Source organism: Canis lupus, chromosome 24 (genome assembly GCF_003254725.2).
Source record: "Canis lupus dingo isolate Sandy chromosome 24, ASM325472v2, whole genome shotgun sequence".
NCBI classification, from domain to species: Eukaryota; Metazoa; Chordata; class Mammalia; order Carnivora; family Canidae; genus Canis; species Canis lupus.
In genome coordinates, this window is record NC_064266.1 from 22,414,635 (window position 1) to 22,483,192 (window position 68,558).

General features: G+C 47.3%; 2 protein-coding genes across 3 annotated transcripts; both read left to right on the plus strand.

Annotated features, from left to right (window-relative positions):
- The first annotated feature begins 18,460 nt into the window (after nucleotides 1–18,460).
- Nucleotides 18,461–23,588, plus strand: LOC125753581 (hornerin-like). The gene is made up of 3 exons (XM_049100780.1): nucleotides 18,461–21,009; nucleotides 21,607–21,711; nucleotides 23,444–23,588. The coding sequence occupies exons 1-3, from the start codon at nucleotides 18,461–18,463 to the stop codon at nucleotides 23,586–23,588; spliced, it is 2,799 nt and encodes a 932-aa protein (XP_048956737.1).
- An 18,356-nt stretch (nucleotides 23,589–41,944) lies between these two features.
- Nucleotides 41,945–52,398, plus strand: BPIFA2 (BPI fold containing family A member 2). Of its 2 annotated transcripts, XM_049100521.1 has the most exons (10): nucleotides 41,945–42,044; nucleotides 42,847–43,016; nucleotides 44,873–45,017; nucleotides 45,684–45,791; nucleotides 47,100–47,252; nucleotides 49,504–49,585; nucleotides 50,669–50,732; nucleotides 51,252–51,478; nucleotides 51,595–51,676; nucleotides 52,225–52,398. In XM_049100521.1, the coding sequence occupies exons 2-8, from the start codon at nucleotides 42,860–42,862 to the stop codon at nucleotides 51,296–51,298; spliced, it is 756 nt and encodes a 251-aa protein (XP_048956478.1). In that variant the 5' UTR covers nucleotides 41,945–42,044; nucleotides 42,847–42,859; the 3' UTR covers nucleotides 51,299–51,478; nucleotides 51,595–51,676; nucleotides 52,225–52,398. The 2 variants fall into 2 exon arrangements, with proteins under 2 accessions (XP_048956478.1, XP_035561595.1); XM_035705702.1 differs by lacking the exon at nucleotides 51,252–51,478.
- Nucleotides 52,399–68,558: the final 16,160 nt, after the last annotated feature.

The window sequence follows — 68,558 nt, forward strand, 5'->3', positions numbered from 1 at the left end:
CAGTGAGAGGAAGAGCCAGTGTCTTCACATTAAAAACCATCATGCTACATTCTACAGAGAGGTTCCACTGCCACATGACAGCTTTATGCATCACTAAGCTCAACTCTGGCATCAGGAGGTCATTAGAGAACAAGAACCTTGGGGGCCCCTGGGTGGCTCAGTCAGTTAAGTGTCTGCCTTCAGCTCAGGTCATGATCCCAGGGTGCTGGGATTGAGCCCTGCATCAGGCTCCCTGCCCAGTGGAGAGTCTGCTTCTCCCTCCCCGCCCCCCCCCCCCCCCGCTTACGATCATTCTCTCACTCTCTGTCAAATAAATAAATAAAATCTAAAAAAAAAAAAAAAAGAATAAGAATCTTGGAGTTGGGAGGATGAGGCTCAACTTCAACCTCTGTCACTTTGTTGACTTGGTGAGGCCCTCAGCCTTCTGAACTTTAGTTCTCCCGTCTGTAGAGTGGATATTGATAATCATTATCACACTCTAAGTGTGCAGCTATCTAAATGAGATTTTTTTCCCATGAGGTGCTTAGCACTGAGGCAGGCACACAGTAAGTGCTCAATCTGTGCTTGCTGTGGTTAGTGCTGGTTTCTAAAGTGTGGGCACTCCAGAACCCTTGGCTCTGATCAGGGCTCAGTTGAGGACAAGGAAGGGCGCTTGACATGCTGGCAAGAGAGTGTCCAAGGAACCCCTCCCAGAGCAAGGCAGAGGCTGCTCTCCCAAACAGCTCTGGATATGTTTAGAGCCATAGGGCACATTTAGAGCAGTTTCAGCTTCTAGCCCTGAGAGGGCACAGAAACATTGAAGCCCCTTTTAGCATAATTGAAATAGCTTTGCCTCGCAGTCATCTTTTGAAAAAGATTTTATTTATTATGTGTAGAAGAAAGAGAGAGAGAGGGGCATGAGTGGGGAGGCAGGGACAAGCAGATTTCCCGCTGAGCAGGGAGCCGGAGGCAGGGCTCATCCCAGGACCCCGAGATCATGACCTAAGCCCAAGGCAGTCTCTTTACCAACTGAGCCATCCAGGCGCCCCCGTGACTTTTTTTTAAAGACTTTTTTTCTCATTAGGTTTATTCCTAATAGTTTATTATAACTCAATATTATGTTGGGTTTATTCCTGGCTGCATCATTCATTCATTCATTCATTCATTCAATCGCTGCTTCTCTGAGTGCCCATTCTGCCCTCCTGAAGCTTAGATTCTAGTCCTTACATGATAAGGCTTAATAAACAATGATATTTGAACAAGTAAATTAAAGGTTATTTTGAGATTGTCTTGAGGGCCATAGAAGGAGGGAATAAACAGGGACAAATATCAAGGAGGGAAGGGGAGGAAGAAGCAGCATTGGGTGGTCAAGGAAGATCCACCTTTCTGGGGAATAAACACATCATCATCAGAGACCCCTGTGGGCGCCTTCACAGCCCATCACTCCTCCCCTGTCTCCGTTCCCGTGTCCTTGGTAACGCCCAAATCCCAGCTCCTGAAATCGAGGGGAGGGGACTCGGAGAGGAGTGGGGCGGGACTTCCTGTCCAGGCTGCTCCGGGAAAGGCTAGAGCGGAGGAAGTCCCGCCTCGGGGGGCGGTGCCTGGAGAGAACCCGGAACTTGATTCCCCCGCAGGTGGATCCTGCGTCCCTAATTGCCGCCCTGTTAGAACCGCCTCCTGTCAATCCTCACGAATCCATTTGTTTCTATTTCTGCGTGCGCGGTGGGTCCTCCCGTTCTTTCTCCTCTGAACCACTGCTCGAGCCTCCTCACTGGTCTCCTCTCTTCCAGTCTGGCACTACTCTCCGTAGCCAGAGGGTTTCTTAAACTGCACGCGTGCAAACACCGCCCTGCCCTGCTTCGAGCCTTTCCGTGACATCCAGAGCCAAATCCAGGTCCCCCAGCGCCGCCCACAAGGCCCTGCAGGTCTGCCCCACCCCCTTCTCCAGCGCCATCCCCTGCAGGAGGGCCCCGAAGCCCTCCGTAGGTCCCGCACACCTTCCTCAGACGTTAAAGCACACCCGCATGCTCCAAGTTTAACTCCCTCTGCGATTTAATTTTCTAGGTTTTTTTTTTTTTTTTTAAGACTTTTGGGGGAAACTTTTGGGTTAGAAAGAACTCGTTTCATTTTCCGTTGGCTACGGTTTCTCAACCTTCAAAGGGCACGCTCGGGCATTCTTTAGAAATAGGAAAATGGAAAGATTTGGAAGAATAGGGAAGGAAGGAAGAGACGAGGTCGGATCAGATCAGAATTTGAGCAGCACAGCATGGGGTTGAGAGTCCAAATTAGAATGCATGGTCCAGAATGCTTTGGATTTCTGGGGAAGCGAGAGGAGCCAGGCATGGTGGGTCAGTGCAGCTGACAGGAGAGGATCTTCACACTCAGCCCTATGGTTCAGGGCTTGACTAATCTGCCCCCTCCTCCTTCAGCTTGTGATGAACTTGATCAAATCACCACCGCATCCTGAGTTGACAATGACAAAACCAAATGAACTGTTGTTTTACTTTTAAAAGAAAGAGTTTTATTTTTTAAGTACTCTCCATACCCAATGTAAGCCTCGAACCCACAACACCAAGATCCAGGGTCACACATCCCATTGACGGAGTCAGCTAAGTGTCTCCAAGCTGTAGTTTTAAATTTAAAAGTGAGAAAAGCCTCTACTGTGCATTTCCACAAGCTTTGGATGATACTGAGGTTTCATTGGTAAACCAAGGATGCCCCTCAGCATTGCATTCCAGCTCTGGGCATGTGAGCGAGGGAGGTGGGGGTTGTCCTTGAACAGATTCATAGCAGGACCTGCAGTGAGACTTCTCCCATGACTTCATGGATGCTCTACCTCAGTTGTAGTTGACAAATAGCAAATTCTATTTGTCAACCCCACCCCCACGAAGCCCCCCACGAAGAACTCCCTTAGTAGTTTTAACTACTATTCCTGAGTAACAGGCCATCTCAAAACTTGGTGGCATAAAACATAATTTTCGTTTCTTCACAGATTCTGTGGGTCACGACAGCTTATCTCTGCTCCAAGCTGTCTGGGACCTCAAGCTGGGAAGAACAGCTTGGGGGTGACTTCAGAACTGGGGGCTTGAATCTTTTGGAGGCTTCTTCATTCACCTGTCTGGTGGTCGATGGTGGCTGTCAGCCGGAACACCTACACATGTCCTGTCCATGTGCTTGCTGGGTTTACTCCCAAGATGGCAAAACGGAAGCTGTATGGCATTTTATAATCTTGTTCTGGAAGTCACATAGTTTCACTTCTGTGATACTCATTTAGTCAAAGCAGTCACAAAGGCCCTTCCAGGTCATCAAAATGGCTATTTTGTCACAATGCCATGGCAACCTGTGAGCAATCCTACTGCCTCTGAAATTCACTGTATTCCCCCCTACCTTCACCACCCTGATCTCCGATCCCACACCTACTGTCTCAGTTGTGTAGGTCCCCTACTAGAAGGAGTCCTGTTGTAGTCCAGTCCTTCCACTTTTCAGTTGAGCCAAGTGAGGCTCAGAAATGAGAAGGCATCCCCCAGACTGAAGTAGTGCACACAGCACAGGATGGCGGTGTGTTTAATAAAATTGCCTTTGAGGATGGTAATTCCTAGGAAATACCTAGGAATATATTCTTAGGAAATACCTATGACTGCATCACAGACCACTCCCAAACTTAATGGCTTAAAAAAAAACTCAACAATTTATTATTTGTCATGCTTCTGTGGGTTAACTGGGCTGTTCTTCTGCCACATGTGATGTTAATGGCAATGGAGGCCAGGTCCAGTCCTCAAACCCGAGGACTTCCCTTCCACCTGCTTGCTTTGTTTAGCATGCATCCAAAGAGAAGCTTGGTTTCTGCCAGCGTCCTTCTGTAGAGCCTGTTGATCCCAGGCTTTCTAGCCTGGCATTTGTCTGATGCCCTTGCAAGCCTTGCCAGTTTCTGGTTGAACCCAGGTCCCATCTGGGGCTGGAGTGCCAAGATCCTATCACCAATCCCAGTGAGGGGCATTCCCCATGTAAGCAGAGGGTTCTGATCTAGAAGCACTGTGAAGGGGACCATAGCTCTGAAGGCCACGAGGCCACTCCTTGGCTCCCAGGCTGAGCCCATCTGGTCTGTACTGTGCAGCCTGGGCCTTTTTCTGATAATCTGAGAAGGTAAGTCCTTTGAATCAACAAAGGGGAACCATCACCATCATCAATGCCATCACCATAACAACAGCCACTTATTGAGCACTTACTATGTACTGGGTACTGTGCTGAGCTCACAACTACCATCATACAAGTATGAACCCTCATCCTTCTCATTACACAGATGAGACTGTGTAGGCTTTGAGAAGCTAACTTCCCATTGTCCCACAGTGTGTAGGTGGCAGTGCTGGGGTTCTTTCCTAGATCAATAACATTCTGAAGCTCGCACCCTGCTCTCAAATTAAAACCCCAAAATACTGACACATGGATCATAATGAGGTTTACATTGGTGTAGCCATCTAATCTATTATATGAACTGGGAGAGGTTTTTTTTTTAAAGATTTTATTTATTTGAAAGAGAGAGCACATGAGCAGGGAGAAGGGCAGAGGGAGAAGCAGACTCCTCACTGAGTACAGAGCCAGACTCGGGGATCAACCCTGGGATCAGTACCTGAGCTGAAGTCAGATGCTTAGCTGACGGAGCCCCCCAGGTGCCTCTCAAACTGGGACAGTTTTGTGAGTAGAAAGGGACACTAGTAATAAGGCATAAGCTGGGCCTGTTCTTTGCAGAAGGGATGTAAGGTCACCTTAGTAAACATGCACCGAGTGGATACCCAGTCCTGAGCCAGGCACAGAGAGGACATTCATTTAACCTACAGCTTGTCACTCCCAAACATGACCAGAGTCCCACATCAGCCAACCACCTCCTGCCACCCCAACATGAGTCTTTGGGGTAGAACGGTGTCAACATTGGTTCTTTGTCAACGATCATGTGTGTAATGGGAAGGATTTTTCTGAGGAGCAGTTATAAGGACTTTTGGTTAATCAAACATGATTGTTTTAGAATCTGTCAAAATTAGAGATTTTGTACATCCCTAGGCAAGCTGATGCTTGGATTCCTTTTTATCACAATCAGATGAATTTATAGGACCCTAGGAGAGAGAAGCCAGCCATGGAGATTTATGGACTTTTATTCCCCATTAAATATGGTGCCAGGAAGACCCAGGGGCTATTTACAAGACTCCTGCCTTTTGCCTAAAGCCAGCATCCTCAGATTTTGAGATACCCAGGCCCCAGAACCAACTCAATTCCCTTAGATTTGGGGAAAGATGAGAGCTGCTATCGGCCATTGTACTTGCTTGGCTAACCCTCAGCCAGTGGATGGAGGGGGGAGGTGCTCTGATCCCTTCAGCTGAGTTCCTCAGAACAGAATCTGTGGCCCATGGTGACACCCCATCCTCCTCTGTTAACTCATTTAGGACATTAAGAGGCATAGTGGGATTCCTGGTCTTCATTAGAAACATTAAAATCTGACAAGCAAAACTCCCGGACAGATAAGAATGTTCTGTAGGGAACGTGTGCATGTCCCACGTTCTCGTTCCTTATCTCTGACACAGAGGGGAATTTAACACATGAGTGCAGCATGGCCTGGAGCAAGGTTACCTGGTCTAATCCTGCCATCCACAGCTTGTGGCCACAGGCAGGCACCTTAACCTCTCCACAGCTTTGTAAGGGTTGAATGAGTGGCCATGGAGAGACTGCTCAGAACTGTGCTAAGTGCCACACAAGTTTTGCTCATTTATCATGGGGAAAGAGGTGCCTGGATGATTGCAGGAGTGGCATGAGGACAGTAGACAATCCGCTGGTAGCAGTGGTGGCGGTGATCTTATGAGGGGCAACAAGGAGTTGGCATAGCACACACACACGCACACACAAATGGCTGAAAGGACCAGGGAGAGAGATTGAGAAAGAGACCCCATGTGTGCTTCTCTGTGTGCTGGCTTTGCCTGGAGGTGGTGATCATCTCTGTTGTCCAGTGGTCCGTTTGGTGGGACACCCATGTTGGGTCTCCTGGAAGGGTTGCTCACAAGATGATCATGTCATCTGAAAAGCAACAAACCACATGATGAACCACACTCCCTGGCCCATGGCTTGTGGCTCCCACACTCTCCACTGCTGAATCATTTCTGCTGTGAGTGTGGCCCTCCCCTGTGCCAGCACCATCCCAAATGAGAGAGCCTCTTCTTTGAATACAAACTCCCAAGAATCCTTCTGCCCTGTCCATCCCCACAATTCTGGTCATGGTCTTCTCAAAGCCACTTCTTTGAAACCACTTTCTTTGTCAACAAAGAGAGAATACAAGGGGAAGGAGCCACCATTTATTAAGTGTCTAGCAAGTTCTAGGAGCAGTGACAGGCATCTCCTACCCATTATCTTGCAAAATCCTTGAAGCTGTTCTGGGAGAAGAAGGGTATTATCCTCACTTCACAGATGAGGATGTGATGCTCAGAGAGGTTAAGTAACTTGCCCAAGTCCACACAGCAAGTGAGCAGAGGAACTGGAATGTGGCCCAGGTTTGACTTCAGAACCTGGTCTCTTTCACTTCATCAAAGAGGGCAGAAGCACAGGAGGAAAGCCCAGAGCATCTGGTGAATAGAGAAATGACTAGTCTGATCAGAGCAGATGATTAGTAAAAGATGGAGCTGGTAAGTGGGCACCGAATTGTGGAGGCCTGGACGTTCGGCTGAAGGGTTTGGATTTCCTCCTATGGACAGTGGGGAGCTATAGTTCTCGAGGAGGAGAGGAACCTAATGTTGCCATGGGCTATGCTGAGATGGACGAGGTAGACCATAGCAGGAAAGGCTGGAGTCTTAGTCAGAGCCTGGTGAACATGGAATCCCCAGGGCAGCGTGTAAAAATGCAGGTCACCAGGCATCCCCCTCCTCAGCGCTTCTGATTCCATAACTTCGAGATGGGGAACTGGAATCTGAATTTAATTAACTTCATGGGTGGATTGGGTAAAAGATCTGGAGAAACATTGTTTTAGTCAACTAGCTTAATTGTGCAATCAGGGAAACTGAGGCTGGGAGAGAGCAAGGGGCACATAGCAAGCAGGTGACAGTAGATTTTGGGACCCAGGTATTTGATGCCCAGCCCTGAACCCCACCGGGCCTGACTTACTTGAGGGTGTTGTTTTGTGTGTGGGGTTTTTTTTTAAAGATTTTATTTATTTATTCATGAGAGACACACAGAGAGAGGCAGAGACACAGGCAGAGGGAGGAACCTGTGGGGAGCCCAATGCGGGACTCAATCCCAGGACCCCGGGATCACAACCTGAGCCAAAGGCAGATGCTCAACTACTGAACCACCCAGGTGCCCACTTGAGGGCGTTTTAAGTGATCCCCTAAGTCCTGGGAGTCTGGCCCTCTCCCCTGCGTAGAGGTAACCACAACAGGGAGTCCACTCAACTGTCAACTCCTGGCCCCAGTTGCTTTCCAGGCAAAAGGTGACTTGGAAAAGGGCAAATGCAGAAACTGGCATGGCCTGGGCTTGATAAAAACAAGTCAGGCAGTTGCCCTAGGGGAGCCACAGGGCTCAGCTCTAAGGAGCCCTTGTTGTCAATGCTGAGCTGATCGTCCCTGGCCCTGCTGCCCCCGCCCCATCTCCTCTGCAGGCTAGCACCAGTCACCTGCCCCCCTGGGGAATTCTGCATCTCCCCCATCCTGCCTGGCAGGCTGCATCCTAAGAGCCCTCTCTGTCCTCACTCTACCTGCCATCCTCCCTCCTCCCAGACTTGCCACAGCCACCCTTTCCAAGTTGCCTGGATCATTCAAGCCACTTGTCACTGTCCTGGTTCAGGACCTCATTTCCTGGTTTCTGCACCAGAAAAGTCTCCCTCCTCCTGTCCCTGCCCAGATCTACCCTAGCATGGGCCACACATCTGATTCTTCATCTCATAACCATTTATTGAGCAACTACTATGTTCTGGGGTGCAAGATGAGTAAGACAGCCTCCCTTCCCTACTGCCCTTTGAATTTAGGCATCTGTACTGTTTGAGGGGCCAAGTTTGAGTTTGGAAATCTTTGCCAGGGCTGCAAGTGCTGGGACCTTGGCCCCTACGCAGCCTCTGAATGCTGGGTTCCTATCATCTCTCCACGGCACTGCCAGAGAGCCATAGACAGACCCCAGGGCCCCTTCCCAGTCTTGGGCAGACCCTTCCCAGCTGGAAGGTTACAAAGTACATCATAGTTGTGATTCATTTGACTCTCATCTGGGGTCTGGGAGGCAAAGCTGGGGTTGGGATTCCCATTTCACAGATGGCATGGGAACGGTGTGACCTACCAAGGAAAAGGCAGGGCTCAGTGACAACCCAGGTCTCCTGATACTGCGCACAAGGCTCTGTGCCCTCATCCTAACAGCAGCCTTGGCTCAGGTTTGCTTGGTGCCTGGCATCAAGATGAGTTCTTGGCAGGTGATTCACCCAGCCATCACAACAGCCCTTCACAGTAGGTACAAGCCGTGACTCCATCTGACAGATGAGGACACAGAGGCTCAGAGGCATAGCTTGAGGTTACCCCGTGTGTGAAGAGCAGAGCTAAGATTCAACAGCAGGCTGTCCTAGCTTCAGAGCACGTGCTTCTAACCTAAGCCACAGAGATTATGGGGCGACATTTAAACCGAGCCAAACATGGGGTCATGCAAAGTGCCTAGAGGAGGGGCATGTAAGGGTGAGAATCAGCAGTCCTTATCACCGGAGTGTTCAGACTGAGCTCTTTGGTCAAATGACGGTTTCTGGGCAGGGTGATAGAAAAGCAGCTCTTGGGGAGGGGGAGATGCTTGAGTTGCAGGAGAGTGAGCTTCAGAGGCTCTGCCCTTCCAGCCTTTCTCACTCCCAAGATAGCCTCTAATTGATGAGTATAATAATGATAAAGTAATATCATTTTCACAGAAGCAGCTAAGATTCTCTGAGCACTTGCCACATGCCAGCTGCCATATTTCCTTATTCTTGTCCCCATTTATAGATGAGGAAATTGAGGCTTAGTTGAGCTAGTTAACTAATATGAGAACCTGCTGATAGTGAAGGGAAGACTCAGGATTTCATCCCAGAGCCCACAGATGCACTGCCATACCGAGTCCAATGGGATGGAGCAGAGACCCAAGAGAACTTTCCATGGGTTCATCTGTGGGACTCTTTATGGGACTCTATTTGCCCATTTCCTGATCCCCAATGTTTCTGTGTTCTCTCAAGAACATTCCTCTCAGGAATGGCTCCTCTCACAAAGCTTCCCACCTTCCCTGTACAAACATTCCTTCTCCCTCCTTATGAAAGATATTTCTCTCTCCCTACTCCAGTCCCCAGTCCCTACTCAAGGGCATGGGCTCGGAGCCTCACCTTCCAGGCCTCTAAACAAAGGGGCTGTGGTGACCCACCACTGTCTGGGAAGCAAGCCAGATGGCTTTCAGTTTGCTTTCAACAAGAGTGTTATTTCTGCTACCAGTCTTAATCTACTTAGAATTATTGAGAAACAAATCACAATCTTTGATCACACACCATCTCATGATTTTTGGCATACATGTTGGAAGCAGTTCTAAGAATTGAGCAACACTGCCTTAATGAAACTCCCTGTGTCCACCCATTTGCCAAACAAATAAACAACAATTTTTTGTAGTGCTTAGTTCTCCAAAATTGAAAATTAAGTCTCTTCTGGGTCACTGAATCATGCCTCCTTCTTACTCATGACTGAATTAATTCACAGATAAAAGAACAAATTGAGAAAAATCACTGTTCATTGCCTTAAAACGTCCAAATCGGAATCAATATTAGTTTGTACTCAATTATTATTAATAGACTATACATGAATGTTAGTTATAATGAAAGCAATGTAAAAGATTATCTTAAATACTTAGTGCCTTGAGGTAAAAAAAAATTTGAAAAACTTTTAAGCAAGATACATATTTTTGGTGCAGTGAAGTACACTTCCCTCTTTGCCTGGATCCCCATCCCCTGTCCCACTTGTTAGCTTTGCAACAGCTTTGCTGACCTCCTAACTATTCCTCTAACACACTAGCACCTTTCCCATCCCCAGGGCCTTTGCACATGCTGTCCCCTCTGCCCCGATTGCTCATCCCCTAGGTATAATTATGGCTTCCTTTCCCACCTCCTGCTGTCTTTGCTCTAAGTCACCTTCTCAGTGAGGCCTTCTCTGACCTCTATATCAAAAATTTCTCCCCTTCATCTCAACCCCTCACACTCCCTTGCCTTATCTTTTCCCCTCTGAGCACCAATCTCCTTGTAAGTACACTGGTCAGATTGGATTAGGGCTGACCCTCATGACCCCATTCTAACTGAATTACCTCTTTAAAAACTCTCTCCAAATGAAGTCACATTCTAGACCCTGGGAGTTGGGATTTCAACCTATCAATTTAGGAGGTTGTCACAAGTCAGCCTGTAACATGGGAAGCTTCACTTTACACTAATTCCTCTAGCTCTGTGCTTAGGATTTGTGCACTTTATGTATGTATGTTCTGCTTCAATAAAGAGGATGCAAGAGGCACAGGGTTGTTTTTTTTTTTTTAATTCTATTAGCACAAACAAAAAGATTTGGAGTCTACTCAGAGGAGGTTATTCCAACTAAAAATCATTGTGTGTCTTCCAGGGTTCTAGAGTGACACCCCATATAAATCCCCGGGGCTGTGAACAGACAGAGAGAGGGACAGCCCACCAGATTCCACATCCATACTCTAGGGAAGAGCCGGCTGCAGGTTAGGGGTGAGGCTGGTTGGGATGGTTTGTCCCATCCTCAGTAGATAAACCCCCTGCCAGGCTCCCCAGATGGAGGTCTCCAGACCCCCATATTCCTATTTTACAGATGGTACAAACTGAGGCCTTGACAGAGGGAACTTACCCAAGGGGCACCCTGGCTCTTTGGCTCTGAGGCCTTCAGCCCTGCCTGAGTGTGGCCACATTGTCCCATCCCTCAGTCCTGGCATCGTCCCACCATTATCTTCCTCCTGCTGAGTGAGGTGTGAAATGGGCCAAGATCCTGCAGGCAGGGTAGGAGGCCAGCCAGCTCTTGCCAGGCAGCCTGCCTAGCCCAGGTGTCCTTTGGCCAGGCTACCTTATGACTGACTCCAGATGCCCATACCAGTGACACCCTGAGGGCACTGGGTACAGCCTGGGTGCCTGGGAGGGATGAGGAAGTGGGATTAAGAGAGGCCTGTGGAGATCCGGGGACCTGGGTCCCTTCTTGCGCAGCACTGACTTGTTGTATGACCTTGTTGAACCCCTCTGCCTCTCTGGGCCAAGACCTCCTCTCCTCTGACATTCCTCTCACCCCAGGAGGGACCCAGGAAAAATACGCTGAGGATGAGTGAATGGCAACAGCAAGACCCACCATCCTCGTGGCTATAACAGCCCTTCCATGGCACCACCCTTTAGAGCATGCAAGCCACCCTTCCTGACCACCAGAGAAGTGCTGCTATGGCCAGTGCCTAGGGGGAAATCGAAGACCCGGGAAGGGAAGTGACACATTCAAGGTTCAACAATCGGCCAATGGCAGAGCTGGGACCTGCCCCTAAAGCCCCATGCCGACTCCAGGTCCAACCTGGGGGCTCTGATGCCCCTCTGGTGACCCTTGGCAGGAGGAAGCATTCTAGCATGAGTATTGGCATTTCCAGAGGAATTGGCATACTTCTCTCCATCAGAATTGGAATTGTCCCAGGAATACCGAAATTCCTTAGGAACATTGACAAATCCTTGGAATTCCCACAGGATTAGCGCAGCTCCCTCAGGGACACTATACTCTGATGGAACACTGGTTTTCTGAGGAAACACTGAGTTGTCATTAGAATTCTTTTAGAAACAAATAGGGGCGCCTGGGCAGCTCTGTCAGTTAGGGGACTGACTCTTGATTTCAGCTCGGATCATGATCTTGGGGTCGTGGGATTGAGCTACACAGTGGGCTCCAGCACATAGTCAACTTGTCTCTCTCCCCCTGCTCCTCCTCATATTCTCTCTCTCTCTGGAACAAATAAATAAAATCTTTTTTTAAAAAAATAATTTTTTTAGAACCAAAGTATCTCAGAAATAGATTTCTCAAGGAAAGGTTAGCATTTCTCAAGAATCCAGTTGTCCTCCCAGAAATGTGAGTTTCCTTTCAAACTTAGAGCTTTCTGACATCCACAGGAGGGCAGACAGTCTTCCCCACATCAGTGATTTTCCTCGAGAAAACCAAGAGACTCCACAGGAAGTCACCTTAAAATAGAAGCTAACTTCTGGAGTGCTTAGGGGGCCTCAGGGAATCAGGTGGAAACTGTGACCTCCTCCCAGAACTTGGCAGATGCACACACAGACACATGGACACCTGCAGAGAGCCCCTCCAGACACAGGCCCACATGCGCAGATCGCATACACGACACAACACACACACACACACACACACACACACACACACACACACTCAGATACACATGCATGGATTTGTGGTGTTTTCAGGAAATGATAGCTCCCCGCCCAAGTTGGCGGCCCAGATGGCCTCATGGCCTCATCTCCTCAGGCCTCCTGGGCTGAGCCTTTGCCCTGCTCTCCACCAGCCCTCCCCCTCTGTTCTGGTATCAGCCAGAAGTGGCCAGTCTTCCAAGAGCCCGGCTCAGGTCCCCCAGGGCATCTGCCCGCCCCCTCCACCCACCTGCTACTTAAGCTTTTCTCCACCTCTGGCCCTCACTCCAGGGACAGGTGGCTGAGATCCGAAGGTCCTAGGTGAAGGGAGCCATAACCCAGGTAAGGAGCTGGAGCCCTGGGTTCTGGTGTCAGCTCTGACACTCACCCACCCCAGTGACTCTGAGGCCTCAGAGTATCCAGATCTGCAAAATGGGGACCCTCCACCTTTGGTATATGATGTCTGTCAAATAGCCAACACCACACCTATGGGTAATTCAAAGCCCACTCATCCAAAGACCAAAAACGTGTGGGCTTATGGACATGCTGTGTTGACTTTGCTCCTTTGTGGTAAATATTAAGGATTCAGAACACTCTCTACCCAGTAAGAGGGGACACAGAAATGATGTGAGATAAGTGCTGATCCCAGGACCAGGCCTAAGGAAACCACTGGCACATTGCGGTTGTCCCTGTCACTGTTCTGGAGGATCACTGTTAGCCCCAGAGAGAACAGGTGCTCCGTGTCTGGGACTCTTTTGGCTGCCTCCCCACGGGCCCTGGGTGAGGAGGGGGCACCAGCCATCACAGGGCCTAGCTCCTACAGGGGCTCCAAGGGAGTAGTGGGGTGAGGACTGATAGCTGGGTGTCTGCAAACAATGATCATTAACTGTAGTTATTCCATTACTCTGTCCAATTTATGGGACATAATTCCCACCCCCGTCATCTGCGGGGGAGTACTCCAAAGGGACTCCAAGGGCAGCACTGGCAGTGTGACACCACTCCTTTGTATGTACTACCAAGAAAGCAGGCACACTATGAATTAAATACATTGATTGTAAGACGCCTCTTGACTTCGGGGACAGTCATGTGGAAAAAATTTTGCCTCAGAGCCACTGAAACGTGGTAGTAAAAACCATAATGGCGTAATAGATATGACAAGCTTCTCAGCCCTTGAGGGGCAAGGAGTGCCCTCCAGCCTGCCTGCCATCCTTCTGTTTTTCTTTCTTCCACATGGTTTAACTTAAGGTTTAAGTCACATACAGTACAACGTAAAGCTTGATGACTTTTTATTAGGTGTATACCCATGTCATCACTGCCCCGATCCAGAGACACAACATTCCATTACCCAAAAGGCTCCCTTCTTTCCCATCCTGGTCAGACCTGCCCGCCAGAGGGGGCTACTCCTGTGACCTCCATCACCATGTGTGAGTTTTATCTTGTCTGTTTTTGAGCTCCACGTAAGTGGAATCATACCGGCAGCTTCTATTCAACATACTGCCCGTGAGATCCACTCCTGTTGCTGCATCTGTCAGCTCTCTCTCACATTTCCTTTCTTCTAAATCAAATTAATCCAGTTCAGAAGCCCTGGTACCTCCTTTCTCCTGCCCTCCACTCCCTGGGGTACACTGAGGCCCGAAACTAGTCCTCCCTGTCTGTGTGCTGGCTGTGCCTGCTGCCCCTCACTCAGGCTGCAGAGTGGCCCTGGGAGGTCCTGATGGTGACTCCATCTCTCAGCCCCCTGGTCAACCTGAGGCCTGGAGGAATGCCACAGGCCACTCTTTCCAGCATTTCTCACTCATGTTCAGACCATGAGCATCCATCAGGTAAGAGCCCCAACCCAACATTCTGTATGTGCCCCTCATGCCCAGGGCCTGCCCTACCCCAGTGACCTCCAATCCCAAGCTCCTTAGGGTGTTTTCCTTCCATCCAGCTCAGTTAGCTGTAGTTTTGGATTTGAGTTCTCAAACTGGCAGTCCCAGGGATGGATCCACAGGGGTGTGTGTGTGTGTGTGTGTGTGTGTGTGTGTGTGTGTGTTTATTCCACAAAGCATATTTAAATAATTTTTAAAATCTGACTTATTTGCCAGTAGCTTAAAATCAAGAGCTTCAAATCACTCTCTTGACAAATTGGTATGTCCGTGATGAGCCAGGCCCTACTGTGGAAGTTGGGAATATGGCAGTGAACAAAATGGGGACCTTGCCAAAAGGGACCCTCCATTTTACAAGCACTTGCATAAGAACTTTAAAAAAAAAATCCCTGCTTTTCTGGAAAATTCTAGATTCTAACCAGAAGGGGTCCACATTTCTCCTGTGGCAACAGTTGGCTGGTATCTCGTAAGAGCTACACATTTTAAAAGGCAGTTGCCCTCTAGTGCATGGCAGCCTTCTTCCCTCATTTGAGCTGCTTGTCTGGGTCCTGAAGGCATCTGAATTCCTTGCCTCCTGGGCTAGACTTATGGAAAGCAACTATTGTCAGTCTTGATCTACAAGAAAGACTGTTAAGGACCCTTCCCTGCCTTTCCCCTCCCTGCTCTGTTTACATTGTCTCCTCCCCACCTCCAACATGTGCAGAAAAAAAGCCCAGGCCTAGGGTTAGTGGATAGGGGCCATTCCTTCCCAGTTTCTACAATATGAAAAATAAATTCCAGGTGATTCTCAAGAGGCCACAAGCTCCGTTCGATTATTAAGCAATTATCTTTCCATGATCATTGCCATCACCAAGGGTTTTTCATTGGCCCAGTACCATGCCTGTAATGAACGGTCTGCTCTTGGCCCCATTTTACAGCTGGGGAGACTGAAGCTCAAAGAGGCTAAGGGACTCAGCCAAAGTCACCCAGCAATTAGATGGTGGAGCCAGAATTGGAAGGCAGATCTTCTTGTCCCCCATAACCACCTACAAGCCCCCACTCTGATCTACTTCCATCCTTGCCAAAGGGGAGTCTTTGCTGGTTTTCTCTGGAATTGAGGAGGTTGGCACAGCTCACGACCCACCGTGCCATGGTCTCATTGCCTCCCCAGTGACGGGACTGAACTGAAGGAAACTGGTAGAGAAGAATATTCTCATTATTCCCATTAATGCCTACTGCATACAGATAGTCCCTGTGCTATGATCCAGGGATATCAGATCGAAGCCTTCCTTCAGGAGGTGACACCCAAGGGGAAGTAGATTTCTGTGATGACTGTGATAAGGGATGGGTGTAGTTATTGTTATCATTTCCTTTTCATCTGATATTACTGCATAGCAAACTGCCCCCAACACTTGGTGGCCTCTATCAGGATTTCAGGAGCAGTTCAATTGGACAGTTCCAGCTTGAAGTCTCATGAGACTGGAATTAGGTATTGGCTGGGTTTCTAGTTGCCTGAAGACTTGCTCATTTACATGTCTGGTGGGTGGTGCCGGCTATTAGCTGGGTCCTTACCTGGGGCTGTCAGCTGGAGTGCCTACCTGTGTGGCCCGGGCTATCTCTCAACATAGTGACTGAAGTCCAGTCTAGAAGCTGTGTTCTTTTAATGACCTAGCCTCAGAAATCACAAAGCATCACTTTGGTTATGCTGCATTCTTTGGAGCAAGCACCAGTTTCACCCTGACTATAGGAGAAGGAATACAGAACACCCCCTCCCCATGGGGAAATGCCAATAATACTGTATGAAGAACATGTGGGACAGAATAAATATATAGTTGTGGTCATCTTTGGAAAATGCAATCTACCATAGCAATCTCATCCACTAGCTCAAGTATTAGAGCAAATTCAAACAATAACCATATTTCATAATTCTAGCTCTGTCATTACCACTGAGTGACCTTGGGCAAAATTATTTCACTTCCATTTCTTCGTCTATAACTTGGAGTTAACAGTGCATGCCCCTCAAGGTTGTTAAGATTTCACTAAGTGAAATGTAGGGTGGAAAGCCCCTGGCATGGGAGACTGGCACAGAGTAGGTCCTCAGTAAACGGTGACTCCTGCTTCAACCATGTCTACCAATGGAAGCATCATACCATAGTGTGGTATGCATACCATAGTGTGCATTCTGGGGCCAGCCTGCCTGGTTCTGGGTTATTACTGTCAAGTCCCAGCTGTGTGATCTAGGGCAAGTTATTTTGTTTCCCCATGCCTCATTTCTCCACCCATGAAACAAGCATGATAAAAGCACTTGTTACATAAGGTTTTTGTGAAGATGGAATGGAATAATGCAGACAAAGTGCTTGGCACAATGTCAGGCACATAACATGCTCAGTAAGTGCTAGTCATTATTAGGACTACATGTGCAGAGGAATTGCTGCACATTTACAAAGTGCTTCTATGGCCAATGTCTTGTTTTCCTCTCAAGAGATGGGGCAAGTAAAAATATGGCAGTTTTACAGATAAAGAAACTTAGTCTCAGAAAAATTGAGTGGCTTGATTAAGGCAAGTAGAAAGTGATAGAGAAAATCAGATAAGATGCCAGGGCTCCTGGATCAATGTTTCCCTCTTATGTCTACAGGGACTTGGAATGAACATGAAGACATTTTTGTGGGTTCTCCTCCTCCCCTGGTACCTGCTTGGCACAAGCCATGCTCAGTTTGGAGGTTCTAGCTCCCAAATAGGTAAGTTGCCCCATCCTTCCTGGAAGCTCCTTCCAAGAAGATTTCAGAAGCAAACTCCCTTCTGTTGGACAAGCTGACACCTGTCACCAAGACTGATTCATTAGAAGTTCTTAGATATGCAGGTGATACAGGAGGAATTTTGCCTTTCCCAGAGGTTCCTAATCCTTTTCAAATACAATTTGGAGTCTAGATCATATGGGTTTTTTTAAAAAGATTTAATTAATTTATTTGACAAAGAGAAAGAGAGCATGAGCAGGAGAAGTGGCAGAGGGAGAGAGAGAAGCAGGGTTCCCACTGAAAAGGGAGCTTGATGCAGGACTCGGTACCAGTCCTGAGCTGAGGGCAGATGCTCAGCTGACTGAGCCACCTAGGCATTCCTAAATCAAATACAAATCACACATTGCCTCTCTACTCTCTGATTATAATATTCTCCTGTTACACATTGTTCCCAGGCAAATCTTTCCAGTCTTAGTCTCTGATGACCTAAGTCCCAGGAGATTGCAGCCAAGTGCTGAGCCAATGGCTTTGGAACCACATAGCATAGATTTATAGCTCCCAATCTTTTGATAAAAGACTGGAAGCTATTCATATGCCTCAATTCCAGAGTCTGGTCCATATTTTCTCTGAAGATTTCTTATCTGGAACCCTAATCCTGATACCAATTTCTGTTTTAGAGATTATTTGGTTGCAAGATACAGACACTTTCCCTACAAAATGGGTAGCCCGAGTGGCTCAGTGGTTTAGCGCCGCCTTCAGCCCAGGGCCTGATCCTGGAGACCTGGGATCGGGTTCCACGTAGGGCTCTCTGCATGGAGCCTGCTTCTCCCTCTACCCGTGTCTCTGTCTCTCTCTCTCTCTCCCCTCTCTGTGTCTCTCATGAATAAATAAATAAATTCTTTAAAAAAATAGTTAAGTAAAAAAAAATTATTTATAAAAAGGGGAGAGGTGTAATCCCAGTGATTTCAAAGTTCAGAAGCCTCCCAAGGCCTCCTAGAACACTAACACCAAGATCTGAGAGCTGTCAAAAACTAAGTGATTACCTGCTCCCCATCCCCATGAAGCCACAGTGCTTGTTTTTCAGAGCATAACTTCATCATTTTCTCTGTTCCACCACAAATGACCCCAGTGTGATCACCTTGTATCTGACTTGTCATTGCCTCCTGAGTCAAAGCTCAAAAAAATCTAGTAAGGGATTTAGTCTCAGTTCTTTTTTTTTTTTTAAAGAATTTATTTATTTATTTATTTATTTATTTATTTATTTATTTATTTACAAAAGAGAGAGAGAGGCAGAGACAGAAGCAGGATCCACGCAGGGAGCCCGACGTGGGACTCGATCCGGGGTGTCAGGATCACACTCTGGGCCGAAGGCAGTAATAAACTGCTGAGCCACCAGGGTGCCCTCAGTTCTAAATCTGTGAGGGCAATCCTTATTCTGGCTCCTGGGCTTGGTCACAGAGCTAGTTGTGGGCTGAGCTCCTCATTCTTGTGGTGCTAGTGGGAGGATGTGGTCTTGGACTCACCTATGCGTCTTTGTCCCAGCAGGCAGTAGAAGTGGAGGTCTCCTGGGCAGCGGTGGCCTGTTGGGCACAGGCCTTCTCAAGACCGGCCGGGTGCTTGGCAATGGTGGTGTGCTTGGCACAGGCCTTCTCAGTGGGAGCAACCAGCAGCTTCAAGTCACCAGCAGTTCAAGTAGCAGAAGAGATGCCCGCTTCTCTGAACAGAACTCCCCTAAGAATGACCAGAAGTACATTTCTCTGAAGGACCCTAACACTGAAGATGTCACTGAGTACAGTTTCCAGCCTAAGAAATCTAGTGTGCTCCCAGCCCTGACTCCGAAAACCAACCTGTTGACCGCACCCCCAGTGAGAATGGCTGGTCCGAGTCCTATTCCACCCATGAGAACCCATGTGGCCAATCAGGTCACTGTGGGTTACCTTGGTCAAAGTGAGATGAGGGGTCAAGGCCCTACTGACAAAAGTGATGTGATTAGCCAAAGATCTTTAGGCCACAGAGGAGTGACTCCCCCCAGACAGTTTGGTCAAGATGATAGGAAGACAGGTGTGGGAAGTATGAATGTCTCAGGCAGTGGCCTTCCCACAGATGCTTCTGTAGAAAGTGCTGTCATATCTAGGGTGGCTGTGCCTGCCAGTTATGGTCAGTCTGGGCCTAGATCATCTGGTGGTTTGGGTCAGTCTAAGGAAGAGCCAGTAAGTGGTCAGCTTGGGTCAGGGAAAACTGGTGGTTTTGGTCAGTCTGGGATGGGCTTAATGAGTGGTCAGTCTGGTGATAGATCATCTAATGATTATGGTCAAATTGGGGATAGGTCCTCTGGTGATTATAGTCGAACTGAGGATAGGCTATCTGTTGGCTCTGATCACCTAGGGAGTGGGTCATCTGGAAGGTATGGTCAGTCTGGGGCAGAGTCAATATATGGTCAGCCTGAGTCTTGGTCATCTGGAGTTTTGGATCAATCTGGAATAGGGTCTATGACCAGTCTGACTAGCAGGAGGCCACTGAGTGGTTATAGTCAAACTGAGGCTGGGTCATCTGGTGGCCACAGTCAGTTTGGGACAGGGTCGTTTGGACAATATGGTCAGTCTGGACCTGGATCATCTGGTGGTTTGGGTCAATCTGGAGCAGGGTCAATGAATAGTCCAACTGGGGATAGGTCATCCAGTGGCTATGGCCTATCTGGGGCAAGGACACTAAATGGTCAGTCTGGGCCTGGATCATCTGGTGGTTTGGGTCAATCTGGAGCAGAGTCAATGAATAGTCCAACTGGGGATAGGTCATCCAGTGGCTATGGTCTATCTGGGGCAGGGACACTAAATGGTCAGTCTGGGCCTGGATCATCTGGTAGTTTTGGTCAATCTGGGAAAGGGCCAGTGAATGGTCAGCCTGGGTCAAGGAAAACTGGTGGTTTTGGTCAGTCTGGGGTGGGGTTAATGAGTAGTAAACCTGGGGATAGGTCATTTAACAGGTATAGTCAAATTGGAACAGAGTCATCTGGAGAGAATAGTCAATCAGGGGCAAGGTCAATGAATGGTCATCTTGGGAGTGGAACATTTGTTGGTGGCAGTCAGTTTGAGGCAAGATCACATGGAGGATATGGCCAACCTGGGTATGGGTTATCTGGTCATTTTAGTCAGTCTGAAACTAGATCAATAAGTGGACTGGATCAGCCTAGAGTCGAGTCATCTGGTGAGTTTGGTCAGTCTGGGGCTTTGTCAATGAATAGTGAGCTTGAGGCTGGGCCATCTGATGCTTATATTCAATCTGGGCCTACGTCATCAGAAGGAAATGTTCAGTTTGGAGAAAGGATATCTAATCATTATACTTATTCTGGGGCTGCGTCATCTCCAGATTCTGGTCAGTTTGGGGCTAGAGTATCTTTCGGCTATGGTCAGTTTGGAATTAAGTCACCTAATGGTCATGGTCAGTCTGGAGTTGGGCCATCTAGAGGTTATAATCAATTTGGGGCTGCAGTATCTTTTGGTTATGGTCATTTTGGAGCTAGGACACATAATGATTATGGCAAGTCTGAGGCTGGGTCATCCTTAGCTCATAATCAGTTTGGATACAGCATCTCTGGCCCCTCTGGTCCCAATATAAAAGTGCAATCTGGAAATCTTGGCCACATCGGAACTCCAGTGAATGGCAGGGCTCCCCAACACAGGAGTCCAGTCAAAGGCAGTGTGCTGCCTCCCCTGGTTCATCATAGTCAAGGAAAAGGTGTTGAAATGGAATCTAGAGACCCTCTCAGCCAAACAAATGTCCTCAACAAAGATCTCCTGGCTCAGGAAGGACTTCTGGGAGCCATCATTCTCAACAGCCAGAACTTGGTCCAGAAGAGGGAAATGCTACTTAGGATCCTCCTGGGCAGCAGGACCTTACATGCTGGCGAAGATCACCTCCTGGAGGCAGCTGGGTCCTTGGCTCTGGAGGGCCTGCTCTGCAAGGGTTCTCTTGGGGGGCTCTGTGGCCATGGGAGTCTTGTTGGAATCAACGATGTTCTGAAGAGCACAATTCCTTTTGGGAAACTCAACAGCTGGTGAGTTTGAGTCTTTTAGCAATAAAATAGTTCTCCAAAGCATTAATTAGTAGAGGTTGCAGGTATTTGAAAGATAACACCCTGTGCTGTGAACATCAGAGTTTCACTTACTTGCTTGGAAAGTCGACATTGAGAAGGCAGCATCAGACATTGCTTCCTCTTCCAAACTGTCAACCCACTGCCCAACACTCTCCTGTATGGCTTCATCTCTTGGATTTATGCAAGCTTGTCCAAGCCCCTACTGAATTACAAATGTCACTGGAAAAGGGTACAGAGGAAACCTTTCTCAGCTGATATCTTAGCTATTATTTAATACCCCAGTGATTAAAACAGCATCTTTGTTATAAGCTAACACGACAGTTCCCAGGGATGCTTTGAATCTGTCTTGATTTTCCCTTAGCATTTTAATGAACTGAAAACACTTCATTTATTGACTAATACTTTCCCTGTCCAGTAGGGATAGGATTCAGAATGGAAACCCAGGTTAAGGAAGGGAGGGCTCAGGATGGAGGAAAGGCCACATTGCAGTTTGGGTGTTGAGTTTAAAGACTGGTAATTTCTGCTGGTTCACTTTCTCTCACACTTCCTATTCTGCAGGCTCAAAATCACTGACTTTGACATCGTCCAGGTATCGTGGAAGGTCCATCCTTTCTCTGACCTCCAACTGCAGTTTCAGACCAGACTGACTATCATTTTCCCAAGGTTAAGTAACCATTCATGGCTAGAGAAGGGGTCATGGAAGGGAATCCCTGGAGGTATGGGTAGTTTTTAAATTTTTTTAAACAACTGCAAAATGCCCTTGACAATATCTTTCTAAACATGTAAGCTTCATAGCAATGATTGTTAATAGGAAGTTAGGTATGAAAGTAAATCTACTTTTTCTGCCACTTTTGTATGCTTTGTTGTAACAAACTTGGAGAAAAAATTGAAGTATAAATCTAAACTCACAGCCCAAAGACAATGGCCATTAACATTTTAGTTTGCTCCTACCCAAACCTTTTTCAGCACCATTTTGAATGGCAATAAATATTCCATCACATAGATGTACCATGATACATTTTAACCATTCCACTCAAGTTAAATACCTGAGTTGTTCCAAATTTTCATTGTTCTTTTTAAAGATTTATTTATTTATTTGAGAGAGAGAATGTGAGTGTTGGGGCAGGAGCAGAGGGAGACAGAGACGGAGAGAGAGAAGCTCAAGCAGACTCCCCACTGACCATGGAGTCCAACTCAGGACTCAATCTCATGACCCCCAGATCATGATCTGAGCTGAAATAAAGACTAGAACGCTTAACCGATTCAGTCACCCAGGCATCCTCCCAATTTTAATTCTGATAAATAATTCTATGATTACTATCTTGCCTTATAAATCTTTGTTCAGATATCTGATTATTTACTTAGGAATTCTCAGACGTATAATTTATAGCTTTTGGTAAGTATTGCCAGTTGTCCTCCAAAGAGATGACAACAGTGACAAAGCATACCTAATATTATTGAGTGATTAATATATTCCAGGGACTGTGCTGAGGCTTTTATGAATTATATTTATATATGAATTATTTTATGAAATGTATATAAAATATATTTTTAATATATATAGTATATTATTCACCATAACCTTAGAAGAAAGTTACGCCCTGCTATTATGCCCATTTCACAGAACAAGAAACAAAAACTCAGAGACATTAAATTAAACACGTGTTTGGGGGCACCTGGGTGGCTCAGTGGTTGAGTGCTCAGGTCATGATCCCGGGGTCCTGGAATGGAGTCCTGCATCAGGCTGCCCACAGGGAGCCTGCTTCTCTCTCTGCCTGTGTCTCTGCCTCTCTCTGTGTCTCTCATGAATAAATAAATAAAATCTTTTTTAAAAACCCAGCATATATGTGGATGGGATGTGCACATAATATCTCTAGGAGGAGACATTGAAATCATTGGTGATGTGTGTGATCCCAATGGGTTGCTGGGTGCCTGGGGATCACTGGCAGAAGGTGGGTTTTTCACTGTGCATTCTCTCCATCTTTTGAATCTTGAACTGTGAAATTTTATTACCTATTAAAAAGTAAATTAAACCAAAGAATTTACTTTAACTTACTTCCTAATATATATTCAAAAACAAATTAAGTTAACAATATATACTGAAAAGCAGGCACCATTTAAAAATGTGTATAGGTCACCTCTCAAACCCATAAATGCCAGTGGTTATTTCCAAGCTTGAGGGAAGCCTTTAGAACAGCTCCAAACATTTGTTCTGGAAGGGGAGGGTTTTCTGCACTGCAGAGGTGGGGAAAATAAGCCCAGTGACTTGCCCCTAGGACTGGCCTGGGACTGAGGGAGTGCCCTGGCTATGACTTCCCAGGTTGCTCTTGCATAGGCCCCCATCTGGAGATAACCCAGCAACTCAGCTCACACTGTCCTCCTACTGGGTGTCCAGGCTGCTCAGCTTCCTCAATGGCTCCATGCTGGATGTGACCATCAAGGCTCCCTTAGCACTGCCCCAGACCAGATCTGGCCAAGTCTCACTCACTCTGCAGAACTGCCAGCCTGTCTTCACCGGGATCCACATGCGAGCACAGTAGGTACCATGCAGGGAAGGCTGAGCACTGTGCAGGGTGCAGTGGGGGATGATGGTATGCACAGTGGCAGCTTCCAGGCTCACTGGGGACCACAGCCAGGACACAGCAAGCCATACCACCAGAGCATCTCTCATTTCAGTTCAACCTTTGCCCAGGTTTTTCCACCAAGGAACGTATATTTCTAAACAGGAGAGGTTAGCTTCTTGCTAGAAGCACACGTCTTCCCTAAAAGTGGCCCTCAGTATTGCATGATCCCTTGTCTGTGCTCACACAGAGATCCTGGGCAGGATCTCTGTCATATCACTTCTCATGTTATGTTGTAATTGAGTATGTCTGACTACATGAGCAGAAGCTGCCTTATATTTATCATTCATTTGTTCATTTATTTACTCAACAAATATTGAGCCAGTCACTACAGTGTTGTTCTTGGAGATACGCTAGAGAACAAGACAGAGAAGGATGAGTAGTTGATTGGATAGGAAGATGAATGGGAGGATGAGTGCAAGGATGAATGGTGGGGAGGATGGATGGATGGATGGATGGATGGATGGATGGATGGATGGATGGGTATAGGGGTGGAGGGATAGATTGGAGAGTAAAAAAATAAACTGATGTCTCAAAAACACTTTTGTGGTCTTCCCTAAAAGCCTCAGCTTGGTTCACTAGAAGAGATCTAAAAATGCATGCTTACTTAGTTTAAGAGCAATAGGCTAAGGGTTAATCAGATCCTGTAGCACTATATTTCAGACAGACCAGTCCCTAAAAAGGTGTTCAGAGGCTGGGCTGGAAACTTAATCACCATCTAAATGGATGCTCTCTAGAATCATTATTTCATGGTTGAGAAAGATACTGTAAATCACAGATGGCTGCTGTAACTCAAGGTTTAAAAAGGCTAGCCTGAAAAAAAAAAAAAAAAGGCTAGCCTGAGAACCCAACTGCCTGCTGTCTGCGGTCCTTTCTAACTCCCAGATTCTTAATTCAATGCCTTAGAACAAATATTATAAATTTAAATACCCACTAGGGGTAGGAAGTTAGCAGAAATTAGTAAGTGGGCTCCAGTTAAGAGAAATACAACATCCAAGTTCAATTTCAATTTTAGGGATACAATAAAGAATGGCGGGCACTGTGGCAAATCAGACATTATATGCCTCATCTGAAGAGGGCAGTCCCTCTTTGGCTTCAGCTGACTGTAGCCATTTGAGAAGGTGGGTCCAATCTTATCTGATTTCTGTATCTTAAACAGGACCTGGAAGTTTGGGTTTTTATGTAAAGTTACCTATTTCTTAAATTTGAAAATTTACTGTAAAACTCTAAAAGACTGTCCTAGCAAAAGAAAACACACCTGTGGGCCTCTTCTGGCCTGAGACCTGCCAGTTGGCAACCACTATGTTAGAACATGGTTTCTAAGAGGAAATGCCTTCTATGTGCCTTAAATCAAGTCACAATGAATGTGAAAGCTACCATCTGTTGGGGAGGCGCTAGCTGCCCAACTGCTGATAGGTTGTCCTCCAGCCCATCTCTATCTTTCATTTATTGAATCTTCACAACAACTCTCTTTTACATATTATACAGGAGAAACGCAGAGAGGTTATGTAAATTGGACAAGGTCACACAGCCAGGAAGTAGGGCATGGCGTGGGGAGGCAAATCATCTGTTTCAATAGTTTTTAACTATTATGGTAATTTGAGTTACTGATGCCAAGTGCTTAGACTAATCTCTGGAGTGGAAAAAACATTTTGTACCATTAGCTATAATGTTGTTATCTTGAATATCCCTGTTCCCCTTCCCAGTCTGCTCTCTTCAGTGACAAAATTCATGCTGAAACGGACTCTGCAGAACTCCTTACCTAACATGGTAAGTTTGGCAAAGTGGGCCCAACAGACCCTGCAGATCAGCTGGAGGTACAGAGGAACAACCAAGGTAGAGAGAGGGAGCTCATGCAATACAGTTTTATCCCTGGACCCTCCAGCCTCCCAGAACTTTGCTGCCCTGTTCTCTGTCTGGGTCCCTGATGCTGGGGGGAAGGAGGGCAGAAAGGGACATTTACTGAGGGACTAATGTGTGCCAAGTAGTTTTCACCTGTGAAAGAGAGAGATTTGTGTTTACAAAAAGCTCTGATAAAATCATTCCACTGTACATGGCCAGTCAGAGGCTGGGCTGGGCTGGGCTGGGCTGGGCTGGGCTGCTGGAAGGGTGGCCCAAGTCCCCCATCACAGGGACCTCTGCTCATCTGTATTTCAGCTGTGTCCAGTAGTCCGATTCTGGTTCTACATCATCAATCAACAGTTGAGCATTCTGAAAAGTAAGATGTGCTATGGGCCTGAGCATTACTCTCTTGCTGGAACATTGAGGTAGTCACCCAACCCACTCCTGTTTTCTCCCCTTCATGACTTCCAGAGATATTTTTCTGAACTACACCTCTGATCAGAATCTTCTGTAGCTTCCCATTACCAGGTGGATCAAATTCAATCCCCCAAAGCTGGCAGTCAAGGTCTTTCCTGCAACTGCTCCAGCCAGCTGATCTCCAGGCCCTTTTGACACATCATAGCTCTGCTTTAAATGACTTCTTACACCCTCCATCTGCCTGGAAAAATCCCACACCCCTTCAAGGTGTGATTCCAATGGTTTATCCTCCCCAAAGCCTTTCCAGATCTCTCCGGGTAGAATGACTGACTTCCTCCTCAGGACTGCCACGACATTGTGCACACCTATCCAGCATGCTTATCATATTGTGTAGTAATTGTTGGTTTCTTCCACTAGAACAGAAGTTCTTTGAGGGGAGGGACTCTATTATAGTCTTTTTTGTGTTTGTCTCATTGTTTCTAGTTGGGTACAGAGTAGTTACTTCATATATACTTTGTTGGAGTATGAACTGGAGATGAAAGGGGGGACTATGGATGAATGGAACAAAGGACAGAAATATGAAGAATGGTAAAATAGAAAGATGAAAACATGTGTGAAAGAATGGGTGGATTGAAGAATGAAAATACAAGGAGATATCGGCAGAATATGATGGAAAAGAGAATGGAGGAAAGGGAATTTAGGTGTATGGATGAATAGATGAAGAATAGAGGAAAGATAGAAAAAAATGATAAGTGGATATAAGAGAAGTAGGAAAGATGAAGGATGATGGATAGTTGATGGATGGGTGGATGGATGGATGGGTGGATGGACAGATTACTATGTGCCAAGTTAAGAATGTTTCACTCTCTCATCCTGGAAGCTGGTAGGGCTCTGGAGCTACAATGTATTTTTCCAGCAGTTTTGGAATTATTCCCTCTGCTGGATAAGTCTGTATAAGACAGAGGACAAAGGAAAGACTCATTTCATGAGTCTGCATCTCAGTCAACTTGATCTTTTGTGTTTCCTCTTGTCTTCCTTCCCACTGTCACCTCTGTCCCTCTGTCTCCTTCAGATGTTCACTCCCTTGGATTATTTAGGAGCCTTTACTCTGCTCTCACCCAAGTGCCACCATCATCTGAGCCTTATTACCGCCTGGACTTTCAGGTACAAGCAACATTTTCTCTCCTTAGGAATCTTCTGAGATTAGCTATATCTTTGCATCTGAGACTAGCTCATTGGTGGCCCCATCCCATCACTCACTGTGGTTCCTTTGGCCAGACAAATGTGCTACAGTTACCCTATTAAGAGAGGTGCATGTGCCATGGTTTTGGAGGCAGGCAGGCTTGGCTGCTGCTTGACTATGCAACCTCAGGCAGATCCCCTTACTTTCCATGCCTCAACTTTCTCATCTATCATATGAGAATGATTATCAGACCAATGTGAAGTGATCATAGATCATCAATTCCAAGATACACATTCCCCCCCCCCCCACATATTGTAACATTTCTGAAACTGGCATATGTCTTAGATTCAGTGGTATGTCATAGTCTAGCTGACAATTTTAAAAAGTTCTTAGTGGCACATTAAACAATGTGTATCTTAATCAATGGTATCTTGATACACATGAAATATCATCATATAAATGATTAGATGAGAAGATGTCTGGTTATTTGTCCAGCACAGAGTAGGGACTCAAAGCTTATTGGTTTACTTCCCTTTCCCTTTGACTTAAATACTTAAAACAAAAACAGTCAAGTTAGTTACCTGGCATCACAATATGTAGGGTCCATGGTGGAGGAGTGATCCATGATGGGGGAGTGGCCCATGGTGGCCTCTCCTGCATCCTTCCCCTCTGAGCTTCTTCTATGCATGAACATGATCCTGCCAGCACCTCAACTCATGGGAAGTTCTCATTATGAGGAATGTGTTTTGTTCCACAAAGTAGAACCTTCAGGGACCTTGGAAGCTCAGCCCCCATACCTTCCAACACTCAGGTGTCCAGGGTCAGAGTTGGGAGTCCAGATTTTAGGAACAGCTCTGCCACCAGCTCATTGTAAGACCTGGGCAAAGCTGTTCACATGTCCAAGTCTCCTTTTCCTTGTCTACAATCCCTATATTGTGAGTTTGTTGAAGGATCAAATGAGAGGCTAAGGGCCTGGCATACAGATGGTGCTCAATTAATGGAGGCTTTCTGGTTTTCCCCAGGACAAACACTTCCCAGCATCTTTCATTAACTGGCTGATTGAAAGTAAGTTTTTCTTCTTATATACATCCCCACTGCCCCTCGACCTCACTGCTTTCTTCAGTGTTGAGCAGTCCTTTCTTGGGGGTTCTGAAAGCATGTGTAAAATCCTGGGGCCATGGAGAGCCCACCTGACACAGAATCCATATTTTAATCCATAATGACCACTAAAGCTGGATTTTTAGATAGTAATGCCACAGTGACCAGTGTTACAGTGGGGTTCCTGAGACAGCCCACTCCACAGTGATTAGTGTCACACTGGAATTCTAGGGTCTCCTATTCCATTGTGATTTTTGTAGATTTTTCTGAAGTAGCCCATCCGTAGTGATCAGTGTTCGAGTGGAGTTTTTGGGATAGCCCATTCCATAATCATCAGCATTAAGGTAGAGCTCCTGAACCAACCTACTCCATAGTGAAGAGTTTTGAAAGAGAGTCATTCACTCTATAATAGTTAACCCTTCAATAAAATTCCTGAAATTTTCTGCTCCATAATGATCAGCGTTATGGGATTTCTGAGATATCCTTCCCCATTGGGAAGATTACTATGAAGTCCCTAAAATATTTCATTATTGCAGTCAATTATTGGAATATCTCATTCCATAGTGCAAGTATTACCATTGAGTTTCTGGGCTAGCTCATTCTCTTGGTATTAAAATGAGGTTGTTCTTAGTATTATGGTTAAGTTTCCAAGCTAACTCACATTATGGTGAAGAGCATTGTGGTGAGATTCCTGAGATATCCCACAGCTCCATTGTGAGAAGCTTTCTAATAAAACCAACTGACTTCGGAGTCTCAGAGGAATTTTGTTTTGTTTTGGTTTTATCATGTCACTGTGTTTCCAGGCTATTTCCCAAACACCCTATGTTCTTTGTGGGGAGGGAGAGAGGGCAGTGGACAAAAGAGAGCAGCCCTGGCCAGGCTTCAGAACTATCATCATAGCTTACCTCAGGCCACCTCTGCCTCCTCTAGATTTCTCACCAAGATTGGGTCTCTGGGAAGAGGCACGGAAGGAAACAAGACCCCCCCCCCCTCAAGCAGGAAGGGCAGCCTATAGTCTCCCTGAAGAGCCAGGGGTAGCTTGGCTCATCAGAGAGCCTTCTAGCTGCTTCCCTGGGAGTTCTCCATGATTGTGGTGAAAGCCAGGGAAGATGGCCAAAAAGAGCCCTGGCCTGGGCATCCAGAGACCTGATTTCAAGCCACAGTTCAGCTTCCAGCTCTCCAGGTGACCTTACACCAGTCCCATCCTCTCTCTGGGCCTCTCCTCTCCTCACCTATAAAGTATGCACAGTCTCTAAAATGTTGGGAAAATGGAAGAGGATAAGACCAGAGGCCAGAGGGGCCTCTGGAAAAATCATGACTACCACAAGGAGGCATCTTTTCATGTTTCTCTTTGCTGCCAGTTGCAGAAACCCAGCGGTCCTCCTATCTCTAGGATCAGCATGGCACCCCTGCCAGGACTACGGTAAGGATGTTTACACCCTGGAGAGTCCCTGTGGAACCCTCTGACCCCACCTTGAGGGGCTGTCATCTTGATTCACACACCGATGATCTCCCACAGCCAAGCTGCAAATAGTCCCTTTGTTAGAGCTTGGGTTTGGATAAGCTCAAAACTGGTAAGATGGAATATCTCTCCAGAAAGGTATTTCAGTGTGGGGCTGGTTAAGCAGAAAAGCTTCTTAAGAACTGAACCACAGGGAGGTGCTGTAATAGGGGAAGGCCAGGCTGTGACCATCGTGCCCCCGTCAGGGGGTTGTTTCAGGGAGTGGGTGGCCCCTGTTGCAACAGTGAAGGGCACAGGCTTTGGAGTCAGGCAGACCGGAGTTCAAATCCTGCTCTTCCATTGATTCTCTGAACCTCAGCTTCCTCTTCTGCAAAATGGGCGTGAGAATAGCCCGTATCTTACAGGATAATCCTGAGAAAATGCATGAAGCGTAGCAAACTGCCACCACCGGGTAACAGTCTAAAAATGATGAGGCAGAGGGGGCAAGTGGGCAAAGATGTGGACACGAACCTCAGGGAGTGTGAGAACGCACAAACCCTCCGCGGCACCCCTGCGCCCCATAGACGTGCCCCTACAACGAAAGGGGTGGAAGCCGCAGGAGCCTTGGCTGCCCCCACCCCTCCCCCATCCCCCGGAGCCAGCAGAAGGAGCAACCAGAAGGGGCAACCAGAGCAGACCGGAAGGACGTCTGGGGGACGGGGTGCAGTTTCCAGGCCACACCACCAGGTGGAGCCAAGTCCCCGCTAACCACGCTGCCTACACCGCGTCTGAAGATCCTTGGGTAAAACAGCATTTTTTTGGTCAGGCGCACTGTGCTGGCCACTTGGCTTTCATGACCTTGCTTGGTTTTCAAAGCCATCCCTCAGGATCAGTGTCATTTTAAGTATGGAGAAACTGAGGCTCGGAGAAGTGATATGACTAAAGTGAGGGCTGGGGACTCAGAATTCCTGGGCTCAAATCCCAGTTCTACAGCCTACGAGGATACTTAAACCTGTTTGCACCTCAACCTCGGGATTTGAGAAATGAGGCTAATAATAGCAGTAACATTATGGTAGCTAATAAACTGCAGCTATTTGTTTTTTAAGTAGGCTCCATGCCCAGTGTGGAGCCCCATGCACTCACGACCCTGAGATCAAGACCTGAGCTGAGATCAAGAGTTGGACGCCTAGCCCACTGCGCCACCCAGGCACCACTTTAGCTATCTGTTTTATTCTGTGTCCAGCCCTGTGCTGTGCGCCTTACATAAATCATTCATGAGGTCCTCACAGCTACCTTAGGAGGTGGCTGTTAATATCTCTGTTTTGCAGATAAGGAAACAAGGCCCAGAGAGGCTAGCTGCCCGTCCCATTCCCACACAGGAATTTCCACCCAAGTCTCTGGCAGAGAGCAGTAGGAGGTGGGGGTCATCCAAGGTCTCAGGGAAGTGAGATGCCCTAGGTTCTTGTCCTGGCCTACAACTCTGCATCAAGGCTCCCAGGCTGCTCTGGCCTCAGTTTCCCCACTGGTACCAAAGGAAACTGAGATGCAGGAAGCCAAGACCCCTCTGCAACCCCCTGGCTCTATGACTCACAGTTTGGCAGCCAAGAGACCCCAATCCTGAAGGTACCAGAGCTGGGTTATAAGGAGCCCACAGTGAGAGGAGGGCCCCAAGTCCAGGGGTAGCCCCACACCCTGAACAAAGCGACCCCCAGCTCAAGTCCCTCTAGGCCTCCCTCATGTCACATGGGCCCATGGCTTGAAGACACACTGACAGGGGTGGCTCACAAGGCTCTTCTGCCTAGCGACACCAGTGACAGCATCCATTCTCTCAACCTCCTTTTCCAGAAACATCTTTGTGAACCTGAAGGTCCCTGGCGGCCTGGAGCAAAGTCATGCAGAGCCAAGTGGGGAGACAGGAGGGAAGCAGAGTGGCCTTTGGTGTTCTCCCAGAACCCCCAGCACCTGCTTTCCTTGGTCCAGCAATAACCCCGGGGAGGCCTTCAGGTGCCAAAAGACCCAGAGTGGGAGGCTCTCAGGATGTCTGTTCTTTCAGGCAACAAATACAGTCAGGTCACATTTGATGTGACTCTGATTTATGCAAACATGAAACAATGTCCTGTGAAATATTAATGAAGTTTCACTTTGTGAACAGAAAGCTAACTTTTTTTCCCCTTGTTAAGAGCATACAACTAAACACAGTCCAGTGTCTCCCACCTTAGGAAGAATCCAGGTCCTTTCTTTTGACACCCCACTCCCTCCAGCTCCACCCCCCTTTCCCTTCTCAGCCAAGTTCCCCAGAGCTGAGCTTCTCAGCCTTGAACCCTCATTAAAATGCAGGTCCTGGGGTGATTAGTCTGGGCGGATGAGGTTCCTCATTGCCAACAGTCTCCCTGCAGAGCCCATGGGTCACCCTTTGGGCTGCAGGCTCATCTTGGGCACATTTAGCCCTCTATCCCCTGGTTTCCACCCCACAACCCAGCCCCCACCAGGTCCTCAACAATTTCCACGCAGAAGGAACCTGTGGGCCCTTGTTAGCCTCATCTTACTCAGCCTGGGCACCCACACTACTTCCTCCTCCTTGAAACCTGTTCTTCCCTTGGCCATGCTCCCCTGACTGTCCTCCTACCCCTCTGTCCATTGCGCCCCTGCCTCCTCTCATGGGTATGTGTGTTCATACCGGCCCATCTGTATTCCTTCGCCCCAGTCACTGTGAACTCTTCAGAGCTCAGCATGTAACCCTACGGTGGACCAATGGGGCTCAGCCCTAGACTTCTGAAGGAATATTAAGGAAGAAATACCCTCTTTCTGCTAGGGTTGTTAAGACAGGGCATGGACCCGGAGCTGCCAGTGGCTGTTTCCGCCACCTCTTAGGGGCAGTCAGTTTGAGAATGAAGCCAATGAAGAAGAAAGCAGAGCCACGTCCTGAAGAGAAGCAGCCCCCCAAATTTCCTTTGAGTGCTCGGATTCAGCCACGCCTGAAACCCACAGACCTTCAAGTTATGTGAGCAAGGACTCCCTTTCACGCATAAGTCAGTTAGGGTTGAATTTCCCATTACAAGCAACCCAAAGAACCCCAATGGATGCAACTGACAAACACGTATCAGTCCACTCTGCATCAGCCATAATAGGAAGTGAAGCAAATCCCAGCCAGACCTTGGCCTCCGGGAGTTGACAGTCGTGTGTGTGTGTATGTGTGTGCGTGTGTGTGTGCAAGGAAGAGACCTGTCCAAAAACCTACAGGGCAGAGAGTGAGAAGGGCCAGCTAAGTGAGCCAGTGAGGGCTTCCTAGAAGAGGCACCCTGAAGGATGGGGAGACCTGTCTGAGGTGTGACATCCTCAGACCCGGCTCCAGGCACTGGAGGCGTTGATGCAGAGCAGGTCCTAGAGGCCAGAGAGGAGGCTCTAGGGATGCTCTGGAAGAGACGAGAGCCTGGCAATGGTGGGACGTGGAGTTCCCACTAGATCACAGTCCCAGGAGGAAAGGCAGGCAGCTCTGCTGTTCTCTCCATACTTTGTCCTCCCCTTTTACTTAAGCAGCCACCACCTGGTGCCCCAGGACTCTGTATTCTTTTACTTACTGTTCCCCGGTCCCTCCTTGCCAGGATCAGAACCTGAGAGGAGGTTCAGAGAACTGACTTGCTTTGCCTAAAATCATATAGCTGTAGAAGCAGGGTCAGGATAGAGACCCACCCCCTCCGTTTTCTCCCCCCTGAGCAGGCACTTGGAGCTGTCTTTACTGAGCACTTACTGTGTGCCAGGCCCTGGCCGGGGACTTAAACCTCACCTAGTTCTCACACCACTTTCAGCAAATTGATCTCTATTTTGCAAATGAGGACTGGAGGCTGAGGTGATGTAACTTGCCTAGGATCACACAGCTAGAAAGTAGGAGGGTTAACACTTGAACTGAGGTCTGAGTAATTACTAAAGCCCCTGCAAGGCAAAAATACTAAAAGCTACCCCAGGTGTGGAAATTATGCCAATGTCTGCCTCGTCTTGTCTCCATCTATATCACAATGTCTTATCACTTCCTCTTTCAAGTCCCAAAGTGGTCAATTCAGCCCAATTTGTTTTTGTTTTGGTTTTTGTTTTTGTTTTGTTTTGTTTTTTAATTCAGCCCATTTTGGTGTTTATAAAGGGCCTTCATCAGGACCAGGCTCTGTGCCAGGGATAGCAGTGAAGCCTTGAGAGGAAAAATTCTGACCATTCGCAGCGGTTTTTTTTTCTTTCTTTTTTTTTTAATTTTATTTATTTATTCATGAGACACACACACACACACACACACACACAGAGAGAGAGAGAGGCAGAGACACAGGCAGAGGGAGAAGCAGGCTCCATGCAGAGACCCTGATGCAGACCTCGATCTCAGGACTCCAGAATCACGCCCTGGGCTGAAGGCAGGCGCTAAACCGCTGAGCCACCCAGGGATCCCAAAGGGGTTTTCAAAGTACAAAACATTTTCAAGTATGTTACCTGTTTGGTGTGTACGTTCGCCTCTATCCTCTGCTGGTGGGGTCTGCGGGTAGATGCACATGTGAGTGCTCTCTGGGGTCCAGAGCCCGGCATGGGGCAGGGCCAGCATAGAAGCTCCATACATATGTGATGAATGAATGGATGATGGGATGAGTGGATGGCTGAAGGGATAGGAGGGTGGATGGGAGAGATGGAGAGAGGGATAGGATTCTGGAAACTTCTCACTGGGCTCTGGATCTCATCCTCTCCATTTATCTATTCAGCCAGTTGGTCAGCCTGTCAATTAACTTGTTGTTTGCACTTTATTTTTTTTATAAATTTATTTTTTATTGGTGTTCAATTTGCCAACATATAGAATAATACCCAGTGCTCATCCCGTCAAGTGCCCACCTCAGTGCCCATCACCCAGTCACCCCCAGCCCACACCACCCCCACCCACCTCCCCTTCCACCACCCCTAGTTCATTTCCCAGAGTTAGAAGTCTTTCATGTTCTGTCTCCGTTTCTGATATTTCCCACCCTGGGCTCAAATCCCCAGTACTCATTACATGTGTGACCCTGAGCCATTCACTTCACCTCTCTGTGCCTCGGTTTCCTTGTCTATAAAATGGGAACAAAATAGCACCTGCCTCTGGTTGTTTGGGGGAGTGAGCAAACATGAGACCATGCGTTCCTACCACTCATGAGCTGATGGCAGTGGTTGAGTGCCCTGGAGGGGTGGCCCATCTCTGGGACAAGTTCATCTCAGACTTAACACAGGGCACGGCACTCAGGAGGCACCCCATAAATGGTGATCAAATGGAAGAGTGGTCCCAGCTCAAAACAGTTTACGTTAGATGAATGAACAAATAGGTGAATGAATGAATGAATGAATGAATAAAATGTTTAAGAGCTGAAGAAACAAAATGCATTTCCTCTAAAATCAGAAAAACAGCAACGACAAAATTGTGACATGTATAATTAAAGGTCTTCAGACTGTAACATCGTGACAACTTTATTATTGTTGTGTACAGCAGGTGTGAAAATGACAATGTGTTAGAAAACATTTGTTCCTTGGGTCTTCCTTATTTGCAAGGATTCCTGAGTGGGCAGTTCAAGTGTGGGAAGCTGGGGCCTATTATAAATTGGATGAATTATTCGTACCTGGCTGAATTCAAAGGAAAAGCGACAATCCTTTCCGCCTCTTTACAGTAAAATAAAGGAATTTCCCTCAGTGGGTGAAAGTTGGGTGCACCTCTACATCAGCCATCCCCCCGGGGAAAGGGTAGAGAGGGGGAGCCAGTGAGCAGATTCTCAGTCCAGGACCCCCCACCCACCCCTCTGCCACCCCAGCCTCATCGCCCCCCTCTCTGGTCTCAGTGGGCTGGATGACTTTTTAGGACCTTTCTTGCCAAATAATTGAACGTGTTTGGAAAAAGATACCAGCTCAGAGGTTAAGGGCTAGGTCAGTGGGACCAGGAAGCTGCGACAGTAGGGATTAGTAGTCATACCAAGGTAGCATGACCCAGAGTTGAGATAGCTAATCCTTAATGCCTCACTGGAGATTTTCAATGAGAAATTCATCCCTCGACCCTCCAGGCTGGGGCCCTTGTCCCCAAAAGGCAAATACCTGCCATGCAAGAACTGCCTGTACCCTGAGGAGGGGAGAGAGAGGTACAGGATGCGCCAGAGGAGCTGTCATCACTTCTCTTTCCGGGATGACCCAGACAAGCAGGCCTGGACCTCAGATGACCTCTGAGAGTACCAACCTCTCCACCCACCATCAGAGACCCTTCACGTGCCCCCTCACATTCATGTCCTGGGGCGGGGGATTTTGGAGAGTGTTTGCTGGGGTGAAAGGGGGCACGGATGCAGCACCCCAGCATCGAGCCAGCCCCAGACTGACGTCTTCTCATGGCACATCACAGCAGACTGGACAAACACGGAGCCTGGCATTAGCACCCAACACGGAGAAACAACAGGCTCGAGAGGCCAGGGATGGCCAAGGCCACAGGGCTGAGGGGAGAGGTCGGCCTGGCCAGTCAAGCCCACGCTCGAAGCCGCTTCCCAGACCAAGGGTCGCCAGGAGCAAGCAGGCACCGGAGAGAGAAAGGAGAGATGGGTGGTACCATGACGTCTAGGGAGAGGCAGATACCCATGGAAAGTACTAGAAGACAGAGCGCCATGGCTCTCCCTTGGGGAGCTGCCTGTGGGCAAAGTCCTTGACCTTTGTGTAGAAATTATAACAGCAACTCATTGAACATTTCTTCAACAAGGGGTTGTGATGGCACTGAGGGCACGGCAGGGGACAAAACAGAATCCCTGCCTCCTGGAGCTTCCATTCCGGTGGGAGAATGAGAGCCACAGGTCTTTACAGAGTGCTCACCGGATATGTCCGGGTTACCTTGTCTGCTCTTCAGACCAGTCCTACGAGGTAGGCACACCCACTGTGCCCACTTTACGGACAAGTAAGCTGAGTCTCTGAGAGGGTAAGATGGCAGGGCTAGTAAATGGCAGAGCGAGGATTTGCACCCAGGCCCGTTGTGTCCCTCGTCACACTCCCAGTTTCCCTGGGCTCCTAAACTCTGTGCTACATCACCACGCACTACTGTTTTATTGCACTAATAACGATGATGGTGGCAACTCTGATCCATGGAGAACCTTCTCCAGCAGGAGCAGAGCTGGGTTCTCTGCTCACATTTCCTCCTTTAGCCCCTGCTAGCAGCTCTTCTGAGGTAGAGACCACTCTAATTCTCATTCTATGGTAGGAAATAGAGGCTCAGAGAGGTTAGGGCACTTGCCTGCTGTCACACAGGCAACAAGGGGAAAGGCTGAGACACACACCCAAGGTCCACTCCAGCCTAGATGTGCTCAGACCAAGCTGGAGGGACCGTGAGCCACCACCAAGGCTCTGCTTGTCCGTCCTGAGTGGCGGCAGGCATCACCGATCCACCGTCCCCTCCCAGCCCAAGAGCTTCCCCCAGAGGGCTTCTCAGCAGGATGCTACTTCCTCAGGAGGAAGTGTAGCAGGATGCTACACTCAGGGAGAGTCATCCACGAGACCAGAGTACTCAGACTTCCTTAAATTGGTCCAGGAGGGGAAACTGAGGCCTAGTGAGGAAATGCACCTGTCTGGGTCCATATGCCAGCAGATAACAGAGCCAGAATTGGTTGCACTGGCACGTCAGAGGGCTGAACCCACTTTAGCTCATCAGGACCTCACTGCGCACAAAAATAAGAAGCACAGTTGCCATCAATTGAGCATTACGCATGCTGGATGCACGGCCTCATTCAATCTTCTCCATAATGCCATCGAGGCACGGCTACATGCAGGTGGGGAAACTGAGGTGGGGAGCAGTGTAGTGACCAGAAGCCAGCAGTAACTATAATCATCATCATCATTGTTGTTACCATGTGGGTTGTCCTCCTCATCCTCACAATGTACCTGGAAGCAAGGCCTGTTGTCAGTCCCATTTCCCAGATCAGCAAGAAGAAATTCAGCAAAATGATACCCCTTGTCCAGGTCATTCATTTTTTTAAAAGATTTTATTTATTTGAGAGAGAGAGAGCACATGAGCAGGGGGAGGGGCAGAGGGAGAAGCCAACTCCTCGCTGAGCGGAAAGGTTGATGTGGGGCTCGATCCCGGGACTCTGGGATCATGACCAGAGCCCAAGGCAGATGCTTAACCGACTGAGTCACCAGGTGCCCCAGTCCAGGTCATTCAGCCAGCAACAGCCAGGCTCGGCCCACCACTCTCAGCACCCGCTCGGCACCCCTCTGATTCCCAAGGACCAATGCCAGGCCTGAGGTCTGGGCTGTGTTCCTGAGGCAGGAAAAACTCTCTTCAGAGATTTCAGCACTGCCATCGGCTCCATGCCCCATGGCGGGAGGAAGAAGGCCTAGACGTTTGCAGAACTAAGTGTCAGGCAGCCAAGGAGGAGACTCTGATGACCTGGTCCAAGGCCACCTTGCAAGGCTATACTGGAAGGGTTCTCCAGGCCCTAGCCCCAGGCTTGGGGAGCCAGGCTGCCACCTTCCCCCTGCTCTGTGCTCTTACGGTGGAGCTATGGGCAGTGTGAGCAGAGCTAGGTCTGAAGCCACCAGCCTTTTCCCACCCTCCGAGCCACGACCGTGTGAAGGACAGGCCTGCCGAGTCCTTGCTGGGTTGCACGTGAGGGAGCAGAGAAGACATGCACAGGGTGCTCCTGAGCCCTTGGCCAGTGCTCCCCAGCCGGATGCCAAGTGGGCACATTGGAGTTTCCTGTGGCTTGTTCCAGTTGACACGGGCCCAAGGCACCAGGCGTTACAACCAACTCAAACAGCACATTCGGAGGGATAAACAGGATGTTCAAACTCAGACTCTCCTGCCCCGCCAGCTGGCCTCAGTGTGACAGGGGTGGTGGAAGCACCTTCTCTGGGACCCAAACACCCAGTTCCTGTTTGTGTAAGGCCTGGCCAAGCCATCCCCGCTCTCGGAGCCTCAGTCTCCTCCACTGGTAAGGGGGCTCTCCAAGGCTCCTTAGGGGAGTTGTCATGAGGATCACCTGGTGAAAGTGCCCCTAAAGCATTGAGCGCAGCGCCAGGCACACAGCAGCTACGGGGTACCCCAGGCACCTTCCCCAGGCATGGCCCCTCTGCCGGCCAGGACACAGACTTGGGGTGACTGCTTCCCAGCCCTGCCCTTTCCTGTCCGCAGCCTGGCTTTGAGCAAGTGGTCCTTCCCCTCTGAGCCCCACGTCCCTCATCTGAAACCCAGGGCAAGTGACGCAAGGTTGCTGAGGGGCTGAGACAAGATAAAGTAGAATCACCTATAGAGAGCAGGTGCCAGATCAGTGGTAGTTGTTATTATCACCAGTTTGCTCTAGGGCTCTCAGCTCCTGTAGGACCATCAGGCCACACTGTGGAGTGCTGTGCATCTGAGCTGCAGGGTTGAGAGGGTCGTGTCTAGGCTCAGCTGGGGCTCTCGGAGGTTGGGGTGGGGGCCACAGCTCACAGGACTCAAGGTACAAGGCACAGGGCACCATTGGGTCACCCAGTCCAGTGGTTTGTGTTCAACCACCAGCCCCACCAAGTAGCCAGGACACAGACCACCCTGGGGCGAATGAGCTAGGGATGAGACTCAAGGGCCTGGAGGGTAAACATACTTCCTAAGTCCTTTTGTTTCATCTTTTTAGTAAGGCTATTGCCCAAAATCAAAACTGAAAGATATTCAATAAAAGAGGAAGAGAAGCGGGGTCCAAGGTCACTGTGCAAACTTGGACGAGTCCCCCTCCTTTTCTGGGTGCCAGGCTCCCCAGACTTCCCAGTGAGGAGGTTAAACTTCTGCACCCTAAGCTCCCTCTGGCTTCAGGCTCTGCAATGTTTCAAGGATAGTGTGTGAGCCTCAAGCTGCCATCGGAAGGGAGGAGGCCAGTGTGAGCGATGAGTGCCTGACTGGGGACTGCTGTGGCTGTGAGTGGCAAGAGTGCCATTCATGGGCTTAAACAAAAAAAAAAAAAAAAAAAAAAAGGGAAGAAGAAATTCATTTGAACTCAAAAGTCCAGGGACATAGATGACTTCAGGCACGGTTGGATCTAGGTGCTCAAATGACATATTTTCTCATTTCCTTAGTATTGGCTTCATTCTCCAGTGGGCCTTGCCAGCTCATTGTGTCTAAAGTATTTAAGGAAGAAAACAGACCCAGGCTATCTGTGGAAATGAATCCCCCTTTGTGGGAAGTGAGCTCTTTCATGCAAAACAGTGGTTAACACTGATCTCTGGGCTTCTGTAATTTCTCATTGCAGGCAAGGAACCATTGTTTTCTTCATAGGAGTCTTGCTTGTGCCATCTTGCTCTTGATGGGCACATACACATGCATGCATGCATGTATGTGTGTGTGTGTGTGTGTGTGTGTCTATACACGTGTGTATGTGGACTTGTTCAAGTATTCCGCACCACTGTTGGAAGTAGGATCTGGAGAGCCTCAGGAAGAAGGGGGCCTGGTTTCTCCCCACTTTGGCAAATTTAGCCTGGTGTACATCAGGCTTGGGGGATCCCCCAAATGTTTCAGCAGAAGGGGGCCCTTGAGGCTGTGGCGGAAGGTCCTATCCTCGTGAGATCAGAGCCAATGAAGCTGCAGAGGAGTGAATGACTGGGAGAGTATGGCTCCTTAGGCAGCAGGACCTTTGAGCTGCTCAGGGGAGGACAGGGCCAACTACTCACTCATCTGCCTCTGTGCTACCCAAGGCCCGCACGGGGGCACGGGAGCTTCTAGTCAGCATCACCTCAGAGCTCAGCCGTGAGAGGCAGCTATGCCAGGGGGAGAGGCTGGCTTTGTCCTGATGCGCTCCATGCTGAGGAGGGGCCCTGCACAGCCACGATGGCTCCAGGAGGCCACAGCAGGGAAAGGGTGGGGTCTCTGGGGATGGGGGGCGGGTGAGAAAAGGAAAGAAGTGGGAAGCCTGAGGGAACCACATCCCTGCAAGGCAGCCAGATCCAGGCAGAAAGGAAACCTGAGGGAAAGAATCATAAAATTTTACAACATCGCTCTTTAAGCACTAGGCCAAGGAGATCTAGAATCATGGCTCCAGCTACGTGAAACCACACAGAACCTCAGCAGTCACCTATTCCAATTTCTGAGCGTCTCTGGTGCTGGGGACCTCACCACCTGCTCAAGTGGCAGCTGCTCTACGAGGTGCTCCAAGGAGAGGCTTGAAACATTCTAAGGACAGATTAGGGTCTTAGGGACCTATGTGACAGAGCAGTGGAACCCAGAGCACAGGGTGTTAACAATTTACTGGGGGCAGGGAACCAATTAAAACAAAAAAAAAGAAATCCAATTGTGATTATTTGTGATGAAAAAAGCCAACAAGTCGCTGAGGGTGGGCAAGTTCAGAGAGTCTGGCCGCCTCAGCTAGATAGTTAGGGAGCTTCTGAGGAGGTGGCATCTAGGGCTGGGGACAGATGGGGAGAAGAGCTCATGGCTGAGAGCACAGCCTATGCAAGGGCCCAAGGCAGGAAAGAGGTTGGCATCTTTCTGGAACAGAAGGAAGAGCAGTAGGGGCTGGGGAGAGAGAGGTAGGAGGTGAGTTTTGAAAGGCAGAGAGCAGATGCCACAGGCTCCATGGGCCATGGTGAGGACTCTGCAAGTGACACCTCTCTGGCAGCTGTGTTGAGAGTGAAGCAAATGGTGGCAAATGGGCAGAGGGAGACCTGGTGGTATGTATCTCCTGACACTGGCTGTGCAGCCTCAGGTAAGGCTCTTAACTTTCCCAGGCCTCGCTTTTGCCCACATATATGGGGGTAATGTGGGGGCAGATTTTGTTCACTCTGAGGAGGAACTCCTGACCAACTAGATGGAGCAGGCAGGCTTTGGGGGATAGTGGGCTCTCCGTCATCACAAACATTCACACTGAGGCTGGCTCCACCCTCAGACACCAGAGGAGGGTTGGGCAGAGTGACCTCCCTGGTCACTGACCCTGACTGTCTGTGAGGTCCACCACTGAACTTCTCTTACTGGGTGACCTCAAACTGGTTGTTTCCCCTCTCTGTGCCTCAGTTCCCAAGTGAGGACAGAATTAGCTGCATGATCACTATGGATCCTCCCACCAGATCATTCTCCTATTCATCTGTACTCCATCGTCACCCCAACTCCCACTCATGATGGTTGCTGTATTGGCCTCTGGAGGCTCCATGAGAACCTGGTCATAGTCTTGGCAGAAAGGCTTCTGCACGTCCATCCATTTCAGCTCAAGCATCCTAAGTGACCTTTGGGTCGGAAATCTATCTGCTCATCCTGGACAGGGTTATTTTCTTTGGAATCTCTCTGGATGGCCCTGGAACCAGCACTTGCTTCTGTGTGTAGCCTCCCATCCTGTCACCACCATATAAAGGCCACCAACACCTAGCAGAATCCCAGGAGACCGTGCAGAGGAGCAAGGATTTACGAACATCCTCCTCCAAACCTGTGAGTGATGGGCTTCCCCCTACCCCCAATGGCACTCCACATGGAGATCTTCAGAATATTTTGGGAGCAAGAGGCAGAAGGATGGGGCCACTTGGATTCACTAATATTTTGAATATAGCATATTAAGAGATATATTATGTTAGGAGAAGTGTCAAACTGATGAACAACGTAGGGTCGTGACATGGTGCCCATTTATTTGCCCATACTTTTATTCAGCAAATATTTATTTATTGTACTTCCTAGACCCAGGTTTTTACTGGGGGCTGGAGAGTCTACAGTAAAGTAAGTTGTAGTCCTTCTCCTAAGGAGTTCACAGCCTGGTGGGAAAGGTAGATAAGTCATCACTAACTGACACCTAGAACTCTGAAAAGAAGACAAAGACAGTAGGATGGTGTGGTGGGACACCCTAACCTCAACTTTGGGAAGAGAAGGGGCCCAGAGTGAGCTTCACAGAAGGCATGACATATTCCTGAAGCTGGAGAGTCAGTAGGAAATGACTTAGGCAAAATTGCAGAGACGAGGAAAGATGTTCCAGGTAGAGGAGCCAGCATACGTAAAGGACCTTCGTGTGAAGAGCATAGACTTGGAGATAACTGTGACTTTTCAAATTTTAGCTCTTCTACTCACTGGCTGTGTGCCTCTGGGCAAGTTGCTCTAGCTTTCTGACCTGAGTTCATCTGTAAAACAGAAGTTAGCCATATCTATCTTAAAGGAATGTGAAGTGTAAGAATGATAGGTGCTTATCAAAGATTTCTTTTGTCTCTGGGTAATTCTCACTTCTGTTCCTCCTATGACTGTCCAGGTGTCAAGACAAGATGCTTCAGCTTTGGAAACTTGTTCTCTTATGCGGCCTGCTCACTGGGACCTCCGCGTCTCTCCTTGGAAATCTTGGCGACGACCTGAATAATGTTGTGGACAAACTGAAACCTGTTGTTGAGAAAGGACTTGAGACCGTTGACAATACACTTGAATGTGAGTCAACAAGAGGGATGATCAGTGGCACCTAGGAGCTTGCCTCCTGAATACTGTGCCTGCATTACCAGAGGCTGCCACCAGGGGTTGCTGTTTAAGGGTGGTTTACTGAAAAAAGGGGGCTGTTCAGTTCCTGCTTCATTCATTCATTATTTTTCTAGGAACAAGCAATGCTGAAATGAATATCCTTTTACACATTATATTATGGCAAATTTTCCTAATATGTGCATAGGATAAATTCCTAAAAAGTTCCAAAGGTATGCACATTTTAAAATATAGGAGATGTTGACAAATCCCCTACACTAACCTTCTCTCCAGAAGTCTTGGAAGAGTGCCTTCTTTTTACTCCCTTGACAGCACTTGTGTGGGCAACTTAAATGTTTTGGTGATTCCATAGATAAAAGATTGTAACTCATTTCACTTTGCATTTCTCCAGTTATGAAAGAATTCACTCATTTTTTTCATATTTTATTAACTATTTACATATTTTGGCATAAATATTTTGTTCATATTCATAGAATATTCTTCTGCTAGGTTGTTCAATTTTCTTATTGATTTGTATTAATTCATTGAAAATTAGCCATACCTCAGTCTAGTAGCCTTAGAGCTACCTAGCTTTCTATTTAATCATGTCTCGTTTTTATTCTGATTTCTTAAGAGAATTTGGTTTTCTTTTCATTTTCTTGAAACATTAACAGCACACTGACAAACATTCTTTATAGGAGGAAGTAAATGCTATAAATGGCTACCATTCAAACCTTGTCAGGGCTTAGGCAACCTCCAAAGATATAGAAAGGATCCACTCTCTAATTTCACTGCTGGGAAAACTGAGTTCAGAAACAGAAGTGTCTGGATCAAGGTCACCTAGTGAATTATAGGACCAAATATACTTTTATTGAAATTGGTAGTCTCCACTTGCACCATCATAACTAGGTAGATACTGTCCATTGCAGAGCCAAGTTGCAGAACTATAATTACATGGCTTCTCTTGTATACCTTTTTGTTTTTCCTTGGATTAATAATTGTCTTGTTTCTCACTTGATTTATTTCCTATTGCATAGCCTTAATTCTTTTTATATGCACCATTCTACATCTGCTATGACTATCTAATCCCTCTTTTCTCTGGAGCCCTCCCATTAGAACACTTTGTTTTCCTGTTCCTGTATGAATTATTGCTATCTGAGCCTACTGCAAAGCTGTCATTCTGGGACTCCCATTTGTCACTTTTGAGTTGGAGCCATACTTTTTCCTTCTAGATTTTCCATTTCTTAGTTTATTCTCTCATTTTGTTTGACCTAGTTTCTTAAACTCGTGTGAACATCTCATTTAGAGCAATAGACCTCTTCTCAAGTCACCACTAGAAGCTGCTGTACAATCAACATCAATTGCCTGGTTAGTTGAGTGATAACTTTGTTTACGAGTGATGAGTATATATTAGTATGAAGGCAGCATGGAAGGAACAAGGGCTCTCCAGACTCATGACTTCAGGCACATTTCCCTTTTTTTAAGATTTTATTTATTCATGAGAGACATAGAGAGAAAGGCAGAGACCTAGGCAGAAGGAGAAGCAGGCTCTATGCAGGTAGCCTGATGTGGGACTCGATCCTGGGACTGGGATCATGCCCTGAGCAGACACTCAACCACTGAGCCACCCAGGCGTCCCCTTTAGGCACATTTCTTAACCTTTTGATCCTTTATCTCCTCATTTAAAAATGCAGATAATAACAATATCTATCTCATTTGGGTAGTTATGAAGAGTAAATGAAATAACAGGCAAATAGTCTTACCTAGTGCCTGGTGCAGAGTCACTGCTCCGTAAGTGATGCATGACACTAAATGACCATCGTTTTTGTTAGCTGTTCTTCAAAAACTGAAGGCTGACTGGAAGATAATTCAGAAATCCAAGGCTTGGCATCTGGCTGAGGAAAAGGTGCAGGAAGTGAAGAACTTGGTGAATGATGCTCTTTCTAAGATTGTTCCAGCTAAGGATGACACTTTGGGGTAAGTTGATGTTTCAGGGTGGAGATCTTTGCTCCAAGAAAAGGGAACACCCATCTTTGGGGAGGTGAGTTTAAGGTCAAAGACAGAAAGGTAGCTAAACCTTGTTCCTCCCCACAGAATCAAGGTGGTCTGAGGCCAACTTCATCAGAGCTTGAGCAAATTAGAAGCAGGACTGCAGGGCCAATCTGGGCATCTCATGGATTTAGGCTTCCATGTTGCATAATTTTAGGATCAGGGCAAGGATCCTCTTAATCCTTAACTCCACCTGTTTGCTGGTGCCTGAGGTCCCTTTTCCAAGGAGCATGACTTTCTTCACCAAATATAGCTGAGGATAAAAGTCAGAATCTCCTCAGGAGAGAGAAAACTGGAGTTCATACCACATAGCTGGCTCTACACATGGGGTTTTGGAGTCAAACAGTTCTGGGTTCAAATTCAACTCTGACACTTATTCCTCCCTGGAACCTTTGTGGGAAATTACATCTGCCTGAGCCTCAGTATGCCATGTCATAACATGGAGAGGACCAAACCTCTGAACAGGGCTATTGTGAAGGCCAGAGAAGGTAAGGTTGGTGAGGCCCAAATGTTCAGCATGATGCTGGTGTAGAGAGGTGTTCAGCACATGGCTGTCATGTGGAATAACAAAGGGAAATTGTGGTTTTTGCACAGATTGAACATCATTAACTCCCGCATCCTGAAAATCAAAGCTGAACTGACTCTTGATGGTGAAGGCCTTAACATAAGGATCCCCGTTGTTGCCAATGTCACCCTGGCCCTGTGAGTATGCATTAGGGTCTGGGATTTGGGAGAGGAAGTGCACCATGGCCAATGGATCTCCAAACTGGAATCAGGCACTTCTCCATGCTACTGTGTGGCGTTGGGCCTCAGTCTCCTAATTTGTAAATGAAGTGGACTTTCCAGCTCTAAAATCTGAAGTAAATGTTCTAATGAACTTTGGCCAGAACAAAGTCTCTTTTAAAACAATCCCCTATTAAATATTTCTGAAATCATAACATTTATCTAATTATAAAATTTGAAAAACTGAGAAGGCATGAGCATTTATAACTCTTTGGCAAAATTTCCACCAGCATTATTTTGTCTCTTGAGATTCTCTTGAAAAAAGCAGTGATCATTATGGCTAAACACACATAGTAGTGTGCAGTATATAGTGAAGGACATGTGGGAAATTATGATTTTAAATTATTTTAATTATTTTAAAAGAGAGAGATAGGAAAAATGAGCATATGTGGAAGAAGACAAATTGAAGACACGGAGATTCCATCATTCATTAGCCATGAGATCTCAGGATGGTTACTTAACCTCTCTGTATCAGTTTCCCCATTTTGAAAATAAAGATAATAATAGTAATTTTACCTCATGGTATCACTGTAATGATGAAATGAATTAATCCAGGAAAAAAATATGTTTTTTTAAAGATTTATTTATTTTTAGAGAGCAAAGAGAGAGGAGGGGGAGGATCAGAGGAAGAGGGAGAGAGAATCTTAAGCAGAGTCCTCACTGAGCAAGGAGCCTGACGTAGAGCTCAATCTCAGGACCCTGAAATCATGACCTGAGCCAAAATCAAGTCAAACTCTTATCTCACTGGGCCCCCCCCAGGCACGCCCAAAAACTGCTTTTTAGAAATGCCTAACATAGGAGCACTTGGGTGGCTCAGTGCTTGAACATCTGCCTTTGGCTCAGGTCATGATCCTAGAGTCCTGGGATTGAGTCTGGCATCAGGTTCCCCACAGGGAGCCTGCTTCTCCCTCTGCCTATGTCTCTGCCTCTCTCTGTGTGTCTCTCATGAATAAATATTTTTTTAAAATGCCTAGCATATAATTTGCCCTCAATAAATGTTAACTATTATTATTATTTTCATTATTAGAGTGGTGCTATATAAAACTGTCATATGAACCAAATCTGTGGCCAGGTGAAGAAGCCCTTAATGTAAATGTTAATCGCATTAGGAATATAGACAGTGCTGACATTATCCATAGACATCTTGGAGAGTAAATATTCATACTGGTGGAAGAACCCCAGTGGGCCTTCTAGACCTCTGTTCACTGGGAATCTTATTTCCTCCAGGCCTCTCATTGACCGGGTGGTCAACCTGAAGGTCTCTTTGGACCTCGTGACTAGCGTCAGACTTGCAACTAATGCCCAGACTGGTGCCGTCACAGTGATCGTGGGAAAATGCAGCAGTGATGAGGACAGCATCTCACTCACCGTGCTGGACAGGTAAGGCCCATCCATCTCAGCAGAGCTGGGCTCTCAGAGGAGTTGAGGACCCCTAGCTTCAGCCTTATTCCTATACCCACGAAGTGGCACCCTGTGGCGAGAAAGAGTTTAGGCTCTGGAGTCAGACAGACCCTGGTTCAAATACCAACTCGATGCTGACTTACCACTTTGTGACCTAGTTAGCCCCTCTGAGTCTCAGTTTACTCATCTGTAAACTGAAAGTGACAATAATGCCTCCTCATTGGTTGTTGACCATATGAGAAAATATGAGTGCTTAGCACACAGCCTGGCACACATTAAGCCCTCAGTGATGATAATATCCATGCTGACTGTCTTCTTGTTCTTTCCATTCCTGAGACAGGAGTGTTGGCCTCTGATCACTTTGCAGTTCTGTCAGAATTCCGATTCCTGCTGTTAGAAGCTCTGTTGTTAGGTGCATGCACATTTAGGATTCTTACTTCTTCTTGAAAAAGTGACCCCTTTATCATTATACCTTTCAATAATAATAATAATAATAATAATAATAATAATAATAATAAATTGTATTTTCCTTCCTGCCTCCATGTGGGAGAGGGAAGAGAAGTAAATGCTCACCGTGGGCTCTAATTTCTGGGATTGTCCCCAGAGAGTCCTCCATTCACTGGAAAGTTCCTGAAATGAGATCTTGAAAACCGAATCCTCTCCATTTAAATCACTGATCCCTGTTAATCCACAAAATCTACTTCTTAACCTGTATGCTTGAAAGAGCAGATTTGGTGGAGGAAGAGGGTCGAGGGAGGAAGGGCTTGGTGGCTGTTGGAGGAGAATTATCTGGAAATTGAGGGCTGGGGCAGGTTAGCGTTGAGGCAAACAAGGCTGGGGTCTGTGCTCTCAGCCCTGAGGGCCTTGAGCAGAGGTCATTCCACCCGACCCCTTCAAGGGATTTGATCACAGTTTGCAAGGATCCCCCCAAACCGAAGAAAAACTCCACTACCTGATGTTATTTGGGAAGGCTGGGGTGCAAACTGATAGCGCTGAGCCCTGCTGGATCCTGCCTTGTCTGCAGTCCCAGGGAATTCCTCCTGCTGCTCTGGGTCTCAATGTCCACATCTGTGAAATGGCACCCCTCTCTGCTGCTCCACGTCCGCTCACGCCAAGCACTCCCCATGACTGTCTTAGCTCAGTCGGATCTGGCTCCGGACTTGCTCACTCTGCTCCAGACACACTGGCCTTTGCTCCAGGTCTCCAACAAGCTCTTTCTCACCTCTAGACCTGTGCCCACGTTGATCTGACCTTCTAGAAAAACCTTTTCCCCTCCACCTGCACTTATTTCTCAACTTTCAGGTTCTCCCTCAAAATAATCTACTCTTGCCCTTCAGAGTACTTGTTACAAGCTGTCATTCTATTTTTTTCAAAGATTTTATTTATTTATTTGAGAGAAAGAGAATGAGGGGCGGGGAGGGGCAGAGGGAGAAGGAGAAGCAGACTTCCTGCTGAGCAGGGAGCCCAATGCGGGACTGATCCCAGGACCCTGGAATCGTGACCTGAGCCGAAGGCAGATGTTTAACCAACTGAGCCACCCAGGTGCCCATTATTCTATATTTAATTCTATGTTTACTTCAGTCTTTCAGCCAAAAATGCTTGAGCATCTGTTATGTACCAGATAGGTTCTGAGCTCTGGAGAATTTATTGGTGACAACAGACAAGGAGTTTTCCTTGTTTTCCTGGAGTTTATTGTCCTGAGGAAAAGGTAAACAGACAAGCGTCCAGTCCATCAGTAAAGAGCCCTCAAGGAAAATGTCAGGTTACAATGAGCCCGCAGCAGAGCAGTGCACGTAACAGGACCGAATGATAGAAAGCCCTCCCTTAGGCAAGCAGACAGGGAGGGCTGCCCTGAGGAGGTGCCAGTCATGCTGGGAGCTGAAGCGAAGGAGCCAGCCATAGCAAGACTTGTTTCATGTTTAGGCACCAGGTTAGGAGCTGCTTGGGCTTTGCTCATCCCCATGTCCTCAGCATAGCTCGATGCCTGGCATGCAGGCAGTGATCTGTGGATGTGTCAAATGAAAGAGTGGGGTCTTAAGGTTGAAGTGAGCCTCTGGACAGAAGTGTGGTGCCCCTGAATAGAGGCTCAGCCTGTGGTTAGAAAGTCACTGCACTACTCCTGGGTTTACCTCATTTCAAGGTGGTCCACCATCTCCTACCCTCTCCCCACCCCACTGTGTGGCAGCTCTGCCCCCTTAACTGGGCTTTATCAGTTGCCTGTCTTTTCCAGCCACAATGGTCTGATCGAGAAGGCCGCGAACACCGTGAGCAGCTTCCTGACAAAGACCCTGTCCCGCCTGATAGAGAAGGATGTGAGTCCCCCTCTCCTTGGGGCCCAGAGACATGCCTGGGGGTGAGGGGGAGGAAAGGGAGGCAGGTATGCCATTCACAGGTATGCCCTAACTGTACTCTCTGGCACCTTTTCTTCTGGGGTGCAAACTTCTCATTGGGCTGTCAGCTAGAACCTGTGCCCCTTTACTCAGCCTGTGGAGAAGGAGAGAGGAGCGGGGGGGTGGGAGGGGACGGCTGACATGAGCTGAAATCACTGGGTCCCAAGCTTGGTCCATTCACCATATCTACCTGCCCGTAATATGCCTTTTTAGCTAATGCGTTCCTCCTTTAAACAACATGATTTTACTTAAACTTATTTAAAAACATTAATTTTAAAAAGAAAACTGTATCTCCACCATAATTAGAAATTAATATCACTTATGTAATTAATTTTAAAAATATAGAGACCTATAAAATCAGTATTTTCATCTGTGCATCATACAAAACCATATGTACTATGTGTCCAAAGTTCCAGAGATTCTGAATCAGTCATTCTGGAAGGGGGCTGAGAATCTGGGTTTATGAAAGAAAAACCCTCTAGGTGGTTCTGTCATTCATTGAACTGGAGGAGTCTCACTACTCAAAATATGGTCCTCTGACCAGTAGCAAGGGTGCCTCACCCGGGAGCTGGTTAGAAATGCAGCCACTCTGTGCTGCGCCCTCCTACCCACCCCCAGACATGCTGAATCAGAATTTGCATTTTAATGAGATCCTCAGGGAATTGTACACACACATTGTGAGAAACTCTGCTCTATGGTTCCCAGGGCCCCCTTTGATTCCTTAAAATTCCAGGGTTCCAAAGTTCAAGGTTTCTAAGAGTGTAGGCTTCTGAGATGTTAACACTCTAGATTCTCAAGGTTCTAGGATTCCAATGTTCTAAGGATTTAGAATTCTGGCCTCCTATGGTTCTCTAGTTTTGGGCTTCTAGATTTCTATTGTTCTGAGATCTTGGTAGGTGGCTGGCAGTTTGATCCCAGCTGATAATGATCTGTCCTCCTTCCTGCTCTGGCCCTCCTCTCCTTCCCTCCCTCACTCATTCTCTCTCTCTCTCTCCCTCCCCCCAGGTGTGCCCACTGATCCATACCTTACTCTCCAACCTGGATGGGCATATTATTCAGGACATCATTGGTAAATCACAGCCTGGGGACCGGGGGTGGAAAGGGGCTTTCCCTCTGCAGCCTCCCAAGACCAAGCATGAGCCCTGTGCCCAGCCACAGCAGGGGTGGTCAGGGGGCTCTGGAGAAGCAGGAAGACCCAGCATCTGAGCAAGCTGGGAGAGTGTGGCCAAACTGAGGGAGTTCCGGGCCTCTGTGAGCTCTCTACCATCACCGCTCTTTAAACCCGCAGAATCTGCCTGGCAGAATGATGTGAGAAAGATGAGCCAGATCTGGGTTCAAATCCTGGCTTTGCTATTTAGCAACTGGGGGGTTTTGTTCAAGTGGCTGCACCTCTCTGAGCCTGTTTCCTTCTGGGTGAACCAAGATTTTAAACACTGGAAGGTGATGAGTGGATTAAAAGAAGGAACATAGAGTCTAATATCCAGTAGGCATTACTAGTAAACACCTGCCCTTCCCTCTCCCTCTTTATGAAAAGCTATGGTTCCTCCTCCAGCCATGGTGGGGACTTTCTTTGGCCTTTGGTCTCTAGGCAAGGCTGAGGTTGCTAGGGATGCTGGAGCAATGGAAGTGGAGTAAATGAAGGTGTCAGGGTCCTGGAGGCGGCCCTTCTATGGAAAGAGCCACAGGTCGGTTTCTTGGGCCATCACTCTACTCCAGCTTTGCATACACCTTCCCATTGGATCCTTGTGACAACACTGTGGCCTGGGAATTGTCGTTATATCCATTTTACAGATGAACAAACTGAGGCTCAGAGAGGTGGGCTGACATACCCGAGGTCCCATGCCTGTTAGACTGACCCACTGGAGAGTGGCAGCCATTGGGATCTGGTTTCTACTGGAGACCGAGACCTGCTATTCATTTTGTTCCTTCAGATAAATTTCAGAAGGAAGACCACGTGCCTAATGCTGCCTGAAGAGAGAGATGAGGAGGACTGCTGGTGAGGCCCACCTGAAGGTAAGGGGTGGCTCTGTACTCCATAAGAGGTTGAGGCCCCTCCATGCTTGGCTTCTCTTTCCTTTTCAGCAGCAGGCTGAGCCCCCTCATCTTGGTCATAGACTGAACTGTGACTCTGGTCTGATCCTGGTCATACTCTGTACCCTAAGCCTTATTCACTCACTCAGACTGTGAGCCTGGATCCTGCTTACAAACTGAGCTTTGACCTCAGTTATTTACTGAGCAAGAACATCGGTCGCAGACCGAGCCATGACCTTGATCTCAGACCATGATCCTGACCCCGACCCATGATACTGAGCCCTGAACCCTGGCTCCTGTCTTGGCCTCTGATCAGTCTTTTCACATCTGCCACTGTTCATAATGGATCGTTAAGGAGAATATGGGGAGGAGGATAGGTCAGTGCCAGGTGCCAGAGACACACCCCAAACCACAGTGCCAGCCCCTTCTCCAAAGCCTTAGACTCTGCAGGATATTGTAGAAAAGAGTTCAGGCAGCAGTGTCTGGTGGCTGGCAGGTATCCACAACAATCCCTTGTGGTCTCATTCCAGATCGGTTCCAGTGGCTCAATGGTGTCCCTTATAGCATTTCCATCCGGGCAGATGCAGCCACCTTCCAACCAGAGTGACAGCCTGAGCGCAGCCAGAAGCCCTCCCAGATACTCCTCCTCACAGTAGGAACGGCTCACCACCCTCCATCCCCTGCAATAAAAAACCATTTCTGCACCCTCCTGTGTGGCACATTTTATTCCCTCCATTGGGATGAGGGGTCAGGCAATTAGGGCGGTAGAGACCAGGGTGGGAGCTGGAAGGGACATCTGGAACTATCCAGCTTGTTTTACAAATGGGGACACCGATGCACAGAGAAAGCAAGAGACCACCCAGGGTCACATCTCCTTGGTTTATCCATTCATGTGCCCAGCAGGCATTTAGTGAGTGTCTACTCTGGGCCGGGCAGGCAGTGAGAACGGGACAGTCACATTTTGGGTAACCCCACCCAGTGCTCTTCTCCCTTCCCTTCTACTCTGAGAGGCCTTGTGGAGAATGGGGAACACCTGGTCTGTGGGCTCAGGAGTATAGTGCAGAGGGACATAGGGTCAAGGCCCTAGGCTGCATCCCAGCCCGTCCCTCAGAAGGGCTAGGGTTCCAATGAAACAGAGATCCATTTAAGCAGCACCTGTGAGCAGACTCTTAGTCTCTAGACGCAGAGCTCACTCCAACTCCTATCACCAGCCCTGAGAGCCTGTACACCCACCTGCCGAGCTGCATTGAAGGCCCTGTCTGCCTGGTGAAGCCAAGTGCCTTGAGGGTGCTCAACTATCCCACGGAGACCACCTCCTCTCTCTGGCCAATGCCCCTCCATCCACACCCTAGAACTCAGCTCACCCCAGGTTGTGCCAGGCCATGGTCAAGACAGCACCACTCTGCTTCTGTTAATACCACCACCATCATGGAGAGCTGCCTTTGCAGGCACACATGACCTCACCAATTCCTATGCTTGTCCCTATTTACCAGATGAGGAAACTAAGGCTCATAGAGGCAAAGTGACTTATCAAGGTCACACAGTGAGCAAGTGGCAAAGTCAGGATTTGAACACATAACTATGAGAGCCTTTGCTCAGAGAGGTGACATCCCGTCGCCCACATATTTTGCCTCTCCGGCCCCCAGCAGGCACTGCTTTTCCTCTGCTGAGAACAGATGAGAACCTCTCCAGGCTGTTCTTCCTCCCTTTAGGCAGGGCCCAGTCTCCTCTTTGTCCTACAGGGAGGAGGTTGCCACCCCTTCTATAAAGGCCTTCCCTCTGAAGAAGGTTGCCTCACCTCAGGGGACCCTTGAGCCCTTGGAGTGGCCTGGAGAGGCCGTGGGCCAGCTCTCCTGAGCAATCCTGTGAAGACCTCGGTTCAGGTTGTGGGGGAGGGGCTGCTGGGCACTGGGTGAGTGGGGATGGGGTTGGGGACCCGGGAGGCACATCTAAGCACTACACAGCCTCTGCCACTCTCCAGCCCTAAAATCATGAGCTGGTTCCTTAGTCTCTGGGAATCTCAGTTTTCTTATCTGTCAAATGGAATTAGCAAAACAAGCCTCCCTTGCTGAGCTGTTGTGAGGGTGGGAGGTGTTCGTTCAACTGGGGCCTGACCGCTAGTGAGCGCGATGAGCGTCCCTTCTATAGCTGAAAGTGCTGTTATAACCATACCCCTGTGTTTGTTGATTGATGAAAGCCCTGATGTGGTAGAGAGAACCACAGTCCCCAGAGATCTTGGGTTTTCACCCTGTGTTTATGGCAAGAAGGCCAATGGTCCCCCAGAGATCATTCTTCTCTTCCCTACCAGGTTTTAGCTGGGCACATGGCCCCCCAGCCAGAGACTACAGTTCCCAGCTTCCCTTGCAGTAGCCATGTGACTAAGATCTGGCCAATGGCAAATCAGCAGAAGTGAGGCGGCAAATTCTACTTTGCACTTTAAGAGAAAAAGGCACCTCACCGGCTCAGTCTACAGAGCCTGCGACTCTTCATCTTGGGGTTGTGAGTTCAGGCCTCACACTGGGCATTGCGCTTACTTAAAAACAGAAGGGGGCATTCTGTCCACTTCCTCCTGAGCTCTCTTGTCTCAAGTTAGAAACAGAAGCAGGTGGAACACCTGCCTGAGATCTAGAGGTGGAAGCCCTGAACTGAAGATAGCAGAGCTGCTCCATCAGCCCCTGACCACCCATCTCTGGGCCCTGGGACAGTAAAGGAATGAGCTAGCTTATTTGAACCAGTGTGTTTTGGAGTCTCCTTGTCAAGGCTTCTTTTCTCTATTTAACTCATTCTGCCAATAACATGCTGTGTGACATTAGGCTGCTAACTTCTCTCTAAGCCATTTCCCTACTTGCAAGGTGGTCACTAAAGGCCCTGCCCCAACAGGATAAGAATTAGTGCTCCCTCCAGACTTGAAGGGGAAAAGAAATAAACATTTACTGAGCCACTACTACATACCAGGCACTTTATTAGGCTGGTGATTCTCAACTTAAGGTGACTTTGCCACACACCCCCACAGGACATTGGCAATATCTGGAGATATTTTAATTGTCACAGATTGAGTGAGAGATGCTACTGGCTTCTCGTGGGTAGAGGCCAGGGATGTCGCTAACCATCCTACAATGCACAGGACAGCCTCTCACAACAGAGAATCATCCAGGCCAAAATGTCAATAGTGTTGAGAAACCCTGTATTGAACCTTTATGTACACCAACTCATTAAATTCTGTTTTTGTTTTTTTCTGAGTGGTGCAGTGTATGGATCTTGGGGGAAGATGAGGCAACAAAGGCTAAGAGAGGTGAAGTGACTTGCCCAAGGCCACACAGCTGGTCAAAGGCAAAGCTGATTTAATCCAAAGTCATCCTCCTCTAGAGCTGGTGCTTCCGTTCCAGCCAGGGAAGAAGAGTGAGTTTTCTTTTCTCACTATTTTGTGACAAACCCACCTCCCACAAAAAATACACAAAGGAGGTCTCAAAATCCATGGCTTCTTTGGGCAGTAACCAATCTAAGTCAGTGTCAAGTCTTTGTCCATGCTGTTAGATCTACTAGGGCCAGTGTTCCTTCTCCTCCAAATGGCTAAATCTTACTTAGCTTTAAAACTTGGCTCAGAAGTCACCTTCCAGCTAAGTGAGGGCTGCTCCTCGGTCTTTCCCAAAAAAGACACTGTGTTTCCCAACATAGAGGTCTAACCAAGCTACCTTACCATCACTGTCCAATACAGAGAGAGAGCATTTCGAAAGTATCAGCTCTGACTAGAATGGTTTTCACCTTCTTTATTCATTAATCTGCCCCAAGAGCCTGCAAGCTTTTTGAGGGCAAATACCTCCCTCTTCTCAGCAGCTGCAGTATCCAGAGAGGGATCAGATAACAGTATAAGCACTGACATATGTTGAATGAATGAATGAATGAATGAATGAATGAACCCCTTCTTTCTGTACACAATCAGACACCATCCTTGGGACACCTGAGTGGATAGGTTTACAGGAAAATTCTAGCAAGCCAGGATTAAGGGTGGAGGAGACTTGTCATTGTTTTCTGCCTATCAGGACCAGATCCCTGGCATTTGAGGACATACGTGATGGACTATGGACCAAATGTGGGGCTCCTGGTGAGTGAAGCCAGAACATGGGGTAGGAGGCAAGGCCACTCAGCTCCACTGGTGACTGATGCAGACAGTGGACAGGAAAGGGGACGTGGGGAAAAAGTGAGGGAGCATTCTCCTGCTGTCAGCCCGGCACCCTTGGGACCAGCTGTGGCTCCTGGCCTACTTGGCCCAGACCACAAAGAGGGGTGCGGTCTTCCTGGAGATAGTGACACCCCATGAAGGAGGCATCAAGGAAGAGGAAGACCCTTGGAAGAGGTGAGAGAACAACTGTCATAAGGGAATATATGGGAAGAAAGAACACAAAACCTGATTGGATCCCAAATCATCCAGAAACTGGAATGTAAAACTTTAATGCAGGCTACAATTTTGAAGGCTTAATCCAGTTAAATAAATGCTTGATCTTTCCAATGTTTGCATGATTCCTTGAGGATAACAACTCAGGATCAGAATTATTTACTTTATGTGTTGGAAAATTTTATGACCCCAAGAACACATCACAGAATTTACCAAACCGGATCTTTCTATTTACACGATGATGAGAGAGTATATACATTTCACCATATATTTGCCAGCAGATGGACACTTTAATTTTAAATATTTGCTCTTTTAATGGGAGTAGAATAAACTTCAACAAACTGGAAAAGCCAAAGGTCTCAAATCAGGAGAGTAATTTGTTACATCAACCCCATAGATTAGAACTACTTTTTTTTCTTTTTTTTTTTTTTAACACGGGGAAATACTGTGTTTTTCAGCTGAGTGAAAATACAGATCTTAGGACTATACTTAGCTGGTATCACAATGATGCACAAATCTGAAACTGGGTGGGGAAACTAAACAGGGATGCAACAGCTTGACAGATTTCATTTGATGGGGTGACTTGTTTCTGTGTTAATGTTCATACAATAAATAAAATGGATTTTCAAAAAAGTAGGAAGGTTATTGAGCACCCAACTAAGCCAGGCCCTGTGCTAGGCAGTTCAGGGGTGCCCAGAGTGGGACCCCACCTCCAAGCCCCCAACCCCACCCCAACCCACCCCCAGTGCAGCAGCATGGAGGGAGCTCCTGCAAAGCTCCATGCCCATGGGAAGGGAGAGGACAGGACTCAGGCACGCAGCCTTCTGGAGCAGGTGGGTGCCGTGAGGAGCACTCAGGGAAGGCCTCCCAGAGCAGGTGCTGATTGAGCTGAAATTAAAAGCCTGGCAGGGAGACAAAGGAGGTGAGGGCATTACAAGCAGAAGCGACCACATGAACAAAGGCTGGGAGGTGAGAATCAACCTAGTGTCATCTGGGGACCCACAGGATCTGAATGCTGCTGGAGAATAAATGTGTGAAGGTCAAGTGAAGGGCAGGGCCTTGAATGCCAAGCTAGAGGCAGTTTAGACGTGATCTTCTCAGCCAGGGGTTACATTTCTTTGTCCTTAGCAAACCCTCAAAAACCAAAGATCTCAAAGAGTTTTTGTCTACATGGATTCTACTCATCAATATTTGCCATAAAAGAAACTAATATTGGGCAGCCCGGGTGGCTCAGCGGTTTAGCACTGCCTTCGGCCCAGGGCGTGATCCTGGAGACCCGAGATCAAGTCCCATGTCAGACTCCCTGCATGAAGCCTGGGCGACTTTCCATTGTCACCGCTCTAACCTCTCCTCCACCTCACTGGCCAGAACAGAGACAGCAAACCAGCGCGTGCCCCCGGCTACCCATCGCGTCTCCGCGATGGACCTTGCAGGCCCCAGGAAATTTCTAGGGGGCACCTCTAGACCACACTTTGAGAACCACTGGGCTAGGTACTAGGAAGTCATGGAAGGTTTCTGGGCAGGGGAGAGACACCCTCAGCTATCAGTTTCTAGAAGTTTCCTCCGGCAGGTGTTATGTCGGATGAATTGAAAGGAGGCAAAGGCCATGGCTGGGAGTGTTGCAGGAAGGGGCAAGACCTCACCTTTGGTTCCAGAAGAAGGAACAAAGTGATTCCGTTTAGCTCATATCCAAGGTCAGCCGGCAAAGTCACATTTGTCCCTATTGTCCTGTAAACACTTGCCCATCCAACTGACTAATGGGAGCAGCTGTGCTGACAATGGTACCTGTGGACCTGCATTTCACAACCCTGATTGGAGCTTCCAGAGTGTCTCACCACACCATTCAGCAATCACACTCCTTGGTATTTACCCAAAGGAATTGATAATATATGTCCACACAGAAACCTGCACGTGGAGGTTTTAGCAGCTTTATTAGTAATTGCCAAGACTTGGAAGAACCAAGATGTCCTTCAGTAGGATAAATAAACTGTGGTACATCCAGATCACAGAATATGATGCAGCACTACACAGAAATGAGCTATTAAGTCATGAAAAGACATGGAGAAAACTTAAATCCATATTACTAAGTTAAAGAAGCCTAGTAAATGAAAAGGCTATAAACTGGATGATTTCAACTATCTGACATTCTGGAAAATGCAAAACTATAGAGATAGTTTTTTAAAAAAATCAGTATTGTTAGGGGTTCAGAAGGAAGAAGGGATGAATTGGCAGAGCACAGAGAATTTTTAGGGCAATGAAACTGCTCTGTATACTATAATAGTAGATGCACGTCATTGCACATTTGTCCAGACCCACTGAATGTACAACTAACTCCGAGCGCAAACCCTAATGTAAACTGTGGACTTTAAGCGATAATGATGTGTCAGTGTGGGCTCATCATTAAAACAAATGCCCCACTCTGGTGGGGGTGTTGCTAATGGAGGAGGCTGTGTGTGTAGCAGGAGGTATGGGAAAACTCTGCACTTTCTGCTCAAATTTGCTATGAACCTAAAACTACACAGAAAAATAGTCTATTAAAAAGGAAAGAAAAAAAAGAAAAAAGAAAGAAAGAAAAATAGTCTATTAAGAACAAAACAGCCACCCGGATGGCACAATCAGTTAGGTGACTGACTCAGTATCAGCTCAGGTCATGATCTCAGGGTCATGAGATGGAGCCCCACGTCAGGTTCCCTACTCAACAGGGAGTCTGCATGAGTTTCTCTCTCCATCTCCCTTTGCCCTCCCCCTCTCTCTAAAATAAATAAATAAAATCTTAAAAAAAAATCTTCAGGGTGGAGGCTCCAAGCCTGGCATTATGTTTCCCCTAGAATCTGACCCCTGCCTGCCCTTTCTGCCTTCTCTCCTGGACTTCTTCATCCACATTCTACAAAGAGGAGGCATGAGGTTGTAATGGCTGGTCATGCTGAAACATCTGCTCGGAACCCCTGCTCTCAAATGACCCAGATTAGAATGCCCTTCCAGCTCTAACACGAATCCATAGTAGAACACATATTGGATGAAATTGAATTGTGATTAAGCCCTTGGCTCTACCTCTTAGGTGTGATTCTTGGCTCTTCCAGGGGCTGAAAGCACAATGCTCAGCTTCTCAGAGCATAGCCTCTTTGCCCATAATTTAAGTGTTGGAGCATCAACACCTCATAGGGTTTAGAGAGGATAAAATGAGATGTGGTGTGCAAAGTGTGTAGTATAAGAGCATAAGGAGTCTTAGAAAAACTTAGACACAGTCCCTAAAAGCTGACAAATTAGAGGCAAAAGCTGGCATCCTCAGATCTGGGGTTGAAGAAGGAGAAAAATGTCCAGCTTTGGAGTCAGAGAGAGACTAATTTCTACCAGGCAAATCTGTAATACTTTTTCGGTAAGGGTGAGACTAGAACAAGTCTTCAAAGAATGGGTCCTTAATTCATTCATTCTTTTAACACAGATTTATGGAGTGTTTGCCATTTCCCGGCAGGCCATAGGAACAGCTTGAACAAAGGTCCTGAGGCAGGAGGGGCAGGGCGCACCAGGGAAACAATGACTAAGTGGCATTGGACGTAGATGGCATTTAGGGATGGTTGGTAGGAGATGAGCATGACAAGGTCCCCATGGTTTAGATTCTGTGTATCTGTCTGATTTTTGCCAGAATGGTTAAGTGACTTAATGTAGCAGACAAGAAAGTATACTGTTCAGTTCTCTTTTTAGGAAGACCTGCTATGACGAGGTAAGCTGGCTGACTATTCTCACATCTATGTGTATATCCAGTCACATAGAATGAAGACTAGAAAACAATGAACTGAAGTGCTAACAAAAGTTATCTCTAAATAGAGATATTGTTTTCTTTATGCATTTCTGTATTTTAAAATGTTCCCTTATAAACAAGGATCATGTGAGTAATCTGAAATATATGTTTCAATACATTTTTTTTAAATTAAAGCTTAAGTGGGGTTCCAGTTTTTGGAGGAAATGATGGAGCATATCTGTCCTTCAGGCCTTGAGGAACAAGCCTTCCTAGTGCAACAGAGAGCTGTTACTATTCCCCAACAAGAAGGCCTCAGCTCTGCTCTAAAAGGAGGAATTTGAGGTGTGGTGTCAAGGTTACAAGCTGGGGCATAATGCAGAACTAGACTCAAAGCCGGACTCTACTATAGACTAGCTCTATGACCTTGACTTAAGTTCACCTGTGCAGTGTGAGACTGGTGATATTATGATTCATAATAAGAAATATATATTTCTTCTCTTGAGTCTTGGTTTCCTCACTGGTAAAATGGGACTAATAATAGTTTTTATATCATAAGGATGCCATGAGAATTCCATAAGCATTTGTGAAAATTGCCCATCAATGCCAGCTACTGTTATTATAGATGGGGAAACTGAGGCCCAAAAAGCCATAGGAGTGGAGCTGTTCAGTGTCAAACAGCAAGGAATAGGTAGATCCAGGTTAGAACCCAAGTGTCTCTCAACTGAAGCCAAGGTACATCCTCCCCTTGCCTTCACTCAGAGCAGACTGAGTGGCTTCCCCCTTCACAGTCCATGGGTCCACTTCATTCATGGCACAGATGAGAAAATCTGCAGGACAGGGCCATGAATAAGAGTCTTGAAAACAATCTCCAGCCTCTCTCAATGCTCCCTACATTCTCTGTGCCTCTGCATTTGGTGAGATTCATGATGTACAGTTTGAAATATGTTATTGGCACATCAATTGGCACAAGTGAGTCCCTACCCTCTAAATTCCCCCAGGCCTTTTATGCAAGAATGTTTGCTTTGGAGATGTTGGACAGATGTGGTGAGATTGAGGGCTTCTCACCAGTTTCCAGCTGTCCATCACCCAGTGCCACGTCTCTCCAGCAAAGGGGGGTCACTCACCATTTATAAAGTCTGCCCCACTACACAGCCAATCCAGAATCAACTGACAGAAACCCAGGGCATCAGAGTGGTCCCGAAACTGACTCTACTTACCTGGGATCCTCACAGGTACTGCCTCCAAGATGCTGAAAGTCTCAGGTCTCCTTTTCATCCTCTATGGGCTTCTTGCCATGTTTTCTGCCCAATATTTAAATGATTGAATCTCCTATGGGTCCATTATATCGTACATTTTAATTTATTGGATTTCAGTCCATTTGTCCTGTGTGTGTGTGTGTATGTGTGTGTGTGTGCGTGCCTTGTAATTTTTATTGGATGCTAGACATTATGATAAAAATTATAGAGTTCTGAATGGTGCCATCTTTTTCCAAAGAGGAAGGAAGATAGCCAATAGAATATAAGTGGATTACTTTGATTCTGCTGAGACTTACATTTATGTTTTATGAGAGTGAAACTATTTTGATTTTGCTCTTACTCCTCAGAGGGAGCCTTTATTTCTAGGGCATGGCCCTTTCTCCTACAGCATCATCTTCTAGGTCTTAACTAAAAGTTCAAGGTGTCCGTCAAGGCCACTCCATCTTAATATGGCTTGAATTCAAACCAGTGTCTCCCCAGCACCACCTAGGGGAGATGCTGAAATCTTTGCTCAGCTTTTTAACTCTCAGTTGCTATCTTCTACCAATGTCTACTGATGTCTAATGATTTTGACACCAAACATAATGTGTGTGGGTTTTCCTCCACACAACCAAGCAATTCTCTGACACTAGCTGAGTGTCCTGCAACTCCTCTCAATTCTGACACTACCTACCCAGAGATGGCATGAGATTCCACAGCTTAAGGGCTCTGTCCTAAAAGACTGCCCTCACTTCACCTGCCAAGCTCAAGTCCATATGGTGGACTTGCTTGTGCTTCTGATTGACTGGCTATAAGTCAAAAGTTCCCATAACCTCCTACTTGGGTTTGACTAGATTGCTAGAGAGGCTCACAGAACTCAGAGAAACATTTTATCTCCTAGATGATTGGTTTATTATAAAAGAATTTGACCTCAGGATCAGCCAGGTGAAAAAGAGACATAGCACAAGTTATAAGGAAAGAAGCATGGAGTTTCCATGCTCTCCCTGGTGCACCACTCTCTTTGAATCTCCACATGTCCACCAACCTGGATGCACTCCGGACCCCAACCCCAACCTCTGGAGTTTTTATGGAAGCTTCACTACATAAGCATGGCTGATTAAATCACTGGCCACTGATGACCAAATTCAATCTTTAGCTCCTTTCTTCCCCACAAAAGCCCAAGCATGGAAGGTGGGACTGAAAGGTGCACCCCTCTAATCACCTGGTTGGTTCCCCAGGAAACCAATCCCCATCCTTAGGTGCTTTCCAAAAGTTACCTCATTAACATAACAAAAGACATCTTTACTACTATCATCACTTAGGAAATTCCAAGGGTTTTAGGAGCTCTGTGCCAGAAATGGGGCAAAAACCAAATATATAATTCTTATTATGAATCATAATATCACCAGTCTCACACTGCACCGTTGAGCTTAAGTCCATGGAGTTGAGGGAAGTCTGTACACTGATTTTGGGGTTCTTTCCCTGTGGTACCTCCCTCTGGGATTTTGTTCCTCAGGTCCCAACTGCTCTGGAAGGCCCCTGTCCAACTTCTGCCTCCTCAGCCTAGTGAGACTTATCCTTTTGTCTGAACTCTATTTCCCCATATGGCAAATTGGGAAATGAGGCAGAAGTTGGGGTGAATGTGGAGATCACCTCGAAAGATTCCTAAGAATCACAGGCTCTCCAATTGTACCTATGTAGTTTCTCACTGATACCCTTGAACCATTGTTTCATATATTTCTTTTTTTTTAAGATTTTATTTATTTATTCATGAGAGACAGACAGAGAGAGAGAGATAGAGGCGGAGGGAGAAGTAGGCTCCATGAAAGGAGCCCGACGTGGGACTCGATCCCTTGTCTCCAGGATCACACCCTGGGCCGAAGGTGACACTAAACCGCTGAGCCACCCGGGCTGCCCCTGTTTCATATATTTCTATCTTTTATAGCGGATTTTGGTGGGAAATTTGGTGTGGTAACTACATCATGACCAAAACCAGAACCTTGCAGCTAGAATTTGAACTTAGGAGAACCTGGGTGGCTCAGTTGGTTAAGCATCTCACTCTTGGTTTTTGGATCAGGTCATGATCTCAGGGTCATGAGATCGAGCTCCACAAGGCTCCACATAAAGTCTGATTGAAATCCTTTCCCCCTCCATCTCTCTCCCCTCTGTCCCTCCTCCTGCTCACTCATCTCTCTGTCTCTGTCTCTGTCTCTCTCTCATGAATGAGTGAATGAATGAATGAATGAATTTGAACTTTTTAGCCACTCATTTAGGGCTCAGGGTGAGAAGTTCCAACATAGGAAATGCTGTATCCTTAAAAAAACAAAAACAAGAACAAATAAATTTCAAGGTTGTTTATTTCCAGAAAATATCTGGGAAATAATATGGCAAATGAGCCAAGAAAAATGCCCAAGTATGTTCATCCTAGGGCCGTTTGGGTTATTAATCCAAAAACTGCCACAAGGAGGAGACTGATTAAATAAACATTGGTCAATCCATACATTAGAACATTCTGCAGATAAGGAAGTAGAAAGACTGTTGTGATGTGTTATTATTTTTTTTTTGTGATGTGTTATTATTTAAGTGATTCTATAGGAGCCTTGCAGGGCAATCTTATTTTTTTTTCATGTTACATGAATGCATGTATGAATGTGTGCATGTGAGTATGTAAAGAAAAACTTCTGATAGAAGACACAACAAAATTTAATCTCCAAGAAATGATTTTTATTTACTTTTTTCTCTTTGTATATATCTCTTCTAATTTTTCTACTTGTCTGAAAAAAAGATCATCAAAATTATAATACTAGACCAAATGGGTCATTTACATGGGATTGGTGACTGGGACTGTCTTCCTGGAATTTGTCAGGTGTCTAAAGAGAGGATTGGGCCCTACCAGCATCCACCTATTAGTCTCAGGTCCCAAAAGGGGCCATTTGTGCTGTCATTTGACTGAAGCCCCTGAAAGTCCCACCAACATGTGCAGAATGTCTTTGACCCATAATGGAGAATGAGGTAAGTGTCAAGGTCCTGAGGACCTATCTCAGCTCAGAGAGCATGTGATGTAAGCAGAGAGTTTCAACCCAGAAGCACTACAAACTGGACCACAGTCTCCACATACTCCAAACCAGCCTTTATCCCTTGGCCTGAGGGACATGTCCATGCCACTGAGTCTATTGTTTCCTACCAACTCAGGAAGATAAGTCCTCTGAATCACCAAATGAGAACCATCATAATTAAAAAACTCATCAACATAATGGCAACTATTCATGGAGCACTTCTTCCAATGTGTAGAGAGCTGTGCTCAGTATTTATAACAAGGCTGAGAGGAAGGTATGTGTGTGTATCATTCACATTTTCCAAATGAAGAAACTGAACCTCCAAGAATCTGCCTTGCCCAGATTGTCCAACAAGTAGGTGGCAGAGCTGGGATTCCATCCCAAGTCTGTCAGTCACTGAAACCAGTGCATATCACCACCAATGCCTCTTATAAAATGTCCTCCACACAATGTCATGTGGTAAAGCAACTTGCCCTAAATCCCACAATCCCACACCTGGTAAGAGGTGGAGGGCTTTGGAGACTGTTCGTGTAACTATAACATGTGCAGCCTCTCACAGAGGGCAGTGAGCAGCTCTAGTGGGGAAGACTGTATCCCTGCAGGAGAAGCTCTGTCTTCCCTTGGGCATAGATATAGGTTGTGTTACCTTGGACAGGTGATTTCATCTCTTGGACTCTTCATTTCTTGCTCTATACTATGAGGAAAAGCATGTCTCCTCTCTGAAACTCATTGGCTCCATCTATAAAATTAGTACACATGAGTTCTGCAGCCACCATAGGCCCAAGCTCTGGGGAGACTCTCTCAAAGACAGACCCCACAGCTGACCCCCTTTGCTTGCTCCCTCACAGGTACCTGACCTAAGATGCTAAAGGTCTCCAGCCTCTTAATTCTCCTCTGTGGGCTGCTTGCCTCATCCTCTGCTCAAGAGGACCTATCCAGAATTTCTTCCCAGATCACCAATGGTGAGACTGTCCTGCCTTGGATAACATCTGGCCTTGTCAAACCCATAGGCCTCTCCCAAAAATCTAGGCCATGAACCAGTGTGGGTTAAGTTCCAATTACCATCATGCCTGGGACACAGTTAATAGATTAATCATTAGCTCCTCTGATCATCACTATATCACCATGTTTAATCCTGTTTTCCAAGATCCCTGTCTGTCCTGTCTCCTTGCCCTTGTCTATCTATTAAAACCTACCATCAAAAGGCCCAGCCCCACCTGAATTGGCCTCTGTTCACCTCTCCTACCACCCCCCATTCATTGGCTCCCTTCCTGCCACAGTAGCCTCCTCAACACATAGAGCACACCTCAGGACCTTAGCACTCGCTGTTCCCTCTGCCTGGGATACTCTTCTGCTAACTACCAACATGGCTCCCTCCCTTCTTTCAAGTCTCTGCTAAAATGTTGCATTTGCAGAAGACATTCCTTGACATCCCTGCACGAGTTACTTGCCCTCACCCAATACTCTCAATTCCTCACTCTGCCTTTTATTTTTCCCTTATGACAAAAGTAGCTTCAGCAGAATGCATGGTATGGCTGCAGTGGTTAAAATATTGCAAAGTTTTTCTAAACTCCTTGGGAAGTAGCTCCTGCTCAGAGACTCACCAGGTGACCTCTCTCATCACCCCAACTATCCCACCTTCAGCCCCAGGACTTCAGCCTCCTCACCAACCAAAACCTAATGAGTCAACCCCTGGCACAGCTCAGGAGCCACAGACTAGGCTACAGAGCTATGGTTGATGTCTTTTCTGGTTGGCTGGTGCCCACGCCCAGGTGGTTGTTGAATATTTTGAAACCAGCCACTTCACAGCACTTATCTGCACTTGACTCACACGTGTCTCTTTATTCACTACTTTATCATCTCTCTTCCCTCATCCCACCAGAATGCCAGCTCCATGAGGGCAGAGAGTGCTGCCTGTTCTCACTGGTGCAGCCTAGTGTGGCCCTGGCACATAGTAGGCCTCCACAAATATTTGCCGAATGATTGTGCCTAGAACTTGGCCCAGCATCAAGCAGTCCAGGAAAACTAGGTGAATGAGAAGTAAGCTCCACGTGTGGGACATGCTCAGAGGTCAAGGCTGCATCTGAGAATCTTTGGCATCTACATGTCTAATGAGGGTCGGGGGCGGATATGTTTTTCAGCTTTGACACAAGGACTCCTTGGCATGAACGTTCTTTCCACCCTGCAAACAATTGACTTCCAGGGGTCACTGAAGAATGTCTTCAGTCTTGCAAGAAGCCACCAGAGCATCCTGGGTGGCCTGCTCACCAACAGAGACACCAATTTAATGTGAGTGGTCTCTGATCAGAATCCCCCACGTCCAGACTGTCCTGGTTTGTTGGTTGGTTAGCACCCTCCCGGCATTTTCTTGACTCTAGAGAGGCCCTTTCCTCAACTAACAGCCCTTCCCACTTCAATGGACTTAGACCCACTGGTGGGAAGAAATTTCCACTGGGAGTAGAGGCAGAAGCTAGGGAGGTGCTGAAGTTATGTCTCTGTCTGGGAAGAGAATGCCTACTCACCTCCAGTCTCTTCTCCTCTCTGAGACTCAACTCCTGCGCCTGTTAAATGCAGAACTGTAGCACCTGACCCCATAGGACCACAGTAAATATTAAGTGAAATAATACACAGTAAATATTAAGTGAAATAATACACGCTACGTGCTTACACAGCTCCTTGTCCTCAGTAAGCTCCTGGTCAGCAGTACTAGTTACAACAATCTCTGCAGTCATGATGTGGCCATAACAAAAATCAATGCCATCTGACCACCAGAGTGTAGAAGACCCAGGTCCCTCTAGGTTCAAAGCTGCTGCTGATTCCCACCCCCGTTCAGCCTGCTCCTCCCCCAGCGCAGCCCATCTTAGCTAATGAAACCACCTATCCAGTCACTCTGACCAGAAATCTTGACATTGTCCAATGCCCCCTCTTCACTTATACCCATGCAGCCTGTCCGCAAACCCTGCCGCAATACCTTCAAAACACAGCCAGGCATTTGACCATTTTCTCCACCTCTTCTGGTGTGAACCACCATCATCTCCTTCTGACTTATGGTCCCAGGTCCTCTTGCTTCCACAGCAAAGCCCCTTCTTCTCCATTCTGTTCGACTTGTATCCAGAAGCATCTTTCTCAGAAGTAGGCCAGACACTGTAACTCCCTTGCTCAAGCCTTCCAGTGTCTTCTAATTGCTCTTGGAGTCAAACCCAAAGGTCTTACCATTGGCCCACAAGGCCCTCTGCAATCTGGCCCTGATTGCCCTCTCCCCTCCCCCTTGCCCACCTGCCACACTGAACCTGTTGCTCTTCTAGCCTCCGGGCTTATGCACTTTTTCTGTCTTCTGCCTGGCCCTTTCTTCCCCTGGCTATCCTCACCACCTGTACCCTAACTTTATTCATGACTCCACCCCAGGGTCACCTGCTTTGAGAAGCCTTCCTTGACACTCTAAAATATCACTCGTCCCAGGGTCATCCACTTCACCTGATCCCGCTAGGCGATCTCTTCAACCCATCCATCACCTGACACATTCTGTATGTATTCACTTACTGCATTTATTGTTTTATGCATACATACTCTTCCCAATCATGAGCTGTCTATAACTTTCCATCTTCTACTTATTTATTCACTCATTTATTCCAGCCTGCTTGGTGCTGACCAAACAGCTAAATATGGGCATTCTGTGATGCATTAAGGCAAGAGCTTCTTTTTGCTCAGGGCTATATTCCCATATAACAGCTATGTAATAAATTACATGATTAATGAGTCAGTAACCATCTTTGCACATTCAGCTTCTGCTCTGCAGGGGACGTGCCTTCGCACAAAGTGGGGTCCACCTATGGCTATAGCCACAACCTTCCCTGTTGTGCTGTTTTTTTCACCCAGAGTACAGATGAAAGACCTTCGACTCCTTCAGGTTTCCCTTGAGAACTCCCCCAACTTCAAGGAGGTCGACTTACGGATACCATTGGCATTTTCCATACAAATAAAGTAAGTAACAGTTGCAAGCCGCTTGTATAGTTCCAGTCACTTTTGCACATATGTGTGCGTGAGGGTAGCAGCCATAACTAAGGTGTGTCGGTATAATCTCAGCAAGTCTCATTGTGTGGTTGGCGCAAAATACCCCCACTCTGGAAGTGGGTCACTCTCTATGAGTAGGATTAGAGCATATGGAATACTTGAATGTTTCCAAGCTGGGGTCTCTCTAGGGAAGGTAGAGCAGTTTGAGCAAGTTTCCTTTCACTGCTTTATCCAGAAAGCCCCACCTTCATTTATTTAGACTTCCTGAGCCCACCCAGCTCTGACCCAATACAACTTAAGACAATGACGCAGAATCTGCTCTAGACCCCAACACCCCTTGGCACCATTGCCTAGAGAGTGTCCACATAAGTGTTTGCTTTATTTGGTTTGCACGGTGTATATTCAGGGAGAACAGGCATTCTTGAGTTCA

What these genes read in the sequence shown, in the direction of transcription:
- BPIFA2 (XM_049100521.1), top strand. Translation starts at nt 42,860, where the DNA reads ATGCTTCAGCTTTGGAAACTTGTTCTCTTATGCGGCCTGCTCACTGGG. An exon ending in GCCAATGTCACCCTGGCCCT is followed by an intron (nt 45,792 to 47,099) that starts GTGAGTATGCAT and finishes TATTTCCTCCAG; the next exon opens with GCCTCTCATTGACCGGGTGG. An exon ending in TCACTCACCGTGCTGGACAG is followed by an intron (nt 47,253 to 49,503) that starts GTAAGGCCCATC and finishes TGTCTTTTCCAG; the next exon opens with CCACAATGGTCTGATCGAGA.
- LOC125753581 (XM_049100780.1), top strand. Translation starts at nt 18,461, where the DNA reads ATGTGGTCTTGGACTCACCTATGCGTCTTTGTCCCAGCAGGCAGTAGA. An exon ending in TTTGGGAAACTCAACAGCTG is followed by an intron (nt 21,010 to 21,606) that starts GTGAGTTTGAGT and finishes CCTATTCTGCAG; the next exon opens with GCTCAAAATCACTGACTTTG. An exon ending in CTGACTATCATTTTCCCAAG is followed by an intron (nt 21,712 to 23,443) that starts GTTAAGTAACCA and finishes CTGGGTGTCCAG; the next exon opens with GCTGCTCAGCTTCCTCAATG.